General features: G+C 37.8%; 3 protein-coding genes across 3 annotated transcripts in view; 1 reads left to right on the top strand and 2 right to left on the bottom strand.

Annotated features, from left to right (window-relative positions):
* The window catches only part of LOC139689267 (reticulon-4-interacting protein 1 homolog, mitochondrial-like), a 12,317-nt gene extending 6,377 nt beyond the window's left edge, over positions 1–5,940 (top strand). Inside the window, exons 5-6 of the mRNA XM_071586313.1 lie at positions 2,247–2,535; positions 5,696–5,940. Coding sequence (XP_071442414.1) covers positions 2,247–2,535; positions 5,696–5,809 — 403 coding nt within the window. The 3' untranslated portion in view covers positions 5,810–5,940. The remainder of the gene's footprint in view (positions 1–2,246; positions 2,536–5,695) is intronic.
* A 16,363-nt stretch (positions 5,941–22,303) lies between these two features.
* On the bottom strand, positions 22,304–31,691 carry LOC139689320 (protein FAM76A). The gene is made up of 6 exons (XM_071586398.1): positions 31,504–31,691; positions 31,187–31,251; positions 30,593–30,806; positions 30,363–30,508; positions 28,042–28,336; positions 22,304–24,215 (listed from the first exon to the last, which is right to left on the bottom strand). Exons 1-6 carry the CDS (start codon positions 31,591–31,593, stop codon positions 23,976–23,978), a joined length of 1,050 nt encoding a protein of 349 aa, XP_071442499.1. The 5' UTR covers positions 31,594–31,691; the 3' UTR covers positions 22,304–23,975.
* A 6,510-nt stretch (positions 31,692–38,201) lies between these two features.
* On the bottom strand, positions 38,202–59,300 carry TyrRS (Tyrosyl-tRNA synthetase). The gene is made up of 10 exons (XM_071586342.1): positions 58,963–59,300; positions 58,712–58,887; positions 58,343–58,464; positions 58,135–58,275; positions 53,533–53,718; positions 51,805–52,026; positions 47,353–47,466; positions 45,022–45,172; positions 43,315–43,453; positions 38,202–38,416 (listed from the first exon to the last, which is right to left on the bottom strand). Exons 1-10 carry the CDS (start codon positions 59,176–59,178, stop codon positions 38,306–38,308), a joined length of 1,578 nt encoding a protein of 525 aa, XP_071442443.1. The 5' UTR covers positions 59,179–59,300; the 3' UTR covers positions 38,202–38,305.
* Between the last annotated feature and the right edge of the window lie 12,789 nt (positions 59,301–72,089).

Genomic DNA, 72,089 nt, shown 5'->3' with positions numbered 1-72,089 from the left:
GCTTCGGTCCAAGGTAGCTTCTCCATATACCACAGTTAACATTCGGAATGAGTGTGCACACTTAATTCTGTTTTTCACACAAAATTTGATACAGATTCTTTGATCCATTTTTTGGAACAGTCAAAAATCGAAGACAAGCCGAAACACTTCCAAGCAAAACAGCTTTCAAGAATTAACTGAACATTCAAAAGGGCCAAACTTTTTGGCATAAGTGAGAGACATAAGTACCAACATGACGCCACAAAAAATCCAAAATCAAATATATGTAACCCGCAGAAATTCAAAATTTGCTAAACTTTTTGAACAGACCTCATATATGCCCACTGAATTTTGCGATACTATGATTGGTTTTAATGCCTCAGTGTTGTCATCAGGTATAATTTTAAACATGCATAGGCGTAGGCATTTGTATATAATCCTCCCTCTTCAACTCCATGTACTTCCTTCCTCCCATCATCCCGTCCAACATCCCTATCCTGTTCCTACCCCTTCCTCGTCTGCCTGAAATTCTCCCCTCTGCTACAGTCTTCAGCATCCCACTGCCGATCAGTATGCTTCTCATTCATTTTTCCTGTCTCCTTATCATTTCTCCCAACAATCCCATATCCTCTCCTACCATTCCCAGCACTTCCTCATTATGAGGGTAAAAAGAAACAGCACTTCCACAATCCTTCAATGATGTGCAGCTTCGAAACCATGGTCGTGAAATATTTAATCTTTATTGTGGAAGTGTTAAGTTCCTTTTTACTCTCATAATGAAGGAATTCCTCAAAGTTAAACCTGAAACTGTTATGTTTAGCACTTCCTCATTTAAAATTTTATTTAAATATTTGCTGTCTCTGGCAAAACTTATGGAATTTACATAACATATTGAAATGAAATTATCGACTTTGTAATTCCACACACTTAATTTAAAAACACGACCTAGGTTTCGACGTTGAACGTGGTGATCACCTGATGATGGTGTTCAACGTTGAAACCTGGGTCATACAGTATGTTTAAAGTAAGTGTATGGAATTACAAATAATTTCATTTCATTACTTCCTCATTTGCTCTACTTTCCATCCACTTCACCTTCTCCACACCCATTTTTCAAAAGCCTCCAATCCATACCTATCATCCAGCTTCAATAACCATATTTCTGGACCATACATAACTATGCTCCACGTCAAAGTTTCAACAAGCCTTTTCTTAACATCCTTACTCAAAGTTCCTGTTATCAATTCCCTCCTAATTGTGAAAGCTTCTTTGCCTAACACTATTCTTCTACCTATGTCTATTCTACTTTTACCATTTTGGTTCAAAACACTTCCGAGATATGTGCACTCTTTCACCTGCTCTAGTTTTTACCCACATATATTAATGTTCAACATACCCTTCCTCATTCTGGAAATTCACATAACCTTTGGTATTTATATTTATTCTCATCCCATATCTATCAGCTGAATTTCCAATGCACTCAGCAGTGTGTGAAATTCCTCGGCTGATTTTAGGAATTCCTCTCCTACTTTCATTCCTTTCTCTTGTTCATCCCATGCTTTTTTTAATCATTTCCTCCACATACAATATCCGTTGAGCAGCACCAGTGAACATGGGCAACCCTGCCTTATACCTCTTCCTATCACTGTCTATTCGGAATCTCCATCCCCCACTCACACATGAGCTATCTGAGACATGTACAGGCTGCGGATTAACCTCCTGTCCCTCCAATGTATTCCTATTTTCGGCAATATATTCATTACTCTTTCCCAATCACTCTATCAATGTCTTTGCAAAATCTATGAAACAGGCAAATACCTCCAGATTGTATTTTATGTTCCTATGAGTGACCTTATCCCATAAAACATCTCGTTATAAAATTTCATTTTATCTCCAACTCCTTCCATTTGTCGATTCTCCATCCTTTATCCATCTACTGCAGTTACTCTGGGTTGAAGTCCCTCTCATGATTTACTTGGCACCACTGTTTGGCGAATTCGACAAATACAGTGTACTCCTTGTTTCATGAATAAGAACTTCCACACACTTCAGCTGGAAACTATTGAATTTCTTTCATGCCATATTTCTCTTGGAGAGCTGAAGATTGCTGCCAAACAAGTATGCCAATAATTTTGTATTACTTGAGTGAATCTTTCCCAGTCTCCTTGTGCTTTGCCTTATACTTCCTTTTGACCAAAAGGAAATGAATTGTCTGTAAATGTTAAACTACATGTATGATAAATGATCATTCATATTTTTGTTATCAGGTATGATATCATTTTAAATGCTGCTGGAGTTTCAAATACCCTCTATGAAGAAACACTGAAATCAAAAGGCTGTGCTAAGTATATAACAGTAACTTCACCACTTCTTCGGAATGTGGATCGTCATGGGCTAGCTCTTGGAATGATTAAAAATGTCATAGACTTCGTCTCGAGCAACTTGTCCCTTAGATCTACGCCATTTTTTCTCGGTGGTCCATCAGTGAGATGGGGGTATTTTATTCCTTCTGCAAAAGCCATAGAAGAAATATCTGAATTGTCGTCCAGTGGAAAGGTAAATAATATAGATCTTTAATTATAAAGTGTCCAAGTTTCTTGATCTGAAGCATTTTGGCCAGTCATTGCAGAACCCTGCCAATTTGCATGCCGATTAAAAGAACACTACTCTATTATGTTGTGCTTTATGTCAATATTAGTGATTTATTTATTTTGATGAATTTCCTGATAAGTCAAATAAAGTATATATCATGTACGAGTATATTTAGGATGATCAGTTAATGTCATGAAACAGAGGAGAGAAGGTACCTTCCACCAACAATGACCGACAAAAGTGCATTTTGCTAACATGTTGCTGCTCTTGCAGGCTTCTTTGTGCCGTTTTAGGTGGAAAATCATTGTTTATCCATACACTGCTAAATATTGAAGGGTCATATTTATCCATTCTCTGATTAATAGAATTTTTCTCTCTGTTACCGCTTTTTATGGTTTAAATTACTGTTTGGGGTCCTGACCCAAATGAAAGAAAGCCTTTATTTGGAAGGCAGCTAATGGCTTTATTTTCATTTATTCTATAGTTCCTAAAAATTCCTTACATTTCAGTGTTAAACAATCGAAAAATTGACGTGGAAAATGGCATTAAAGAATGACAATGAAGATTACTTGCGATATAAGTATTGCTTGTTATCTTCTTTTAACTGAGTGAGTTATTAAAATAGGGTTTTCAATGAATAATGTGGGATCACCGCTCCTAACATGCATGTAACAACTTAGCTCCAACTAAGTACTGAAGTTGCATTGCCAACCAAGTACTGATGTTGTTGTCATGTATGGAATGTTACATGTTTGTTTCTCTTTCAGCCTTAAAGATCATAATAAACTAAGGATTTTAATAAATTGAGTAATGGATAATGTTTTTTCTCCTTGGGAAATAAATCAATTCAACTTCATCATGATGCAGTTAATTTCTGGATATTTTTTCCATTTGAAAAACCTGATATCACAATGGGCCTTAGGAAACGCTTCCTATCAGTCTTCATAGAAATTCTATCTCTTGGCCTCACAGCTAAGCAGCTTGGTGTTTAAAAAATAAACCTGCAACATTTGTATGATTCTGACAGTATTACCATGTTTCCCTTCTGTAACTGCTACTTAGGCTATTAGTCACAGTTCTGAATTAATTTATGATCTGCACTGTGCATGTCTCAGGTTAACTTTTCAAGAACCCTAAGCATCTTCAGTAATGGATTTGTTCGAGCAAAGTTTGTAAATTGCCAAGCCTAGGTTACGGTTTTCTCATAAGGCCAATTGGTTGTCATCTCAGGAAATCCTTTCAAAGTGACGTCAACAGCAGCAGCACGGAAAATGCAGAAGAGGACAGAACTAGTTCGATGAGGGACTTGGAACATTAGGATGATGTTGAAGACAAGGAAATTAGAAAATATAAAGTGAGGGAGGAAATATAAATATTTTAGGGCAGTGCAGGGTGAGTTGGAAGGGTAGTGAGGATTACTGGAGCAATAGTTCTGAGCAACATCCAGCTGAGTGGGAAGAGAACCAGGGAAGGGTAGCAAACAACAAGGCAGGAAGAAGCATAGTAAACAAAGAGTAAGTTACAGATAGAGTATTATTTTAATAGTAAAAGTATAAGCTGAACCATTGCACTTGGAGATCGAGATGATGTGGTGGTGAGCGCACTGGCTTCCCACCCATAGGGCCTGGGTTTGACTTCAGGAGATGGCAAATTTTTTTCAGTGGTATCCCGATAATTACTTGAGGTGCTTTGTGGAGAGCACTTAAAGTGAGTTCGCCATCCATCGGATGGGATGTTAGACTATGGATCTCTTGGGGCCTTTTGTTAAGAGTAGGCTAATGCCAGCGCTGGGTTTTTCTCCTCTCTTCCCATTCATCCCTAATGGTGCAAATGACCACAGCTGTTGGTTGCCTCCCCTAAAGCTGCTACTACGAACATCAATCAATGAACTTGGTTGATGTTCAGGTATAAATGTCACCAGGCAATCATAGGTAGGAAGACATTGATCATTTAAAGGAAATATTTATGCTTCTGGAGAGAAACATTTGATAGTGATTGGAACATGATGGTAGTGTGGTAGGGGACTGTGGTTTTGGAATAAGAAATGGCTGTTGGGAGAAAGCGATGGAGTTCTGCAGGAGACAGGATCTAAAAATAACAAATAACAGGTGTAAACACCAAAATTGGCACAGGAATACATGGAAAATTCCTAGGAATTCGTAAAGATATGCGAGTTTGGCTATATTTTGGTTAGGGGCAGATTTAGGAACACACTTGATAAACTCACAGTTTCCTGGGAGCTGATGCAGATCCAGATCATGATTTAATTCCAATTAAGTGTATTATCAGATTAAAGAGCATGAAACGGAGATAGTTGAAGAAATGGAAAATAGAAGCATTAGCTGAGATAATAAGAAAAAGTAAACCCTGGATGTAGACAAAAACATGGAGGAGGAAAGGGATATTGGTACAGTGGAAGCAAACTGGGAGCTATCAATAAAGGGATATCAAAATGCAGTAATTTCAATGTTTAAAAATTATTCACCTTGAAATCGGATCCCTTGATGTCTAGGAGATCACTTTGGCAGGTTAAGCTACCGAGGCATCCTCTAGAACTCCAAAATGTTTGGGGGCTATAAAGGGACAAGATGACACAATAATACCGTGTATACAATATCGCAGGTGTTTGTAGTCATGTCCATTGCACCAAAGTTGGCAAGGTTAAAGCCAACTTTTAAATATCAAGATGATTACCTTTGACAAATTCAAAAACTGCAAATAAAAGTATTTCTAAAATTAAAGTATTGACTGGAAAGGTTAATTTTTTGATATTCCAAATATTCATGGATTTATAATGTAAAGAGACGCAAAAGTGAAAATTCACATAGATTGCAATATTAAAGAACTCTTAAAAAATTGAAACATGCAATCAGAGAAGACAACCCCAGTAGTAAATGATGAGAGAAGCACTAGAAAGGGAGGGCTATTGCAATGATGCTAATCCTTAAAAATGATGACTTCTGGCTTTAGTCCTACATTGTTGGAGCAGTGAATTCCATAATGGCTGTGTTGATTATGTTTGAATGAATGATATAAAAGCAAGATAGGCTGGTATTAATATATATGTAATATTAACACATTTGTATTAAAACTTGTTTGGCTAATTGAAACTCATTTGTTACAGCTAATGCCTTCAGTAGAGAGGACATATAAATTTTCAGAGCTACAAGCAGCATATCAGAAAGTGTTGGATGGGCATTCTCGTGGAAAAACTGTGATTGACATGAAATCCATGTAATGAGATGTTATATTTTGTGGTACTACAAGCAATTGAAACTGATAGCCAATTACCACCCCAGTGTCAACTGTTGGAAAACATGTTATGAATTATTTTAAATGGCAATAAAAACTTAATCTTGAATAACTCATTTGTTTTTTAACTCATATTAATCATGTTTACAAATTGTTTTCCTTTCATTATAATAAAAATTAATAAAATGGGTGAATACATGTAAGAGGACCCTCAATGTAAGGTTATTATTCTCTGTTTACATTTCTTGCCAGTTGTTTCAAGTGTTAACTTACCCTGAGCTAAACTAGTTTTCATAAAAATTGTGTTCCACAATACTTCATTTATACAAAATTCAAGTACAATATGTAAAAAATATTTTTTTTACTGTGTAAAATATATTGTTGGGATAAATTTTCCAGTGTGCGATGTTGGAATTAAGATTTTTTGGTATTGCTCTGTTGATATTTTAGTTTGCAAGCTTTTACTGCCTGCTTAATTAGATAATATTGGAAGCTGTCTTAAAAGTATATACTTGAAAACTCAGCTTTAAAACTGGTGTAATACCTATTAAAAGCAAACTTCAAGGAAAACTGGAATTTAGAACTCTTGAAAATCTGAGTTGAAAAGTTATCCATGCTTGACAAATTTGGATTCTATATTTATTAATGACTCTTGCACTGTGACTTGACCTTTCAATCAGTGTCTAACTAGGAAAGGTGTTCCTTTTGCTCGGGGAAAAGATCAATCAACATCTCTAGCAAAATTAAAAGATTAGTGGTGCTTTAGTATTGGACTAAATGATATGACAGCACCTGTTTGGACTAAATGATATGACAGCACCTGTTTAGGTAACAGTTGTCGCCAGTCCAAGATAGTTGGGAGTAAGTATTATTTCAGTTAAAACTAGAAGGACTTTGAGTAATAGAGTATACCATTAAGAATTTACTAGTTTTGAGAGAAGGTATTCTCAGACAGAGAAAGAAGCTCTTGTGATTGTGTTGGCCTGCGGACTGCCATTCCATATTCTCCTCTGCCCTGATGACTTATTTAAGATTTTTTATTATGGTATTTACACTCATTGGCATTATATGTGATGAAATAAGACCACAATTACATACAATATTCTGGGAGGCCCTATTTTAATTTACAATGTGTAGCATGTATGCTACATCAGGATGCAAGTAGGACTTATGCAGCAATTTTTATCCCTTTACTGACAACTGAAATTCAGTGGAGATTGTGAAATAAAAGTTGTAACAAGCAAAATGTTGTGAATTTGTGCATGCAGAGAAAAAACATAAGCATCAAGATGATCCAACAAGGCTTTTTGGAGCTTGAAGGAGCAAAATCTGTTTCATTACTAAACCTCGCACAACCTTAAAAGCTGACACCAAAACTAAAGATTCTACATACAAATATTCAGCTCCTGTGAAGTACATTGATTGAACTTGAAATAATTGTGGAAGAGCATAAGGTGAACATAATTTGTCGTAATAAACACTGCCTAAAGCAAACAGAAAGAAGTATTTAAATATTCGGGGCGTTTATTTGCTCCTAATGATTTTTATAGAACATGTGCAAATGGAGGTATTATTCCTTGCACTTAAAGAGTTAAAATTCAATATTGCTGATACTACATATAGTAAATGAAGAAAATGTCTAATGTCTTTGTCACAAAAATTAACAAGAATGGAAACATGTTTATCTTTGTCCCAGTACACAGATCACCTTCTAGAGACTTCAAACCCTTCATTAGGAAGTTAACTAGGCTATTGGAATTATCATAGTTCACATGAAACTGCTTACGTTACCTTAACTGGAGATTTCATTTGTGATTTACTAAATGAAATCAAAGAAAAATACAAGTTTCTGAGAATTTCACTCCCTTTTATCATGCATAAATATAACCAATATCAAACCCACCAGTCAGCCACTTAAAAAACCTTCCTGGACAACATAATTACTAATGTTGGATTAAATAATGTAAAAACCAGGGTAATAAATTGTCACATCTCTGACCATTTCCCTATGCTGTCTTCATTTACAATAATTGAAGCATAATGGAGAAAAATTTACAATAACGAGCAACATTTTAAAACTTTTTATGCATGTAAATACTCAGTAGAGAACATACAAACATTAATTTGCATGATTCAGGAACAAAACTGGTTAGATATTTTTGAGACATGAAGGATAAATGAAAATTTCCACTGTTTTGACCAAATTTTTAAAGATTACTTTGATGCTAGCGTCCTGTTCACATCAGAAAAACACCACCATAAAAAATACAATATACGGAGTACTGACAAAATCTGATATTATTTGGCTCTTCCCAAAAATCTCTCTGCCCTCCCAAAAAGCACAGTCTTCTAGAATATGACCATTAGATTCTATATAAAGAAATCAATATAGGGTATCATTTATTAGGACTAAGAGGACATACAATGATGGTGAAATACTGCTAGCAACAAAATATATGCTTCCTGAAAAATAATAAAAAATGCTAGAAGAATAACCTCCATTACTATCTCTTCCAAAGTAATCAGAGCTCAATGTTACAATGAAAGTACTTGTTATTAATGCTGGGCCAATCATTTTAAAAAGCACTTCACCAATTCTACATGCCTATCATCTTCTCTCATATCTGTACCAAATCTTAAAAACTCCAACTTAATTTTTTGCAAACCCCTGCACTGAGCCAATGCTTATGAGTATCAGTAGAAAATTTCACAATTCAGGTGCTGGTCCCGATAAAATTCCTATGAAAGCCCTCTTCTAATGCTTTGGACTTGGACTTGCTTTGGATTAAAGCACACATCCAACATATTATATCTTGGACATCAAAGTTATTCACGCAAGGTACATTTCCCCCTTAAAAATACCTAACATTGTACACATTTACAAAAACAGTGACAGTCCTGATGACTTTGGAAACTACAAAATACAAAACACTTTTTCACAAATTTTTGAAAAGGCATTACAAGCCCAAATAATTTTGTATCTTGAGATGTTTTTAATGTGTATTCTGTAAACCAGCATTGACTTAGGAAATAGATGTTCACCTTTACTGCAATGTATCAATCACTTGACAGAATTCTAAATTCTTTAGATAACAAACAGGCCATTAGGTGTTTTTTTGGAATTTTTGAGAGCCTTTGATCATGTTATTCATGCCTAGCTCCTGGAAACAATGAAACCAATTGGAATTAGATGAGTCTTGATTGAGATGAAGATGGTTTAAATCTTATTTAAGAAGCGATCTAAAGAAGTCACCCTCAGTAGGAAAGGGATCAAATACACCTCGGACGTTTGTGGTACATCTTTATGAGTTTCTCACGAGTCCATCTTAGGACCAATTCTTTTTCTGACATAAATTGGGTGGTTTGAATGGTTCTCAGAATCACCAATAGATGTCAGCACTAGCACAACAAGTTTCCCATATAGTAATAGGTAATTCTTTATGAGTAAACATGTAATGCATCAGTGCCCAGGGAAGAGATCTGTGGTGCAGATGCCTCTTTGTTCATGTTCCCAAGTAGTGATTTGTGAAATGGAAAAAAATCAGATTCGAGCAGTGATAAAATACTTTGTAACTAAGGTATGAAAGTTAAGGAAATCCATGCCAACTTTTAGGACACTCTGAAGGGCTCTGCTCCTTCATACTCAACTGTTGGACAAACGAGTTTGAGTTTGGTCGGGACAGCTTAGATGATGATCTGCGTAGTGGTCAGCCAAAATGTGCCACTACCCCAGTAATTAATGCAAAAGGGCATAAAATGGTCACGGAAGATCGCCGACTGAAAGTGCAAGAAATCTCTGAAGCTGGACGGATGTCATATTGATGGGCACATCACATTTTAACAGTGGAGTTGGATATGAGAAAATTATTTACTAGATGGATACCACAACTCTTGATGCAGAATCATAAATGCATCAAAATGGAAATTTCCAAACAAAGTTTGACACATATTAAGAGCAAGCAGCAAGATTTTCTGCATCATTTTGCGACAGCAGTTGAAACTTGGGTCCACTACTATACCCCAGTGAGAGTAAACAGCAGTCAAAGCAGTGGAAGCATGTTGATTCATCACCACCAAGGAAAGCAAGGGCAATACGGTCAAGCGGAAAGGTGATGGCTTCAGTTTTCTGGGATGCAAAAGGGATTCTGCTGATGGATTATCTTCCCACTGGTCAAAAAATTACTGGACAATACTATGCTAATCTCCTGGACCAACTACAGCAAAAGATACACAAAAAATGGCCAGGTTTGGCAAGGAAGAAAGTCATCTTTCATCAAGACAATGCATGCACACACAAGTGTCGTTGCCGAGGCAAAAATACATGAGCTCAGATACAAATATTGCCACACCTGCCTTATTTGGCTCCATCATCAGATTTCCATGTCATCCCCAAGCTCAAAATTTTCCTCAGTGGATGGAGATTCTCTCCAAGCAAAGAACTAACAGCCGAAGTAGAGAGGTATTTTGCAGGCCTAAAGGAATTTAATTTTTGAGATGGGATGAAGACATTGGGACATCATTGGACTGAGTGCATTAGTGTATGGGCAGACTACATTGAGAAATAAAAAAGTTTTGTTGAGGTAAGTCGTTTATTTCTATTCCATTCTGAGAACTTTTCAATTTAACCTCGTACTTGAATGACCTGCCATTGTCCTTGACCAGTATCCCTGGAGTGACACCAATCGTACATGCAGATGATACAAACATCCTTATACCTTCAAATTTATTAAATAACCTGGCTCTACAGTAAAGAATGGCATCAGATCAAATAGAAAATGGTGCAGCATATAATCTCATTAACCTCAATATTCAAGAAATTATACTTTTTACACGAGAGGGTTTATAAAAGCTCATTATTGATGGCTAATGGTAAATCCATTGAGCAGGTCTCTACAATATAATTATATTAGGCTTCCAATTAAGTCAAATGTCTCATGGGAAGGACATATTTATACTTAGTAACTGAGAACCCCATTCTATTTTTTGCAACGACTTAGAAATGCAACTACCAAAACAGCACCATTGGATATACATTACGGTGAATTATTCTGATGCGTTATTTATAGTATTCCTTTCTTGTGACATTATTTCTTACCACAATGTTTCCAAGTTATAAAAAAAGGGCAGTGACAGTTGTCTTCAGGAAACCAAATGATTCTCCATCCCGCTAATTTTCAAGGACATGAAATTTCTCCCTCTACCATGTATACATTTATTTTAAGTCTAATTGTCACTGCTAAATGATATATAAACTGCTTCACACTTGAAAGAGATGGTCATGGTTTTAGCATAAGAGATATTAATGATATTCATAACAAATGTGTAACAAGTGAAGTTTTAAAATGTGGACTGAAGGGAATGGGCATAAAATGATTTAATAATTTACCTCAATTATTGAAAGTATTGGTTGTAATTTTTCAAGCAAAACTTGGTGAACACCTGCAAAAGGAGATATTCTAATCGCCGAAAGAATATTTAAAAGTAAGTAGTATGACTTGATTTCAATTAGTTTACATATTTCTATGCACATAGTGATTTATCATATATTGAGGTGCCTCATATCGCATACCATCTTTGTTGTATTGAATCCTAATTGTCTGGCGAGGATAAATATAATTGTTATTGCAGTGGGAGGATGATACCTTTTTACAGTGGTACAAGGAAGGTGGGGAAGAGATTTCAGAAGCAAGAGGGGGAACACACAACCAGGGATGAAACTTTGCTAGTAGTAGTAACACTAGAAGGAACATTATTTTTGGAGATCAACAAGCTAGTCTAAGCACAGATGTGGGTCACTAGACACTTAAAATCACTATTTTGTGATTTTTATTCCCATACGTTCTCTGGGGTCTACCTTGCCACAATTAGTAGCTGAAGTTGAAAGGGGGACCAGATTTTGAGGGCTTTAATTTTTGAAGAAACAATAATTTTTATTCTTGACCAGACAAGTCATACATAAGGGCCATTCACACATTGACACTCATATCATAACATTGATCTTAAAACAAGCATGATTCCTCGGTATTAAGGCAAACACAACTACAACTTCCACTTTATCACTAAGATAATTGATATTCCTTGGAAGTAGCTGGATCTTTCACATGAGAGATGCAGGTATGAAAATGACTCGACTGCTTTTAAGTGGGCAAGCAGATAAATTGGCAGATCCAGCAATATACCACTGTGGGGATCAGCAAGTTCAACATCGCTTTTCGACAGATCACAAGTCAAACTGGTATAATGTTGGGGATGAACAAATGGACAAAGACCATCAAGTTAAACCTAAGTACTGGAACGAGGACCGCTAAAACGACCATCACTTGAATTTACATTTCCTTCAGAACAATGGGCGGCAGAAGAATTATTTACACTTTATGAAGTTTCTACTTTGGCATGATGAAACTGAAATGGAAAGAAATTCATTTAGATGGTATATTTGTGGAGATACGAGTTAAAATACTTACCCAAGTGGAAATACTCACCAGTGCACATCTTATTCTGGTACGGCTATTCACTTCCACATGAAGTTAATGTTTGAACAGATGATCTTGCACTCGGATAATAATAAGCCATTGCACCTTGGGTAACTTATAAAAATACAAATAACACAGATGAGAATGTGAGAACCACTAGGAAATGAAGGTTTGCAGGAACCATGCATACAACACAATTTCATAGTTTTGGAGAAGTCAGTTGATGCTGACTGTTTGTACGCAAGTTGCAAATGCCTGTAAGGAAATGAAACAAGTAAACAACTTGCTTAAAGACAGTGCAGAAGAGACTGCCACCATGATGGCGGCGGTCAATGTCATTTTTGTCAGTAAGAGAACATCATGCATAAACATATTAAAACAGCCATGTTAATTCCACTTAATTTTTAGCTAAGTTTTAAAATAAGTGAAATAATTAAATTGTCAATAGAAAAAATTAAGTGGAATTGACATAGTGGTTTTTTTCTTTCCGTAATGGGTAAGTTCCACAAACTCAGGAATTAGGAGGTCAGGAATTATACTTCAGAACATGGAAACAGGGCAGCTGAAAGGCATTGTGGTCCATCACCGACAGAGGAGAAGACACGAGAATTGTAGAAGCAGAAGATGAAATTTGTGAATGCAGATATGAGTGAAAAAGTTGTTCATGCGCTCCTGAATGGCCAAAGCTTGAGGAGCATGTTAAGAACTGGATAATAAATCACAGGATTACTGTTTCAACAAAAATAATTTTAATGGAAATGATAAAATTGATGATATGTACATCTGATGCCAATCTTTCTGGAACAACTTAATGGTGTGAGAGATTCATGAAGAGAATTGCTCTGGGCAAGTCAACCAGAACTACAACAGCACAAAAACTGCCACTTGAATACAAAATGATATGCCTTCAAATAGAATGGTGGATCTTAAATAAGCTAAGACAGAAATGATAGGGGGCATGTGGTGTACTTAACTTTTACATGATGAAATTCCATAAATTGCATACATAAAAGAACAGCCGATGAAAAAATAAAGTTGATCTGGTGTAAAATAAAAACCATTAAATGCAATCTGGATTGTATCACAAAGATTACAGAATTTATCTCACTATATACAGGAACAATTTCATCATTCCAGTTGAGGGTGGCATACGATGTCCCTGCCTTGCCCACCCACTAAAGAACACTTTCAAGGGGAAAGCATAGCCAGTGAGCCACCTATCCTGGATTTTTCCTGGTAGCCTGATTCCCAGGCACCCCCTCTTCCCCACCCACAAGAAGGGTGGGTTGGCATCTTTAAGTAATGGCTATACTATAAATATAGTTATCCTGATGCTATTACTTTTGTCATTAAAATTGTTGAATATGATGATAACTGCAATGTTTGCACATTGACGGAAAGGTCATAACACTTAATTGGTGATGTACACCACAACTATCACAGCAGATATGAGTTAAGTAAAAATATTAGATTGAGAGAAAACCCTTTAAAATATAATAATCCTGAATATTAATTTGATACAGATTGCATTGCATGTTCAAAATAATTTTCAAAATCTATTAGTAGTCGTAGTTTTATGGGAGGCGACCGACACCTGAGGTCATTTGATGAAATTCGTTGGCTTTCAAAGAAAATGAAAGATGCCGCAGTGTATTACAAAAGTAAATCAAATCCAGCAGATCGCCAAGAATACTCAGTACTCAAGAAAAGTTATCGCCAAACCTTACAGCATGCCAAAAAATCTTTCAACAACCTTAGACTTACCAATGCAGACAATAAATCTAGAGAGATTTGGAAAATTATTAACGAATCCAAGGGTCCACATCATGTACAAGATCTTCAACTGCAGGACTCCGCTGGTAATGCTATATCAGATGACTCTAAAATGGCCTCCATCCTGAATGATTTCTATCTATCCCATCAAAATCCCACAGTTTCAGTCAATTCAGCTAATTATTCTCAAACTCCTAACTCATGCCATTCATTATATATATTCCCATGTTCAGCCATGGAACTGACCAACGTAATCAATAAATTACCTAACAAATTTAGTCCTGGATTAGATGACATCCCAGGGATAGTCATAAAAAGGTCGTTTAATGCTATTAAGGATCAGCTGCTGTTCTTAATTAATGAATCCCTAAAAACTGGAATTTTCCCGAGCCCTCTTAAATCAGCAAACATTGTGCCAATATACAAAGGGAAAGGTTGCAAAATGGCAATGAATTCTTATAGACCAATATCCCTGTTGAACCAGCTGGGGAAAATATTTGAAAGTTTTTTATCAACGTCTTGTATCATATCTTGAGACATATAAGTTATTATCCACATCTCAACATGGATTTAGGAAAACAAGGTCCACTACAACAGTCACATATCACATGGTGAATCAAATACTTTCAGGATTGGATAATAGAACTGAAACTTTAGGATTATTTTTCGATTTCAGTAAAGCTTTTGACTTCGTCAATCATCAGTTACTCCTATATAAACTGAAATGCTATGGTATAAGAGGCACGCCCTACAAATGGATTGAATCTTATCTAAGTGAACGGCATCAGTATGTTGAGCTCTCAAGAAATGGCTCCAAATTTGTTTCCCCTGGTAGAGAAGTAACACTGGGTGTTCCCCAGGGTTCTGTACTTGGTCCTATTTTATTTTTAATCTATATCAATGATCTCCCAGACAATCTTAAGTTCATTAAGGGGAGAGACCCAATACTGTATGCTGATGATACAAATATCATTGTATCAGCCTCCTCAGTAGACAGCTTGACAGAAAGAGCAGCCGAAGTAGCTCAGATTTTCAATGAATGGTGTCTTCATAACTTTCTAAAACCCAATATAAACAAGTCAGGCCTGATTTATTTTACTAATAAAAAGAAAGTTCCATCTGCAATCTCAGTAGATGTAGAAGGTGTGAGCATTCCCCAAAATTCCAGTACCCAATTCCTGGGAGTAATCCTGCAGAAAAACATGTCTTGGGAGGAACATATTTTCAAATTACGCAGCAAGTTAAGCTCCCTGTGCTTCCTTATTAGAAATATTAGGTATTCTGTAAATTTAGAGGTCCTTCTATCGATTTACTATGGTGAATTTTATTCTCGTGTTACTTTCAGTATCCTCTTCTGGGGTTCCTCTCCCCATGTGGGCATAATCTTCAAAATCCAAAAGAGGATTATACGTATTATGAGCAATGCTCCTTGCGATGCACCATGTAAACCTCTCTTCAAAAGACTTGGTTTATTACCAGTACCTTGCATATACGAGGGTCATCCGGAAAGTAGTACCCGTTCGTGAAATAAAGACACAAAAGTAAATATTAACAAACATAAAAAATTTTATTTGAAAGAGGATACTTTAAACTACTTCTCAACATAATCTCCAAGCAAATTAAGGCATTTGTCATAACGTGTGACAAGTTTCTGTATTCCTGCTGCATAGTCCTTCGCCGCCAGCTCATTGAGATACAGGGTCACTCCTTCTTTAAGTTCTTCATCGCTGTCAAATCTTTTTCCTGCCAAAAAGTCTTTAAGCTTTGTAAAGAGATGAAAATCTGAAGGGGCCAAGTCCGGGCTATACGGTGGATGGCCGATCGTTCCTCACGAATTCGTCAACTGAGCTCACCAGTTGGTCTGTAATGACAGACGGTCTCCCCGAACGCTCATCGTCGTGTGTGTTCCCCCTCCCCATGTTGAAGTTGCGACACCACCGCCGAACAGACGACTCGTCCATTACATTGTCTCCATACACCTCCTTTAATTGGCGATGAATATCACATGGGCGAACGTTTCTTGCATTGAGGAATTTAATCACTGCCCTCACTTCACAACTGGCGGCGTTCTCAATTTTTTTAAACATTGTAAACAATCACAGAAACAACACAGGCAATGCTAGCGTCACGCAACTTGGCTCAGAGAAGGCAGACAAGCCACTGAAGCTATCTGACCTCGTCCAGCGGCTACTCGCGTCGTCAGCACTTCATGCGGCACGAACGGGTACTACTTTCCGGATGACCCTTGTATATATTTAATGTCATCTTACATGCAAAGGGTAATATTTCCCATTACAAGTCCAACCACAATTACCTTAGTCACTACACAAGGACCTGCAATGACCTGCACCAACCATTTGTCAGGACACACAATACTGCCCATGGGCCCAAAGCAATGGGCTTAAGGTTATTCAATAAACTTCCCCATGAAATCAAATATGAAACAAAAGTACCTGTTTCAAGAAAAAGCTGTTTAACCTTTTAAAAAATAATATGTTCTATTCTGTAAATGAATACCTTGAATTGTCGCAATGCGTCAATTCCGGCTTAAACAATTGATATGTAATTATACTAGTGTATTGGTATATATATATATATATATATATATATATATATATATATATATATATATATATATATATATATTGTATCTCTTCTATTGTGAAATTGTGAAAATTATATTTGACGTGTCCTATATTTGTGTAAGTATGAATATGCAACAAATCTCCGGACAAATAAATGTATTATTATTATTATTTGTGCCATTAGGGATGGACAGGATGAAGGGTGGAGAGAAACCCGGCGTTGCCATTAGCCTACTCTTAACGAAAGGCGCCAAGGGGTCTGCAGCTTAATGTTCCATCCAACGGATGGCGTACTCACTCAAAGTGCCCTCCACAAAGCACTTCAAGTAGGGATCGAGACACCATTGAAAAATATTCAACACCCCTGGGATTTGAAGTCAGGCCCTCTGGGTGGGGAGCCAGTACGGTAGCAACCGCACCATCTCAATCCCCAAATATATTAGTCTAACTATTAATCTTCAGAGTGCTTTCATAGTGCAAGTTGACGTGATGCATAGACCTATTATGCATCACATCCACTTGCCAAATTCTCAAAGCAGACTAACATGTAACTAGCTGAGCATCAAAACAGCCAGTTAGCATTGCCTTCTACCAATGTTCTTCCAAGTTTAAACATAATCTTTGGGGTAGTTATTTTTGAGAAAACTAGTCTAAATATTTCTTGCCGGAGCCCCTCTAAATTCCTGTGACTCGTTCAACTTAAATGTTAGCAGTCACAATCCTTTGTGCTTGACATTACATATACCTAAACACTGCCACAATTACTAATTTTCATGGTGTAAGAATTTGGCAGTCAATAATGCTTGCAACCAATTTTCATAAACAAATATGATTCAGTGCTACTTGGATTCATTAGAATTTTGACTTGGTTCAAAATTAACACTAATAAAGCTTTTCACACGCATACCAATGGCACTGCAAGATTTTAAAATTTAAGAGAAATTAAAATGATGCTCTGCATGATATTAGGTCACCTTGGATTTGAAATTAAAGCATATTCCATTGCTACTTGTGATTGTGGGTATTGCAAATCAAGCAACTGAAGTCCTAAACAGGCCCCAATGGGTACACTTGATGCAGGAATGGGGCTCAGAACCACATCACTCTCTAAAGTTCCTGGTAAAAGTCGTTTGCCAACAATGAATCCAGATAAATATTTTACACAAGACTAGGAGCTCATAGTAAATATAAAGAATAAGAAGACCGTCTGAAACGAAGAGATCCAAAACCATAGAGCCATGAATTGCCACCAGCGTCTATTCTAAACAAGTGAATGGCAATGACAATGCATTTCACCCTTTTCTCCAGGGAGGAGTCATAGCTTTGGATAATTGGGATCAAAGTAAAACTTAAAAATTTTTCCTCTGACTTAGCATACAGAAGTGAATGGCTATAGAGCTATGAAAAAGTTTATTTTGAGTTTGGAGCATAATTTGGTGATTTTACTAAAACTAACTATAAATATCCCACTTTTTGTATTTCTTGTGGTTTGAACTTTTTTTAGATTAAAAGAGGCAAAAAACATTAAAATAAAGTTTTAAAAGTCTAAGAATATCAATGCTGAAAAAGAAAATTTGAAATGCCATCATTTGGTCCCGTCAAGAGCATCTCAAGTAGGTTCTCCTGCTCAATTCTATCCAGTTCCCTCTTAAACTATCCAGCACCCTTGGTTCCCCTTTGCGGGCTCTCAGCCAGCAATACTAATTCATCATCTGCAGAAGAGTGGAAACAAAACTGAGCCCTCCCACATTTATCCATAGAAACCATGCACAGCAATGGTGGCAATACGTATTCCTTATTCCACATTACGATCAATTTGAAACTAGTCACTTGGTCCCACTCATGCTTACACTTGTTTGCACTATGAGGCCTGTTCAACATTAGATGAGACTATTTGAATAAATACTTGATTTTATTAATTACCCTTTAATCGTGCTTATACAGCACTTGGCAGCCAATAACATTTTTTCCAGATTTTGAGCGCTGCCTGGGACATTTCTTTCGGGATAACCTTTAAGCCTGCAGTACAATTTTGTTTGAATGTCTTCAATAGTTTCAAACTGGCATCCTTTCAAGGTGGAATTCAACTTGGGAAATAGAAAAAAGTTTGCTAGAGCAAGACCTGGAGAGTAGGGTGGCTTTAGGATCACCGGTGTGCTGGAAAGCACTAAGACTTGTTTTCCCACATTTTTGTTCTCTTCCACTCAAAATTTCTGTCAATTTCGTGAAATATGATCCAACACTGATTTCAACTTCACTGGTGATCTCCCTGACAGTTAACCTATAGTTTGCATGCACTTCATCATTCACACCGTTGACGGGGGCATCGTTTGTTGATGCCGATGGTCATCCACTTCTCAGTTCTTCATTGGCCGAGGTTTGTCCCGACTGGCAGTGGTTGTACCAGTGAAATCACTGTGCCCCACTTGTAGATTCATTGCCAAATGTATCTTGAATCATTGCTTAAGTTTTAGTTGCACTTTTTCTGAGAATAAAACAAAATTCAATGCATAGGTGCTGCTTCTCTAAGACCTTCTTCCTCACCAACACAAGGATTTGTACAGTAAGCGTAAGCAAGCTCAGATAAAAATCGCTGTTGCGCACAGACAAATCGAGTTAGGGCCATGAGCAAAGCAGTACCTTGTATTTTCATAGAATCATATCATTCAATGCATGGAATTTCAAGACGTAGTGTTTAACTCCATATTCTCTCAAAACTTGTCAAACACTCCTCAGTTTAGTAGCCTAATGTGCACCCCCGTAAAATCTTTGAAATGCATTGAAAAGCAATATCCTGATTTCCCATGAAAAAGTCAGTGGGCAAGAAATTCCCAGACTCGTCCAATATTTTTCCATCAGCAGCACTTTGCTAACTTTTACTAGCGACTGGCCATACTATAGGGTAAATGTATAAGACATTAATGTACATGTGTCCTAATGCATTATTTTGTACCATTTTGAAAACTTAGTGACAATTTGTTATAGTCAAGTTTTTCAATTAACTGAGCATCTTCTCCTCTCACGTGAGAAAACTAGTGAACACACTTATCCAAGATAATTATGAATTTCCTTGTGTATGTAACTGATACAGTGATAGATCATTTGCTCTAATGCAGGGTGGCTTCTCTTTCGATGGAATCCCATGACCTACTTTTTCTTTATTATTCCCAATGAATTTAAAGATGAGTCCATTTCCTGATTTTCTTCCTTGAGTGTTTGGAGGCTCATAAGGAATTTCTGGTGCATCATCCTTTGTCGCTTCAAGAAGATCCAAAGTTGGTTCCACTGTAATCAGTTTTTGTCCAGCATGCACCGTAGTATGTGGGCAGCTCATCTCAAAATTAAAAAGGTCACGGGTCTCGTTGGGAATTCTTGATTCTCACGTCATATCCTTAACCTGCATATCGAATTCCAGGTCTTAGAAATAAAAATCAACCAATTTCTCCAGTGTAAAAACTGTTCAATGCCCAAAAAAGTGATTAACAATTGGGATGGTAAAATTGACCCAGTAGTAATTCATTGTTAACTCAAATAGTGACAAATACCAGGGGAAAACCAGGAGATAGTTCATGTTGTGGTCACTTTAGTGTCATTAGGAACATAGCACAAGGAAAGCCATTGCCTACTGTGTGACAATATCTTATTACAACTCTGACAAACTTGTCCCACACTCTAGTGAAATCCCTCAGCAGAACAAAATGTCCTTCTGCTGGCTAGAGAGCCTGGGCATGAATCTTCTGACCAGCCAAAAGAATCTGGCACCATTACATTTGGCAGTTGATTCCAACCATCATATTTCAAAGGGACTGGTGTCATTGCTGTGAGGTTAATTTTATGCATCTAATTTTGGATTGATGTTTGTTTGATTGACAATCTCTTGACTGGAATCATTTTATTGACTAAAAGTTAAGACTGTTAGTTTTGAGTAAAAATTACGATCATATTATTGACAATAAGATGGTTAGTGTATCAGGTAAAGGAAACTGATAGGTTTGAAAAGATCTAGACATATTCAATTTCTCCAAAATGAATGCCACTATTCGATTCCAGCAGATAAAAATGTACAACCAAAACATTAATAGTCTGGCAAAGAAAAATATGGGCAATGGAAACGATAGTACACAAAAACCCTTTTAAAATAGTTATAAGTAGTTTTCCCTCATAATGTCATATTATGCACAATATGACAAAATTCACTGTTTGTTTTACTAATCTCATATAATCTTTGTTGCAGGTATTAATTGGACAGAGCAGGAGCAAGATTTTCATTAGAGAGATTCATTACCTTCATCATTTAAGTATTCGATAGTTAGAAATGTATTACGCATAAGTAGTTAGCAATTTACTAAAATACTCAATGTTGCAAAAAACTATAGCATTTTTTATAGAATTCTATTTATTTTACAATAATTGCCTCATTGGAGATAGAACAGTAACATAATGTGTAATATGATTGTATAATAATGAGCTAATCAGCCTGATATATCTTATACGTTGGACCAAATAAATATTATTGTTATTATGAAAGTAAACAAATTTCATATTAATCATGAAATGCAACCAATAAATGAAGTGAAATAGTAAAAAAGTAATAAATAAAAATCTCAAATAGTATATTAGCCTAAATAGGAGACAATAATTTTTGTAAAATACCATTATATTATACGGTCGTAGTAGTCCAGGGTTAGAGCGTTGGAATACTGACTGAAGGTCCTGGGTTCCATTCCCGGGCAAGCCTCTCTGGGCACCCGCAGCTCCACCCGAGCTGAAGTGATTTTTCGGGTACCAGATCTTCCTGGGAAACCATAATCGGCACAGGGAAAGGAACTGGCCCCCCTACCCTGATGTGTTAATGAGAATGTCATATGGGACTTAATACTTGGTAACTCGACCATCACCAACCAAACTGACCTTGGGGTTGATTACTGTTTTTAAGATTTTTTTACTGTTACATTGTCGTACAAGTCCCATGCCTTCAGCAGATTGTGGTGTATCTCACACGGGTGTTATAATTAAAATATTTGGCCTGAGGTACCTATGAAGAAATAATAAGGCTATAGCATTCCATTCAAAGGTGAACACTTTTTCCTACGACTGAAGAATGCTCACTCAATTTCTTCACGAGATGTGAATGGTAAAATAATGCAACAAATGCTAACTATGAAGCAAAATTTGTTGATGGCATTTTAATGATAGTCATTTGAATTACGACCTAAAAATCTAAAAAGCAGAAATGAATCAAGCGCAAATCAACACACAAATTTTACCAAGACAAAATAGTCAAAGATATATAACTAATTGAACTCATGATATTTACTTCACACATTGGGTAGGTGTGGTATTAAACCACCAAAAATGAGATCCAAGGGAAATTGTGAAAATAATTCAAAACAATGATAAGTAAAAATAGTCCCCTAAATGAAGAAGCCATAAGAGGCTCCAGGGGTTTCAACGCAAGTGGTCTCAAAATGAGGTGGATTAAGTTAAGCAATCTTGTGGGAAAGAGAATTTCAAAAATGGGAATAGAAAACTGTACATTTCTTGTTTTGCATAAAAATCCCTCTACTGGCAGGAAGCTTACTTTTCCAGTTACAAGTAGTTTAACAAAGAGTAATTGACAATCAACAATGATTTTATATCAATTCTGGGCCATTTGGTCACCCTCACCTCTGTGGTGCACTATCATACTTTGAAATTTTATTAAAATATATTCCTCAAAATAAAAATATTCCATCCATTCCATTATTTTGAGAAATTATAATGGTTACGGAGAAACGATGACATCCCTTTTCGCCACATGTGAGAAAGTTGTTTTCCGGAGAGTGGGCCACAGTTTAATGTCCCCATTTCCCCCATTTAAAGGATAACTCCATTTCAGATAGATACAATAAAATTTGTCCCCAGACATGACTGCAATTCATTCCACCGTAACTACTTTCAAATAACATTTCACAAGCATTTACATGATTCCTTTTATTCCAGACAGCCAAGATGACAGTGTAAACACATTTTAATAAAATCCAACACAGTAAATACTCATAGCTTCTGGAAGCTATTCTTGGAATCCATTTCAGAATTTTAACTTTCTGTACATAAAGGCATTCTGGAATGGCTGTCCCAAGTATCCTATCGAGTAAGTTTTGAAAATGCATTTAATTGAATACAAAAATATATGAATGCCTTGAATGGTAAAATTATTAAAAAGAATGCGATACAGCAGTCTTAAATTAATGAAATAATAATTAATATTAACTGCTCAATTAAGGAACTAAAATGAATCAATTCTAAATGGGCATGATGTAAAATATTTTACATTTTGAATTTATAAGAATTGAATACTAAAATATGTTCTGATTTGCCACATACACACACAAGACCCCATCTCTTTCAAATTCAATCGAAGGTTGGTTACAAATATACTTTTATGTTAACCTGGATATAGTTTCTGGTTACAAAATTTTTCATCTGAAAATTCATATCTTAATACCAAATATTTAGTAAATTTGAACATAGATTATTATCGCTTTTGAGGTAAAAGCACAATGCTTTCGAGAATAAAAAAAATTGAAATCTGCACTAGAATCGCAATTAATTCCTTAAGGACATTTACAATTGAGTATTCCAACACAAAGATACAAAGTAAATGTGGAATTCCATCAGTATGATGCCCTAGTCACAGCTTATGTGAGTAACCTTCACAAATGTATGAACTTTGGGACAGATTACTGTTGCTTGTGAACAGAAGATAAAATAAATAACTACACTTAAAAAGTTCTCTCCTTTTAACCCTTTTAGACAAATAAAAATACCCTTTCTTGAATCACACTACCATAATAAAAATAATTATTTCAGAAGAATTAATCTATCCAAGCCAAATGAGATATTAAACAACTAGAGCCCATAATGCACGATTTCAATACGTAATGAATGTTATGGAGGGTAACAAACTTCACTCCATAAAATTTAATACTATCACCACCTGAAGCAAAATTTGGGTTCAGTTGATGCTTATAGATAAAACATACATAGTAAAATATAGATATGTCATCGTGGTCAAAGCAATTTATTAATCCTAACCAAAAAGGAAACTGCTCAAAATCATATTTTAAGCAAAACTTTCATGCTTGCCTCTTGTCCATTTCTCAGTTCAGGGATGCTTGATTTCTACCATTATTTCCTGGAGGGTCCATGGAGTTTATACATGTATTTTGAGCAGTTTTTTGGAGTCCAATGTGGAGTATACTGATGGCCAAACGGGATAACAGATGGGGAAGGGATGCTGGTTTCGAGCGAGCACGACGCTCACCCCCTCCCCCTCCCCCTAGGGTGCAATAGAAGGACTGTCTGTTCCACTGCCACTCCCTGCCACATCCTTATTGCTGCTGGTGCTGCTGTTCAGGGTTTTGTTTTTACCCTTAGACAGTGTCGCTACTTCTTTCTGCAGAGCCTTAATCTTCTGTAAGAGCACTTCCACTTTATTCTCATGCTCCTTCTGCACGTTCTTCATTTTATTACGCAGGTCATTTTCTATGGTGAAATGATTAGCCTTCAGTTCGGTTATCTGCCAGAAAAAAGTAAGCAGCTACTTAAGTTTGTAAATACAACTTACGTGACATGAGAATAAGTTTGCAAAAGCTGAGCATTTCCAGAGATATGGCGTGAACAGCTTAGAAAACAATGGCAGTGGGTGGATGCCACAAGCACCAGCAAACATAATATCTCAACAGGAAGTATTGAATGGATTGAAGTAATGAATGGATTGAGGGATTACCATATTTGCAGGAAAATCAGAATTGATGGCTTTGCCATGCAGCAAGAAACTAATTTTAAGGAGAGGGCAAAAAATATGTATGAACTCATGCAGAATAAACAGCCTTGTATCATAAAAAACCATATTGGCATTGATTTTTGAAAACCAATTCATTATGTAGAAAATGAGTCGGCTGTGTTACAAAGAAATTTAAATACTTGAACTTTACTCATGGTGAGTTCAAAGTCATATAGTGTGTTCAATGGGTCTTGGGAGAATAATCAAGATCTACAGGTAACATTAAGGTTGTGAAATTAGCACATGATGCTGGTAGAAAAACATTAGACACAACGTCCACACCTAGACTTCAGAGTATCAGGAAAATTCCCAGATTATTAATATTATAGGTTGAATATTTGCACACACTGATCATTGCTACATTACTTAGTATCATCAGACAAGATACAATTTAACCTCCATACTACATTACACAGCTCTTGTTTCCACATACTTTCAGCTCCCTTTATTCTGTCCAACATTCCTATCCTTTTCCTCCCCATACCTTCCCTGCCAAACAGTTGCCCCTACATCACTGTCTTAACAAGTCTGTCAATAATAAAATCTATAAATACCCAAAGAGGAGGGTGCCAAGGGCAATGCCCTGAGGTCCTCTAGATGGTACAGGAAGAAAAGTGGAGGATATGCCTTCAACTAGTATACCATGATAGCAAGAGCTAAGGAAGTTGTCGATTAAAGATGGAGAAATGCCATGGATGTAATATCCATGCTTGAACTTATGGACCAACAGGGAGTTGTAAATGGAGTCAAATACTTTGGAGAAAACGAAGGGGCAAATATTACAGTGTGAGTGAACCTCAAAAGAGATGGTGAATTGGTTGAGTAGGAGAATTGGCGAGATTAGTGAGTCAAGATCCACTGGGAAGAAAGTTGTGCCAATAGATAGATAGATTGAGGTCTTTATTTGGCTGAAATTGAGACCCAATGGTCCTTTCTGCCAATGGTAGGAGACGTAAGGGAAGATAAAGTGAAGAAGTTAAACGTTGAAATAGGAGGGCTAAAACTAAAGCAGGTGGAATAGTTAATGTATGCCAGAAGTGTTTTGGACCTTAATTGTCAAAGCAGTAGGGACATAAGGAGGAGGACTGCATTAGGCAAAGAACCTTTCACAACGAAAAAGGAATTTATACAGGGACGTTGAATAAGGATGTTAAGAAAAGGCTTGTTAAAACTTTGATGTGGAGCTTAGTTATGTGTGGTGCGGAAACATGGTCATTGAAGTAGGATAATAGGTGTAGATTGGAGGTTTTCGAAAGATGGACGCGGAAAAGGATGGAAAAGCTGAAATGGACAAAAGGAAAACAAACAAGGAATTGCTAGGCATGGTTGGGGAGGAGAGGGGATTATTGGGAGAAATCATAAGGAGGCAGGTAAGATGGATGCCAAGCATTTAGATTGGCAATGTGATGTTGAAGACTGTGACAGAGGGCAGAAAGTAATGCAAACAAGGAAGGGGCAGGGATAGGATTGGGGTGGTGAACGAGTTGGAGGAAGAATATGGAATTGTAGAATGGTTTATTTAAGTGTTGAGTGTCAGGTTGTGGCACAGTGTAACCTCACTTGATGATCATCATTATTTCCAGAATTTTATTCATAAAATGAAACACTTGTTAAGAGAAAAAATTTTCCCAAATATATTAATGTAAAATATGATAACACGTTCCATGGACAAGGTTTTCACTGGTATTTTTATCCTCTGATGGCTGTATTCTCACTGATTTTTCTTTGAGGCCATTTTTAAAACCATGCACTACATATTATCAAACTTTGCACAAGAAAATCACAACTAATGTCCAAACACAGGTTTGGAAAAATGTACAATCACAATTGACACTGAGATACTACTCATGTTTTCTAGGCATCTCTATTGACAGTCGTCTGTCTTGGGATGACCATATTCTCAAACTTCGTAATAAGTTGAGTTCACTTTGTCATCTTATCAGATTCATTAGGCATACCGTCAATACCGAGGTCTTATTGTCTCTTTATTTTAGTGAATTTTACTCTCATGTTATTTATAGTATTCTTTCATGGGGCCCTTCACCTAATGCAAATATTATATTTAAAATTCAAAAACGGATCATCCGACTTATTTGCTTTGCTCCTCCTGCAGCATCCTGTCGTCCCCTTTTTAAAAAATTGAAAATTTTACCCATTCCCTGTGTGTATATGTATTGCGCATCTTTGTATGTCAAAAGCAACTTCTCTAGTTATCTTTCCAATGCCAACGTTCACAATTATAACACAAGGCATTCTGCTGACCTCCACCAAAACTTTGTCAGAACCTGCACCGCCGCCCATGGACCTAAACATATGGGCCTCATGATTTTTAATAAACTTCCTAAAGAACTGAAAGCACAACATAAGCTGCCTATATTTAAGCTCAACCTTCAGAAATATTTACTCTGTAAAATGTTTTATTCTATTAATGAACTTCTTGTCCCATGAGTTTCTTTGTATTTAAACATGTACTTATTATTTATCATTTCTTTATATAACATTGACGTGTCCTATATCTGTCCTTGTTTTTTACAATTGTACAAATCTGTTGGGCAAATAAAATTACTTACTTACTTACTATCTAAATAAATGTAGGTTTCTCAGTGGTTTAAATTTAGGACAATTTGGATTGGAAATAATTAATATACACATCTTTAAAGAATGAATGTAGGTCCTTTCACATGCCTTAGAAAGTATCCCGAAATCTGTTTAAAAATGGCTCATGTTGCTCATTTTTTAAGGTTTTTCTTTACAATGCAAATGGTATCAATCAATCCCTGAGTTTAAGGAAATGGAAAATATAAATTTGGACAAATGGAAAGATGGTGGCCTTGATTCTTCGATTGTGTATCACTTGAGAGAACAAAAGATATCTGATGTGATGCAATGTAAAAGAGATAAAAGTAAAAAAGAAGAAGCTAAAGAATATCAATCAAAGATTGAGACCAGGTTCTCAGTAGAAAAAAAATCATAAATATTTACAACTGCAAAGCCTATACGTTCAGTCACCAGTGATGAGAATATTAGTCATTGCAATTACCATGAATCAGCTGTTCATAAACTGAGCGTGGCAAAGTAAATGCTGCCAGATTATAAGTTATGCACTCATTTTTAAATATATGAAGTACACTAATAGTTTTCCTATCGGTGTACCATTGTACCATGTCATGTGTGATAAGCATCAATTAACAAAGAATTTTTTTCACTTAAAGCATCATACTGAAGCGTTAAATATCTGTTTCTCAATCTTTAAAAACAAGATATTCCAGATTATTTTCCATATCCATTGAATCCATCTAAGAATTTGATAAACACAGATCATTATGAAAACATTTGCCTGCTCGACTGAAAATACTAAAAAAAAATTTAGTAACCACAAAAAACCCAGGCTCCAAATATATCCATAATCTGGCATCACTTGGGTCCTGACACTGCTGCATTTAATAAGCTCGACTTTACAGACTTATGAAGCAATCAGAAGTAAGGGCTCTTCTTTCAATGTGAAGAAGAAAAAAAAAGACTTACATGGACAAATTAAATTCAGCGTGAGATGCCTTACCTGTCTGTCCTTAGAGAGCATCTGCTGATCCTTCAAATTTAACCGCTTCTGGAGGGAAGCAATTGTTTCTTTAAGTTGCGTCATGGCAACAACATGGTCTGATGAATTAGGGTCGGGTGGCTCCCTTGACGCCGAGACTGTGGCAGCCGCTGCAACAGACCCAACGGAGCTGCTAACACGACCAACCTTGGCTGGAGGGCCCCCACTCCCAGCCCCACCACCATCTTCCGTATTTCCTAGCTTCGTCACATCAACTCGACTGGGGCGCTTGTTGTGACTCCTATGGTGCCCGTGCCTATATTGATAACGGAAGAGAATGCAGGCCTTATTGGAAACCTGGGAATAATATGAAAACAATCCATGGCTTTGACATATGCTTGTCCTCCAGCCAATTCAGACTGCATTTCTTATCCAATGGACCGGACGGCAGGATTGGAAGGGCATAAAAAAATTGAAATCAAATAAGGCTGTGGGGGTACACAACATTCCCGCTGAACTACCAAAAGGTTTAGGAAAAAATGCCGTCGGGAGAGTTTTTATGAATTTATGGACTGATTACAGCATTTACAAGGGAGGATTTTGGATAGAAGACTTTGCTAGAACAGTGTTATTTCCTCACTAACACAAACAAGGTGGAAAACAAGACAAAACCATGACTGTGGACAAATGATGTCATGCACTCCATAATGAACTCTGGAGCATAGACACATTACAAGGCTGACAATCAGCATACTATACAAAGACTTTCCACATCACTTTATTCTGAATACACACTTGTCCAAATACTTTGGCTATTAGATACCCCTGGGATAATTTCACAAACAAGTTTGGATTCTGAACCCACACAACCATAGCCCTAACACCTAATTCTTGGTATTAAGTTATGTCAAGAGTGTGGGAAAAGATCTGGAATGCAAGAATTCATCTTGAGAATTATACAACATGTAAAATGTTCTCTCTCCAACTACAGCCTCACTTCATTAAACTCACTCTTCATGTCCTCTCGCCCTGTCCAAAGGGCAAATGTGATAAGTATTCACTATCTTCTGAATCATGCACAGTTAAGAGAGCATGGTAGGAGGGAGAGGTTGTCACATGGGAAGGGGATTTCCCTTGCTGGCATAGTCTAACGGAGAATCTCATTCTGGGCACTATATATGTTGCCAATTAGATTTCTCACCTGAATGATGCAAGTAACTTTGTCTTTGAAGAGTTATTCACTCCTCTGCTGCAACATCATGAACGGATATGACCACTTGCTGCACAACTGATTTAGTCAGGAAACATCCCCACACCCCAATGGGTATGAGGTGCCCTCTAAACAATCTCAAAAAGACACCCTGCTGCGAGCTGTTTGACATATTTTCCATCAAAATAATCAATTGAAAATGGATGATATTGACTCACCTCATATGCAATCAGCAAACAAATAAATTATCTTAATTTTAAGGCATTTCAATTTCACACACACACATACTCCTGCATCTAAAGAAAATAATGTTGGCACCCATAACCTCAGATTTTGATGAAACTTGTTATGATTTATCCCCATCACTAGTAACCCTGCCAAAGAGTTTTCATTTTTTAGCCCCTCAATCATTACGTGAATTCTCAATTTTTTCCATTATCTAGGCAAAGTGCACTCTCTTACTAAATAATATTATCACACTATCAACCAATCTTCAAATAATTATACAGATAAATCAATCAGAATATGAAGATTCCAGAAAAAATCTATAAACGCTTAAAATATTTATTTTAGAACCAAGCACTTTCTTTTATAATGCCTTAGCAACATTTGGGAAGAATCTGGATTGACTATTTATTCATCTATCATAGACGGGAATGGGATAATAATAAAATCTCATTTTTATAATGATCCCAAAGATCTCTTTCATTTTCCAGAATAAAAGCTTTTTCATTCCTCCTCAAATAATTATTAACATTTTGGAGCCGTCTCCACAAAATGGCTGCCCTTTCACTATTTTTGGGTAATATTCACTAAAAATATGATTTTACAATAAAATACATGTCAATCAAATTCACATCCATAGTGGAAAATTTGCTATTTTTAGTTCCCTGCTGTAACTATTAGCACTGAAACTTTGCCAATGTAGGAAAGGAATATCCATTTAATTCGATATAGATAAATATACTGGACCACTGTAACTATTACAACGCAGTGGCGTTGCTGTTGGTTATATTTAAAAAAATCAATCAGAATATATTGCTCTGATTTGCAATGTAACTCAATCTTGTGCTCGCATATTGGAAAAATTGCCTCTAGTGAACTTTAACTAACAATATTTAATTCTACTTACTTTTGATGGTGCTCTTTACTTTTCCCTCCAGCACGGTGTGCAGCCAACTTTATGTGGGAACGTCTTTCTGATTCACTTTGCTTAGTTTTGGCTAATGCTCTTTTGTAGGATACAGTACAGAGCCAGCAAAGGAGCTTTCCATCAACCTTAAAGCGAAAATGAACTCAAGAGATGATTATTGATATAATGTTTAAGATATCAATTTAAATTGATGCAAAGTCAGACAATACCTTCTTGTCTTCATCTTTACGGTCAAATGCAGACTTCTGCTTACACTGTTCACATGTCACAGGTGGGCCACATTTTTTCTCTGAGTTGGTGCATCTCTGGCACTTATTTCCGATGAAAGCAGCAATAATATTACAGTATTCACAAGCCGAAGGCTTACCATAAAGCTTGACATTCTGCTCACACTTTTTACAAATTGTACTAGTACTGCTTTTGCTGTAAATTTTATTATAAATTATTAAAATTAGCACATACAGGAAACATAAATGTATATTTAACCCAAAAACCAATTTGCATTTCTAAAATATCACTAGGTGCGCAAACGGAGGTAATATCACTCCCTAACCAGCACTACTAAACAAAGAAATTACAGCTCGCTACCAGCCGCCGACTTAATGAAAATATTACACCAGAACAGAATGAATTTACCCTATTCCGTGAAATTTGAAAGATCTTTGGCATTGAGTCACCTTAAATAAATGAAACTCCGACATCACACTAACGAAATAACACATTCAACATGCAACCGATTAGCATGGAGACATGCTAAAGGGTCACATTAGTTGTTAATCCTTGTTGAACCAAAAACTACTTACTTTGTTTGCTGAAACTCCGACCGACAAAAAGTACACTTCACAACAGGGAAAGCTCCTCTACATTCCTGTAATACCCATAATTAATAATTGGTATTCCACTTAGAATGTTTTTAAAATGACAAAACGATTACAATGCTATTTGTGGTTTAAGTCAGAGAAGTGACTGGTTGCCAATAAATAAACATTAAATTAGATCTACATTACAGAATGTTGATGATAAGACGACATTATCAAATATACACGAATATAACCTTCAAAACATTTCTAACAAATATTTGTAAATATATAACCCTTATGTGCGTTATAAATCTGGTTACCTTGCAAAGCTGCTGACCTTGGGATAATTCTTCGAAAGGATGCCTAGTTAAGCATTTTGAACATGCAAATATAGCAGACATTTCACTCATGAGTTCAATTTTTTTCGGTAAATACAGGGGAGGCTTGGCTTTTAAATGTTTCTTTACAACTGTAAACAATCGGAGCCGGCCACCATGTTTGTCGGATGTCAGAGGCGAACAAATGAAAAGCAATAACGGCAAAAATTACCCTCCCGGATGAGATTCGAAATGTTGTATTTCATTACTTCGAATAAATATAGTTAGATCATTACGATTCTTCTGTTCGTATAAAAGATTTGCGATGTATAGAACTGATGAACGTACAACCTGTTTTGTGTGCTCACAATAGAGTTGCTATGGCACTTGATAACACTCCTCCCAGCTATTTTACGCGGTTTTTCATCATAATTCGAATGCATTTTTTACTTGCCCGGGTTCACGTCACTTCAGCTCAACGATAGAGTATTATTACAAGTAACTTTAAAACTCCTAGGAGTAAATATGGAGATGAATTCTTACTGCAAATACTATTCTGGTGAAGCTGAAATAAATCAAGCTTGTTACGAAGGTAATTTGCTTTAGAGATTACGCTAACACTCTGGCCTTTGGACTTACATGACATAGAACAATGCCAACAAGTACTTTCATAATTAGTAGTTTTACAGCAGTTACAAATGTGTTATAATTGATAATTTTCTGAGAGACTAAAAATATGTACGATGGTGTCACTGTATATTGCTAAAGAGAAATATCCTAAGCCAAAAGCTCTCTAAGTTAAAGTGATAAGTTCGGATGGGTAAGCAATATGTGTACGAATGTGCTCATCTGAAGTTTTCCTAGGTTACACTCGTCTTTAAAATCCTGTTAAATGACGAGAAATCGCGAATGCCGTTTTTTCTCATAATAAGAATTTAAAACAGGTCTGAAACAGCGTGTAGTTATTTTAGTGTTCGCAGATGTATTATTAAGAATTTTATTCAGTAATTTATTTTGTCCTTGTTCTGTTGCTATTTTTAATATTTAGAAAAGAACTATTATATTATGTTTGCTTTAAATGGGGGATTGAACTGCTTCTGCCCTTAATGAGTTGAAAACCTAGCTTTGTGGAATAAGCTCCAATTAACACATGGACGGCCATTGTAGTACACTTCCCAAATTGGGCTTTCTAATCGATTGGGAGTTAATATCTGGTGCATATCATGATGCTCTCCACAACTCTTTGGTCAAAATGTATATTATATTGCCTGTCCTCGGTGATTATTCAATCAAGCATGTGAATTATGTAAAAAAATTGCCGTAGCAAGAAATACTTATTTTCATTGGCAAATGAGGCAGTTCACATACTTCATTTGTTAGGTCCAACACTGAATACTCTAAACTGGGTTCCCAGATCTACTGTAAAGTAAATTAGATTGGCGGCTCAAGTCTCTTGGCTGTGTTGTTTCACTCAAAAGAGGAGTTGTAAGTTTTATGCAATTCAATACTCCTCGAAAGAACATGAGGATTATTCATGTTGTTTGATGTAATAATTTGTTTACTTTCATCTTTGACATGTTGCATATAACTTGTGATCATCTGATAAATGAATACTATTATCTTACTGAAATTTGCAATCAGAATAAAGGATAAAATAGAAGCAACTAAAATAGCAATTTTCTATTGATTTAGAAATTTGCTGAAAATATAGTGTTAGTAAAATATAAAGCAACAAAATGATATAATAGCCACAATAGAATGTTGAAGCATAATTCCCACCACAAAGTATCTCATCTATATCCCATTCTACAACCTAGTTAGGAGATATTGACGAATGTTAGAGGAAAATGCCAAAAGATATTATCAAAAGAAAATCCGTTCTATGAATGAGTGGTTTGGAGGATAAGAAATGGAAGGAGAAGACTTGATGTTGTTGAAGTGTTACCATGATATTATGCTAACTAGAGTAGCCAGAAAGTGATATTCATCTATTATATAAGGAGTTAAAGAATGACATAAATCCCAAATGTAGTAGGTAGGTACTTTGGATTACAAATTGAAGTGCAAAATGAAACAATGGAATGACTAGGATTATTGGGTATACAGATTTAGAGGGGAGGAAGTTATGAGCAAATAGGAAAAATATGGGAAAGTTAAAAGATATGCCATCAGGTGAACCCATGATTTTTTACAAAGGTATCCTTTTCTGTTTGAGACTGGGTCATTGCAGTTGGGTGCATGGGTGGCATCGGGGATATTGATACCTATGTACTGCTGTGATGACTATGCTATTGCTAATGCCATTCCAAGCCATTCACCTTGCCACCCAAAACCTGTCTACCCCACTCCTCACTTGAAGAAGATGGACTTGCCTATGAAATCTTTGGGGATGTGTGCCATTTCACTCTCATCCATCCATATTTTGCGACACCTAATAAAAATTATATTGACAGGTTTCCACCTTAACATTTTTCATGCATATGAAATTTTATCGATTACATACTAACCCCACTTCTTGAAGGTTCACTATCACTAAAATTTGTTAATGGCAACTAATATTCCTACTATTACAGATATAGGGCATTGACCTCTAAATGAGCAACTCAGTTTTGCAAAACTATCATTGCATGTGTTTGTGTGGCTCTTCAAATTTGATTATATAAAAGCTATCATGTGCTGTTATTGAGAGAGATTAACTATCGCCAGCATAAACATTTAATTCAAACAACAGCTTTTTTGTGTTTGAAGTAAGCCACAGTGCATGACCAAGAGTGAAAATTTAGAATTAAATATAAAATGGACATGGAAATATAAACAAAACAAACATAGACCTCCTCAATTGCAAATTTAAGAAGCAATAAAGGAAAATCTTAGTAAGCCTTAATTCTTGCAAAATATGCTGAGTTAAGTGGCACGATATGACTTCAGAAATCAACATTATAGAGTGAGCAAAAAAGTTCCTAGACTAATATTTTTGAAAGGCAAATATCTTGTTATTATAATATGTTGTTTTTTTGTGGAAGCTCTTTCATATAATGTAAAATAACAGACATTAGACTTTGATGAGAAAACCTTCGGCTCAATATTTGAACCCACTATCTTCAGTTAATCAAATAACCCTAATGCTACAATCCTGGCCTTCCCGAGAGGTTGGATCCTTGGAAGAGAGATTGTTAAAACAACCCACCTCATGAGGATCCCATTCACCCACCACACACTAGAGGTGGGGACTAACTAACACTAAATAACAAAGTCAATTTCTGCTCTCATTGCATTTCCCAAGTATCCTTTTCGCGAGTCCCAACTTTTTATTTGCTATTCCACTAATTGCACTATTTTCCCCTAAATTATAGTAACACTCAAATATTTGGATGATTCTATGTTTAATTCAAAAGAATACCCTATGTAGTTCCACATAAATTAAAGGGAATCATGCACTGTATTCTTTTGCATTATGGATTGCTTCCACAAAATAAATCTGGTAACTACATCATAGATTCTGTTTGTTATTTTTGTTCCTGCAAGGTGGATTATTTTGGTAAAATATTCTTGTTCAAAAAATTAACAGAAACATTTCTTCAAACTTAATTCTAGCCCCCATGGCTCACATAACTTTTGGATAACATTTAGGTAATTAAATAATGACAATCTATCTTCATGACTGATAGTCCACTTTCTGCTTACCAGTAAACTAACATGAATTCTCCTAAATTCTTGGTTTTACTGCACCAAATACAGGTTTTTTTTTCATTCCCAGTTTTCAAAGATGATTGGCTCCTCCCTCCCATATATCGGTTAACTAATTCAATAAAAAAACTTTGCTTATTAGATAATGTAACAACTTCTACCCGGAGGAAAGTAATTCCAAAACTTGTCTCAGCTGTCTTAACACTAATAATGTACTATTTAGTCTTTATAAGCAGAAAGAATAGTTATTTCTTTAATCACTTTGATATTAGAAAAGAAGCTACTAATTCAGAATGCTGAGGCAAGATGTGGCAACCTGAAAATTCAACTTGATTGGCTAAGAACTTTCCTATCTGAAAATACCTGTTCTGATACACAATGCGAAGTACGTACGAGCATGAAACTATTAGCAACTATTATAGAGTTAGTTAAGAGGCAATTAATTCACTGATGGTATTGATTCACTGATCAATTTAGGAAATTAATGATGTACGGAATAAAACTTCAAAGGAAAGAAATAAGAATGTTTGTGATACCTCTGAGATATTGAGCAGGGATGGAGAGAATCAATCAAATCCAAATTTCCAGTTGCTGTCTCCCCACACGTTGATGGAAAGATGTAGCATCAAGGACGATGATTACTCTGATGACTGCATTTCAAGAGATCTCATGACAGATGACGGCAGTGAAAAGCATGTATCTAATGGAATACAGTCATCACACTCCTCAAATATTAATATACCAGTGGGAACAAATGAAGAATATGAATTAAAAATAATAAAACATGGATACATTCCCAATATGATGGGTACACAGCAAAATTCAAGTGAGCTTTTGAGCTACAGATCCCTCAAACTTGAATCAACTCCATGTATTGCAAATACAGAGAAACATAATGAACAAATTGACTCCAAAGTAATCATGAATGCCAAAAAGAAGAGCAAAATTAGGGATAACGAAATTTCTTCATCATATCATGAGAAAAATCGCATTTTAAGCCCCACTTTGCATAGCACTTTTCATTTGAGAGAATGCAATGATATGCTCATGAATCAAACACACAATGACACTCAACCAAATCTGAGAGGAATAAAGGAATGTGACACTATAGAAAAATCAATATCTATTAACAAAAGGAATGGGGCAGTTGAACCATTAGTGAAGGAAAATGCACAAGCACATTCTGCGAGTCCAATCAAAGAGCCAAAAAATAATGAAAAAAAACAATCATGTCCAACCAGAATCGATCATAAGACCATCATGAGTATAAACAGTGGATATCAAAGGAATTACAGGGACTCACAATCACAGGGTCCATCAATTATATCAGTTACAACAGTTCCTGCCTCAAAATTTAAGAAAGAAAATCAACAGATTTTTGCCACAAAGATAGTAAAAAAACCAACAACAACATTAATGAATAATGAAAAATCAAACCTTGAAAACGCAAGAAAAAACATCATTCCTTCTCAATGCTTGCAAGATAGGCAGAAGATATATGGTGGCCATTTAAAGAGAAACATTCTCCAAGGACCAAAAACTGAATCTGGAAATTTTGAAAATCCTAATGAAAATGAGTACGAGCAAAATACTCAAATAGAAAGAGAGAGATATGTGTCAAGTTATTCCCTATCGAAGCATAGTCTAGCAATGCAACACAGAGAAACAAGGACCGAGATTTCTAATGGCTCTCAAGAAATATTAGGTCAGCATGAAACAAAGTCCATTGTTAACTTGCAACCTATTTCTGTGTATTTGGTTCAAAAGGAACCCAGATCATCTAATTCAACAACAAATAAAAAGGTAAAAAAGAATTTTAGTCGGGGGAATAAAGAATTGGAGGAAAATAAAACAAAATTTTTTAGAAATAGCTTTGGGCTGCATACTGTCTCATCCAAACTCAAGATGTCAGAGAAGTTACAGAGCCAAAGACCACACTCCAAATACCCCTTCGTTGTTGGAAAGGTAATATTTTACCATGTTTAGTTAGTTTTAAAATAGGCTTTATCAATTTTAAATTCAATTATCAATTGAACATTTTTATAAGTTTCTCTTCCTACATTTTTCAGGCAACAACAACAAGCCATAACCTAATCTTAAACATTCAACAAACATTATCAATCATGAAGATGAAACCTCCCCCCCCCCAATCAACATTGGCAAAATGTGGCACGGTTGAATGCAAAGAATTTCCTTTGGCCTTCAGTAGCGATGGGTCGCTCAGATGTACAGATCCCACGATGCTTGTCCAGGCACGTTCATCAGCGTCACAGATTCAACACTGCCCTCTTTTAAATCAAGATAATAACTTGACATGTATCATTCAAAGTGACATAGCTGAGTCTCAGGATTGGTACCTCTTTCAAGAAAAATATGGAGATGCATTTGTTAATAAATGCTTCTGCTACCCACGCAACTGCACAAATTACAATAAAGTCATTGATCAGTATATACCAAGTAAAACTGACATTCAATTCTTGCATGAAAATGAAGAACTGCAATCTTATGGTCGATCAAAGAAGTTCCACCCAGTAGCTGTGATCCATGGCGAAACAACACGGGACCGACTGACTCAAATCCTCCGTCAAGTCCAATCATTTCAATACATGTTTAACAGGAAATATGGAGCATAAACCTAGTCATGGAGCTTTGTGCGAAATTTAAAAATTTCCCTTTTCTACCCACACATAATGACCACCATCAGCAACTCTGATACCTCTGAATCAATTTCAGTCTTTTATTTAAGCATATTAAAGATATTTTTTAATGTGATTGTTGGCTTATACTCGGAAATGATTCATGCCAATACTAACCAATTTTATTCCTAGGAAAGTAATTGCTGTATTTCTTTCAACACTCCAAAATATTTTGTGTCTCATACCTAATCCTAAGGAGATCTCAAGTAAATATGTTGACCACTGCTGAAAATTGAACCTTCTTAAACTTATAACTCCTGCCTGTTTTATAGCATGTAAAATCACTTAATAAGCAATTCAAAATACATTCTTTCCTTGTATATAATATCCTCAATATTTATTGCAGATGAATAATGTACATGGTAATAAAAATTGGTAATAAACCAGCAAAGCAAATGCATCTTGAATTTTCAACAAAATATTCATCTTATTGGAGCATTTTTTAAGGATTTACAAGATATTTTCCCTGAAATTGTAAACAGTGGATTCCCTTGCCACTGGGCCTCAAGGTCTGAATTAGTTTTCAAGTCGACCTGAAATATAAAAATTAAAACATTAGTAAGGCTAATACTGAAACATTTTCTGGATACATTCACACTAAAATAGAAGAACAGAAAAAGTGCCAACAGTTACAGATAAGTCATGGAAAAATACTAGCTGAACCAAGTAAGACAAAAAGAGAGGGAAGGAATATAGAGAAGTATGGTAAAGACAGGCCAGCAAAGTTAGAAATACAGAGAGAATATGAGATAGATGGGGATAGATAAGGTGTATGCGTACTATAGGGTGAGATAGAAAAGGCAAGGGAAAAGAAATTAAATAATGCCATGGGGGTAGACAGCAACTCTGCAGAACTTTTTAGCTAGCTTTAAGCGGAACTAGCTTTGTGGAAAATGAGGTAGGAAGAGACTATATGCACTGATTGGTAGCATTTGTGAGAGAGGAATTTGGCAGGAAGACTTCATCAGACCAGAGGAAGTTCCTATTCCCAAAAGGCATAGGCTATATTATGTGAGGACTACAGAACAATAAGTTTGACTTAGTATGCAGCTCAAGTGGTTCTCAGGATCATAAACAAAAGGATGGAGGGCAGGGCAAATGATTACTTCAGAAACGATCAGTTTGGGTTTAGGAAGGGAAGAGGTACGCGTGATGCCATTGCAGCAATGAGATTATTAATCGAGAGGAATATAAAACACAACCAGGAGGTATTTGCCTGTTTCGTAGATTTTGAAAAAGCATTTGATAGGGTGAATTGGGAAAACCTAATGAGTATATTGAAGAAAATAGGAATAGATTGGAGAGAAAGGAGGCTAATCCGCAACCTGTACATGTCTCAGACTGCTCGGGTGCGAGTGAGGAACGGGGAGTCCGGATGGGCAATGTTAGGAGGAGGTGTAAGGCAGGGTTGCCCATTATCACCGTTGCTGTTCAACCTGTATGCAGAGGAAATGATTAAAGAGGCATGGGAAGAACTCGAGGTAGGAATGAAGGTGGGCGGGGAATTCGTAAAATCAGTTAGGCTTGCTGATCACTAAGCTTTAGTTTGTCAGTCAGCCAAGGGGTTGCAAGCATTGCTGAGTGAATTGGAAATTCAGTGTGACAGGTAAGGGATGAGAATCAATATTAATAAAACAAAGGTTATGCGATTTTCTAGAAAGAAAAAGGTTAAGCTAAACATTAAAATAGGAGGGCAAAAACTAGAGCAGGTAGAACAGTTTACGTATCTCAGTAGTGTTTCGGACCAACACAGCCAAAGTAGTAGGGACCTAAGGAGAAGAATTGCGCTAGGCAAAGAGGCTATCAGAAGTAGGAGGGAGTTGATGACAGGGACTTTGAGTAAGGATGTTAAGAAAAGACTCGTAAAAACTTTGATATGGAGCGTAGCTATCTAAGTACGGCGCGGAAACGGGGTCGTTGAAGCAGGAGGATAGACGTAGACTGGAGGCTTTTGAAATGTGGGTGTGGAGAAGAATGGAGAAGGTGAAATGGACAGAGAGGAAAACAAATGAGGAAGTACTTGGTATGGTGGGCAAAGAGAAGGGTTTGTTGGGAGAAATCCTATGGAGGCAAGAAAAGTGGATGAAGGGGGTATCGATCGGCAGTGGGATATTGAAGACTGTAATTGAGGGGAGAATTTTAGGCAAACGAGGAACGGGAAGGAACAGGATAGGGATGTTGGACGGGATGAAGGAAGGAAGAAAGTACTCAGAGATGAAGAGGGGCTTGTTACAGAGTAGGATATTATTTTGTCTTGAGGAAAGAGGCAAGGGAATTATTTGGTAGTTTGTATCCATCCAAAACCTACCTTAACTAACATCCATAAAAATTCACACTAACTGTGCCTAATGCATTCTCATTCGCCACAAAATGGACTTAAAAAGTGAAGAGTGGAAGAAAAATAATTTCATTGATGTGAATGACATTTAATTTGGGTAATAAAGCATGTTAGTTACTATTTCATAAAAGAATGCCAAGATGTCAAAGCAGATAAAAAATTTAATTTAATGGGAATTATACAAGTATAAATGGAAAGAGGATTGGTAGTAGTAGTTGTGTTCATAGTTAGACCATAATTCAATTGAACAAAGATGCATCCAGTTCACACTTTCCAGTAAAGCTCAAGTGAAGAGGATTCTATCACTTAAATATACCTTTGGTTCACATGTGCTTAAATAAACCTATACACAGGAGTGGTTGTGTATTTTAGTACTGAAAATCACATTAGTTTGCATACTATACTTGTATCTGGTAAATGAGCGTTTAGTGCTGGAGAACACCGCTTTTAGAATTATATAGATACAGTAAAACCAGCACAAGAAACTTCAGGGGACCGACATTTAACTGCATGCATGTGGGAGAGTCTTTTAGGTACGATATGACGAGTTCTTTTCTTAAAATGTTAGAAACACATTGAGTTAATTGTTATTTAATGCTTTATGCTCTAAATACATTTGTCACTGAGCCATTATAAAAGAAAAATATAAAATTTTTATCACGGCTTAGCAAATAATAGCAACATTATGCGTACAGTAACAAACAGGGTGACCACGTCATTTTCTGGAGTAATACTTACGACTTTTTCCATGTTTTCCCAATGGTGCCATCTTAGTTTCCAGTTTTTTCTCCAGTCCTTTGGACTTAAGAATGTATTTTTGTAAGCATATCTAAGCTATCTATGCTTCATTATGCCACAAATATTACTGTAGGAGGATGTACTATAATGTCAGCTTTGCCTGAAAACCTACATATGTGGTGGCCTACATCAATTAAAAAATCAACTTACAACTAAAAAGTAGTATTTTCATTACAAATTTCTGATTCGCAGATCAAATTCTAGACCTTTTCCCAATTTTCACACTGAGTGGCCACCCAGGAATAATATATGGAAACCTTGCTCATCACGTACTTCAAATAATGAGCAATTTGCATTACAGCCAAAAATTATTTCAAAAACTGATGAATTTCAAACAAGGAGCGATGAGGAGAGGGGAATGAATCCTTGTAATGATTGTGCACCTGCTGCATGAGTCTGTGTTTAGCACTTGTTCCGCCAGCATCTGAGGGTCCATAGTGATCACACCCTTTCTAAATTTGTGTTCAGACAATTTAGTTGTGATTTTTTAGTGCAAAGTTTAATGACCTTTGCAAAAATGCCTAAAATAAAAAGCTGCAAGAAGACAGCCAGCCATAAGAGAAAAATATAACAGTAGAAATTAAAAGTAAAATAATTGAATAGTAAGAATGAGGTGTGAACTTGGCTGATCTGGCAAGCCCATCAACAACCAGTTTACATCAACAGTGTGCGTGATCCTCAACAACGAGGACAAAATTAAGGAGATAAGACGCTTCAAAGGGACTGACAAGAATATCTACACGGAGGTTGTCAACCAAGATGAAAGGCAGCTTCCCATACGGATAAACAAAAAGCAATTGCAATGCAACACTTTTAATGAGAATTTCATTGGTAAGAAGATGAAAGTGATTTTCAACGATCTGATTAAGAAGACGGCAGGATTATCAATAGCCAAAGAAGAAGTAATCAAGGAAGCAGTGGGTGGTTTGGGAAGTTTAAGAGAAGACCCGGAAGATACATAGTGTTGTGAGGAATTATGAAGCAGTAAGCTCAAGCACACAGTCAACATGGAAATTCATTGCCACTGTGTGGCATCATCCCCTGATGACGCTGAACAGCAGTGAAACCATGGTTGTCAATAAATATCAATTGTGGAAATGCCATGTTTCTATTATCAATACAATTACATGCAATTTTCTTTGAATAAACCTTGCACACAACTTATTTTTTCTGACATAGAATGCATTATTGTAATTTACATTAATGTATACGTGAAAAATTGTCTCACTTAATGAGTGTTTTACATTACAAGTTGGATGCTGGAACACATTAAGCTTGCCAAGTGAGGCTCCTCAGTACTTTGATTTTAGATCCTTGGCTTAAATTGTGGAAGGCCAAGGCACAAGATTTTACTGTTGACATTTTCGCAGCTACATGCTAAGTGATGAAGGTCACTGCCTATTTCACCAACTTGGGAAAAAATGGATGGGATACCCCTCAAACCGCCTCTCCCATTTAAATGTCAATCCCTTCTTCGTTCAGTGCAACCTACTCCCATTAACATGGCAATGACGACAGAGTGGCTTCCAGGATATGGAGACAACCCTCTGCAGTAAGTGCCAACGGCCTCTCATAGGGTAGACGAGCAGAAAGAGCACCCCTTCCTTTGCACAGGAGCTGAGAAATTAGCCCCAAAGATGGGTGACTCAATACAGCGCGAAGGCATCAAGATGGGGAATATAATGGGAAACCACCTAAAGGCACACTCATCTTGATATCCTTTGTACGGGAATGGTAAGCAAACGGCAATGGATTCTTACCCAAAGACTGTTCCAAAGTTCAAATAGTTTCCTGCTGGACCTCCCGAGGGAAACATTTAGTGTAGAATTAAAATGCAATAAAAATAGGAAGAGCAGGACTGGTGAGTGGTGAAAGGAGAGCGACACTCTTGAGTTGCCTCCTCAGAGGTGAGCTAACAAAGGGTTCCCCAGGAGGGGGCCTCTCAGCTTGGTCATTCATAAGTTTTGGTAGGCTTCTGCCTAACAATGACATGACAGGAAGGTGGTTTTCAAAAAAAGACATATGCTGACAAATTTTCTCACAGAGAATTTCTGATTCATACAAATATTGTCATATTCTCCAAAGTAATTTGAGTAACTTCCTGATAGTTGGAAGAATTTGAGCCCTTCCCAACTGCTTACTAATTTCATAATCATCCCAACGGAGTGGTCACCCTGTCATTGAAAAGATCAATATTTGGAACACTTAAATTTAAAAGGAAAACCTGAAAAGCTCTTCAATCATAATTATTAAGATTAATAATGGTTCTGAAATGGCAGGAAGGAGAAGAATTACCTGGATTTTTTCCCACACTTTCTTCTTTGGATTCAGAACTTCATCAGGAGTTCCAGACTCGTACCCCTCCACGACAACCTTCTCGCCTGGGACACTCCCCGCAGGAGGCATTAAAGGCTCCACCGCTCTGGGCTCATCTCTAACAAACGAGAAATGACAATGCAATTCATACTTGTACATTAAATGTACACTCAGGGAAAAGAACTAGCATACTTTTAATGTTTCATATGGAAATCTGTATGAATTAATGCCTTCTATCTCACAACTGACTTTACAATATTAATGTAAGATTTTTTGATTGGAATAAATATTTAATCTGTTAATTAAGTAAACACTTGATCATCCCTGTGTGGACGATTAACCAATTTGCAGATTACCCGAGCTACTTTCTCTTCTCATCAGCACTTGAATGCATTGTCTTCGGAAACTTCCTGAATAACCGCCTTCAACCAATTGTTGAGATCTTGTTTTGTTGATTAGTTACAGCTGTTTATATGAAGGGGTGTTCATGGAGGGTGATGAAAAATCAGATCTGTGGAAATGAGTTCTTTGACGGAGCAGCAGGTGTACTTCTGCATGAAACTCTGCAAATCCTTCACGGAAACTTAGGAGTTGATTACCAAGACTTATGATGAGGATGCCATTATACATACCAGGTGTTATGAATGGTTTACTGGCTCAAAAAGGGGCGGCAATCAGTGAAAGATGAAAAGCATTTCGGAAGACCATCAATGTTGACTGATGGCCCCCACATCGCGAAAGAGAACAATCTCGTTGGTGCAAATCGATTTTTGACGGTCAGGGAAAATGCACAGTGTGACATCTTGATTGGTATGTGTTATGAAATCGTGACTTACAAATTGAGGATAAACCGAGTCTCCACCAAATTCGTGCCTTGCCTGATGGCAGCTGGCGAGAAACAACATCGAGTTAAAGTCTGTCAGGAACTGTTTGATCGAGCTGAACGGATGAGACCTTCATGTCCACAATCATAACAGGGAATGAGTCAGAGTTAATGGATATGGCATCGAAACAAAAGTGCAATCTTCACAATAGATTGGTGAAATACCCCTCCTTTTTTTAAACAGACCTCATGCCATGAAAATGACTTGAATTTATTCAGTGCCTATCTACTTATTGATCAAAACAACACAATTTTAGGTGATGATTGATTTTTTAATGTAAATTATGATAGGACCATTTTATGCCCATTCTGGCCATTACTTACAGTTAACAAAAAAATTAAGAGATAATGAATAATTACGCAATGCATTATTTCTAAATAATTTTAGTTCACAAGGAACATTCATAAACATATTGGGAAATAACATCATCGTAAACCTATATGGAAGAGTTCATTTATGCATGTCTACCTACTTCCTCAAAACAATCTACCCTGACCATTAAACTGAAATTTTTTCTATGCATATTTACCAAAATTCTAAAAATAAAAAAAGTCCTTTATTGTAATAATCCACACCATATAAAAGTGTTGTAGAGGAATGCCCTCGGAAATCACTTCATCACCAGCCTATTGAAACTCTCCATCAGCATATTATTGATTGGCTAGTAATGTAATAATTCAACAAGAGAATTAAAAATGTTAATTGATGCTCAATAAACTTAAATATTCAATTGACTTTATTTTTGCCTCACTTCCCAAAGCTATTTCGAACATACATGCATGATAAATCAAAGTCTACTCACACAGATGCACATAATACCATTCCATTCGACTCGACGCCCCTCATTTTGGCAGGTTTCAAGTTGCACAAAACGATCACATCTCGATCTTTCATTTCTTCAATCGGCACGAAGTTAACCAACCCACTGACAATGGTTCGTGGCTCACTTTCACCTGCAAAATGTGATAAATATTACTTATTAATACAGGGAAAAATTTGCTTGTACTCATTATTGAACATTAAAAATATTTATTGTATATTGCGATGGAGTAACACATTATAGGGTGCTTGCGTGGCGCTACCCGAAGAAAACAGTTCCAAAGGGCCTTGAATTCTGTTGCTTATCTCAGTGGGAGGGCTCACCTGCCTGCAGCTGTGCTATGGGAAAGATACGTAGGAGGAGGAACAGAGGGGCGATGGGGGGGGCGGAAGGGAAGGCACGATGAAGCAGTTCAGCAAGGTGAACCAATCCGTTATACGCAGAGCAAAGAGCACATGTCTGCAGGCAAGATGCAGTTCCAATAACTGGCCACATTGAGTTTAATAAATGCATGCAGTCAGACAAGTATTATATTTTATTTAAATTGCGCAAATGATGCTTGAGAAGTTTTATGCAGCAATTTTGGTTCCACTATACTCCGAAATATTCAAACTTAATAGTATCAGAACAGAATTATCGCGAATAATCAGAAGAAGATCACTGGGGAAAACACTAGGCAGGAAAACATTGGCGGAAGAACTGGATGGGAAAATGTAAAGCAAGAAATTGTTGTGCACTTAGCATATAAATATTTAAAAAATTCAGATGCGTACACCAAAATTTTGGTATGACTCTTGGACATCTCTGGACAAACTCTTATAATTAGTAGTCATAATAATTTGCCCATGGTTACACCTGTTCTATTTAGTGAATGTCTGGATGCCCGCAATGCACGTGGGTTGCACCAGTCTACAAGGTTAAAAGTTACTGCTGCAGCATCTCTTGCAGTTTCTTAGAATTCATCAAAGTTTAAACACCCAAGCGTTTGAAAGTTGGATTTCACCTAGCGGACTGTGGAGCAATGCACACAACTATGAATGCCTGTGACATTGTATTTTCATCATGGCATCTGATTCCTTTAAAGCCTACAACATTATGGAGTGCAAGAGGATACCTCGGTAACTTAACTGGCAGAAGCGCTCGGCTGGACATTGAGGGATCCAGGTGCAAATCCTGGTCAAGGTGAATGCTTTTTACACTGTGAAATGGCTGTATTGCAAGGCCTAATCATCATCAATTTTTACTTCACTATAATGAAGGAATTTATCTTATGCTTGCAAAATGAAAGCTGTAACCCAGTTTAAGTGAGGTCGTGGTAGCCCAGGGAGAGAGCTTTAGACTACTAACCAGAGGGCCTAAGTTCGATGCCTGGGCAAGCCTCTCTGGGCACCCTCAGCTCCACCCACTATGTAATTTTTCGGGCAACAGATCTTCCTGGGAAACCATAACCAGCACAGGAAAAGGAGCTAGCCCCCCTACCCTGATGTGCGAATTTCACACGCCGTATAGGGCTTAGTACTGGGTGAACTCGACCATCACCTACCAAACCGACCTTCGGGTTGATTACTGTGTCTATGTTTTTTTAGTTATGGTTGGTTCACCCAGTTTATGAAACCTTTTAAATTTTGTTTTGCAGGATTTGAGAGCTCTATTCACCATTTACCCTGGCTATTTTCCATCCCAGCAAACAATTACCTATGTATTGCATTGGACATCATATTTTTTGTCCTCGCTTACTCTACAAAGGGGGGATCGAGATGGTGCGGTGGCTACTGTACTGGCTTCCCACCCAGAGGGCCTGCCTGACTTCAAATCCTGGTGGTGCTGAATATTTTTCAATGGTGTCCCGATCCCTACTTGAGGTGCTTTGTGGAGATGCTACTAGGCGCTATTCGTTAAGAGTGTGCTAATGCCGAAATATGATTGGGATCACTCTGTTGAATAGGTGTGCAAGTGGCAGGCTGCTAAACAAGAGTACTCAAATAGAACACCACTTTTTTTCAGAAAAATTTCACCACTCACCCATTTCCTGTTTCAGAACTCATACTTTAATGAAACTCTTTAATGTACCTAGTCACTGTGACTGTGATAGTAGGTTAACCGATCTATTTGGCCAATAAATCATCATTATCCTTGAGTGCTATACCAGAATATTCACAATGTGTGACCATTCTATGGCTGGTTACTCACAAATATTACCGAATCATTCAAGTGACTGGATCACAGATAATAGGAAAGTGACAAAAGAATGTTTTCCTAGCGATACTCTTCTGCTTCTACTTATATTTAAATGTATGTTTCATCTAGACTTACCAACGTCAATTTTTTCCACATAGAGAGCATCGGCATCAGGATGCCTAGCAACTTCGACTATCTTTCCAACTCTGATGTCCAGGCGGTGAGGACTGATCTCATCAATGACACTTTCTGGAAATTCATAAAAAACTGAACAATTAATCTTAAACATTGATTGAATACAGTTCCAGTAAAACATCAATTTTAAAACAATTAGTCAATGTGTGGGGTTCAGATTTGACACTGCTGTTAAAGGTTTTACTTGAGTAGCATGCATGCAGGAGATAGGTAATGGTTAAAACGCACAGGTATGATATACAATTGGAATAAAAACAAAACTATGACAAACTGAGAGGACATTAGCATTTATCTCATATTTATTTTATTTGATCCAGCCATAGTAAATAATCAGGTGGCACAGAAATAAACATACTTGATGAGAATATATACATGCAAAGTAAACCCTCACTAACCAGGATTATACGAGACCAGAGATTGTCCGAATTATGTGAAATCCAGATTAACTGAGGATTTTATTCAAGTGCCCCCATTGAATACACACTGCTTCTGGGAATTATCGTCGCGTAAGTGGGTTCCACTCACATATACGACGATAATTCCCGGAAGCTGCATGAACTCATCAAATAGATGTCGTGAAAGCCTAAGGATTAAGTAACCCCATTGGGTATTTCCCAACTCCCTTCTTGGGCATGCTCAACCACCAATGAATGCCTTGAAATGACTTCATCTGGTGAATATGAAGCCTCAAGAGTAAAAAAATCTTATGTAGGGTCAACAAAATCCTACTTGCATAAAATACATCTCACAATGGCTTTGGAAACTAGCTTGATTACCCTTAAGTAACTTCATTCAACAATTATATGTTATTAGCTACTAAAACAATGACATTATTCCATTTATTTAATATAGTTAAATACATTTAGCGAATTGATCAGATTTTTATTTAAAAAATGCGAGTATCTTTAGAGAACTGCACTAGTTTTCTTTTGCACATTTTGTAGTGCTGATGCAATGCTTGCTAAACTCTGGGTCAACTCCTCCAACATGGTTATATTATACCTTGGGAAGAAAAAACATTCTCCCATTCATGTAAATTGCTCACCTTCCGGAATCATATGAGCACAATAAACCTGATGGTTTTTAATGTGACAACATGAAATGGTTAAGAGGGATTGAATTTCACTAAGTTTTACTAAGGTTTAACTGTATATACAGTTGAACCTTAATAAAACGAGCCTCGCTTCATGAGCCCCTTGTACAGCAAGTTATTTGCATAATGAGCAAAAATATGTCCACCAAAAAATGACTCGCTAAACGAGACTTTTCGCCTAACAAGTGATGAAGAGAAGGGAATTTCCAAAGCGATAGCACACCTGCTACAACAATTTGTTTGGTACTCATTCCACTAACATCTTAGTGTCCCTTGTGGTCACATTTTTTCCAAATTTGTGTTTGGATATATTATTTTGATTTTTTTGCAAAGTTTAATAATATTTTGTACCTAATTTTACAAATATCCATTAAGAAAAAGCTGACAGAAGACAGGAAGTGAGTAAACATAACAGTCAAAACAAAAAGTAAAATCGTTGAACAAGGTGTGAGCGATGCTTATCTATAATGCACGTACAATCGGTTCTCATAAACTATTTATATTTTCCTCAAACACAAAGACAAGATTAGGGAGATAGAAGCTTCAAATAGAGCGACAAGAATATCTTTGCAACAGTTAGATATTCTCAAAAATGTTGCAATGTTGCTTCTCGAATGAATACACGAAAAGCAATTGCAATGTAACGCCATTAACGAGAGTATTGTTTGGGAGAAGGCAAAAGTGATCAAGTGATTTTTGCTGTCCAAGGTAAAAGAATTTTAAGAGAAGAAGCTACAATAAAGACACATCACAAAATCTTCTCATTATAGCTTGAAGGGGTTCAGAATGTGTTCAAAAACAGAGTGAAACACGGCCCCCAAACATTAACCCTTTGCACTCGGGTGCTTTTTTCTCGATTGCCTTAGTCTACTCGGGATCCAATTTTTTAAATACCCCAAATTTACTAAGCGTGGCACTAGAATGAAAAACTGGAGTTTCTTTTCATACAGACTTATTTATTTGGATTTTTTGACATAATTATTGATAACTTTATTGATAAACCATAATTTAAACTCTATAATTTTTCATGGTATGATATTTTTGGAAGCATTCACCAACAAGAAGACCTGGTTTACATTCACACGTCTCACAGATATATATCGTCTCTCTTCTTCCTCCTTTGATTTTGCGGTCAGGGCAAACCGCACAATCTTTATGTTTTTTGTTAGGGTGAGGTGTGATTATATGGAGTTTTCCATCTAAACGTTGCTCTATGCTTGCGGATGGTAATCTAACCCTGGAAGTTTGTGTACCATCTCGGAATTCTCCAACGAGATCGTGTACTAGTTTCCTAACATTTCATTTCACAACTCACTTTTGTCACTATTATATTTGTTAATAAATTCGTCAGTTTCGATGTAATATTCTTTGTCGCTGCTTTCTAATTCTTTGGCATACTTATCCATTGTGAGGAGGTGAAAATCGTTCAGAATGAGCAACTACTAGCTGGCAAAGCATTCGTCCAACTAAAGGGAAAGCATCTGTTGTAAGAGAACCCTCTGCCATTAGGGAAAACACCTGCGTTATGCTTCTAGAAACGTAAGTAAACCTCGGAGACTAAGATAAGGAAGGTTTTTTTACCACAGGAGGATGATGCAACCTCAAAAAAGCACGACAAAGGAAAAGTGCTAGGGTTCGAGTTACTACGAATCAGTGACTCATGTCTTGGACACTCCTCAAACAATGATGATGCAACCTCAAAAAAGGTAGACTCCAGGAAAAGGCCTAAGGTTCGTATTTTACTATGAATATAATAGATCATATCTTGGACACTCCTACTCAAGATTCCTGACTATGCAATAGATAGAAAAAGAGCAGGCAGAATATTTGATGAGACAGCGGACACTAGGAAGAAAAGGAAATGAAAAAGTTCAAACTAGAAAGCAATGAACTAAGGATCAGCTGACTGAGGTAACTTTACATTCTGGCGATCTTTTTTCAGACACCGATACTCTCTAAAAGACATTGCTTTACATTTAGCTGACTTCCAAGTAATGAAGAGCAAACAATACAAATGAAAAAGAACTTACAGCACAGTAAATAGATAAGAAAAAACATCTGCGTAGGTGGTGGCATCCTTTGGGAGACGGCATTTATGTCGACGACGACATCATGGGTCGATACTATTCATTAATAAAACAAGCCGTGCTATTAATTAAGCTTTACCTTTCCTTTTCCTTTCATGCAGATGATTACAAGAAAAGTTATTGGGAAAATATACAAAAATCCCAATTCCCCTCGTAGTGAAACTCCGTGTCGAGTGTGGCTCGACGTACGAGCTGCTGCCGTTGCTAACCGTGTCGAGTCACACTCGACATCCGAGTGCAAAAGGTTAATGGTTTGACTTCTTACTTTATCCATCAAGACAAAAATATTTCAATGAATTTGACCTTATACTCCAATCATTAATGTTCCTTTGTTTAATAATTAATGTTCCTAAAAATCCTTTGTTTAACTCATCAGATATTATTTTTTTTATGTTGTCTCAGGCGTAACTTTGTGGAATTTGCATAACATATTGAAATGTAATGAAATACTGGACTTTGTAATTCCACACACTTTATTTAAAAACACACGACCCAGGTTTCGACGTTGAACGTCATCATCAGGTGGTCCTCATAGAAGCACGCTGGCTATATATACCTTCTGATCATAGGAGGGGGGTGTTGGTCAGAGAGGGAGGGAGGTTGGAGGGGTAAAAAGGTTACAATGTAGCTGGGAAGAAAAGAGAATTACATTTTTGACTTAGAAGAGTGGTAGGTCTAGGAGTGGGGAGTGGGAGGGATACAAAATTTCGTTGGCAAGATCATCTTTCCAACGGACACATTTCAAAATTTCTAACTGCACCAAAGCATCGAGCCTTTGACCTTTTTCTTCAAAATGAATAATTTTTGTCACTAAGTCACTTTTGTGGTCACTTTCGATGAGGTGCTTTGCAAAGAGGGATGTTATGTACCTGGGTCGTGTTTTTTAAATAAAGTGTGTGGAATTACAAAGTCAATTATTTCATTACATTCCAATATATCATCAGATATTCTTTTAATCTCTTCACTGTCATGATTTGATGTGGCATATACTTCCACTATCACCACACAACCCTTAAAACTAAGAGAGTATTGGTCAACTGGAAAGTGCCTCCAATATAGCTTAAGATTATTTAATTACTGAGATGAAATAAATGTAAAATACCTAATTAAATTTTGCTGTTTCTTAAAGCTGAGGCTAAACTATCACTTAAGGGCTGTAAGTTACTTTAACCGAATGGCTTTAGGTATTTGCTCAAAAATTCACATACATACTTTGTTTTCCAGGAGGTGGGTAGGCGTCATTGACTAACTTCTTCAACTGAGGAGACTCAAATATTTTCCTGATTGGATCTAGTAATTTGTTGAGCTGGATTTCAACAGACCCCTTTAAGTCAGCCGGATGAAGTTCTTCCTTTGCAAATGCTACCTCCAAGCTATCATATGTCATATATGTCACATTTCCACCATTTTCTTCACTTCGTACCACCTGAAAACCTAAGAGCAAAAATGAAATCAAATGTAACTTAGATATCAGGCCTATTTGAAAAACATGTGCAAATTAATAAGATTCAATAGGCTGCTGAACAATAACTAATATAGAAAAGGTATTCTGAAAAACAGACAATGAAACATTTAATGGCTGTTTTGTAGTTAACTGACAGCACAATGTATCAAGTTATGAATACTGAAAGAAGATACTGTAAGCATAAGAAATAGTGCAGATAGCTGAATCATTTCATTCTCATTTGTTATTAGGAACCATTGACACACACTAACGATTAACCAGCAACAACCACCTGACAGGTTTTTCCTTATAGTGTGAATAGCACACACTGCCCTCAGTATAAAGGTAGAGGACCCATCCTCTGTCTCCTCTTCATCGTCACCTTCATCCAGGTGTCCATGGAAAATGTAATCAACACAATGTATTTCTCATGTCACAAAACAAGGATCTAATTTCATCAACTTCAACAATGTCGAGGCAAAGCAAATGATCCCAATTGTCTGTTACCAGTTCCCGTGTTTTTTACCCTTCATCATTTTGGGGTCTAAGTCATTTTCATTCCTCATAATTTCAGTTTACGTGAGAAATGCATCACCTACCCCAGGTGTTCTTCCAACGTATAAATTACACAGCTAACTTCTAGTAATCCAATTTTTTCATTTCACTGCACTTATCTTTTCCAGCCAGACTGAGATGACGAGTTCAAGCAGTTCACATTTCCATCACTAGGGTCCGCCATATTCCAATTCTTTGCTAAAAACCGTTCACTCTCCTGTCTTTTTTACGTGTATATGCACAAAACGAATTCAAAAAAACTTTTTATAAACACTGATGTACATTAGTGACTGTTTTAGAATGTGAATTTTTTTACTCAAGCACACATTGATGCAAATAGCAGATGGAATAACTGAAAATGAAATCATGTAAATAGAGGGCACCTCCATGCGTGGGGAAAATTAGAAAATGTATAGTACCAGCCAAAAATGTTGTCATTGCATGAAAACATAAATTACAATAACAAAAACATGAGGTTTAACTGTACATGGAATTGAAGAAGGGTTTATTTACAGACTCAGATGTCAGGTTTTGTTTTGTCAGGAGAGGCAATGAAATGCGTTGCTGTACCATGTGTTATTATAGCCTGTTCCCCCAAATCCTACCTTATACAGAAGAATAACAATAATAATACAATAGAACTTAATATCTTAGTGAAAGAAATTCTGTAGAATGTCGCCCAAATATTACAAATAATAAAAAATAATAAAAGGGGCTTTGATTCCTAATTTATTGGACCATATGGAATATAATGATAGAAGGCAGATCCAAACAATACGTAATTACTTGCCAGGTACCTCTGTAAAGTGAAAATGCTCCAAGGGCCTTGGAATGAATATTTAGACGCAGGATGTAATCGATGACAGACCACGAGGGGTGGATGGATCTAACATCACCATTCGGCAACAACTTAATAATTTAAAGAGGAGACCATTCCTTACCCTCATCAGGTTTGAACAGAGAGAAGAGGACGTGCTTCACAAATGCCAAGACGCCGTTATCGGTTACATTCCCAGGCTCACAAAAGGCTCGCTTCAGTTTTTTTTTCACAGCAGCTGGTGAGTCAAGCAGATCTATCTTGCTCTCGTCTTCAGATGATGACATCTTTCCACCCGTGAGACCTGGTACTGTCAAATAAGAAGAAAAATGCCTTTTCAAAATCAGGTGATAGTGATTAATAAACATTGATCATCATTTCCAAGTAGGAATTTGACATGCAATGTAAATAAATGCTAAAAATTTAAAGTGTCCCTACACTAACATGGGTGCTCATTGAAATAACCATTTATGTCACCCTCTCCAGGAACATGTGGAAGGGCCAGGTCTCATGTGCTGTGTATGTTCTAAACTCGATGGTTTCAGGCTTCACTTTGTGGAAATCCATTCTAATAAATCAAAAGAGAGATGGTACTTTTTTCCACACTTAATTTTACAAGTCGACCGGTTTCGTCGCATAGGCGACATCATCACCTGCATCAGCACCTGATGATGTCGCCTATGCGACTAAACCGGTCGACTTGTAAAATAAAGTGTGGAAAAAAGTACCATCTCTCTTTTGATTTATGTGTATGTTCTGATGACCCTATGAGCTGCACTGGCAAGGGCAATAACCCTGGTGGGGGCAGTACCCATGCAGGTAGATCAGAGGGTAGGAGCCAAAAGAAACTTAATCTGCACGGAGTCTGTTCCTCAGGTTTAGGAACTAGGGATGGCCAGGGGGAGGAAGCGTAACAGTTCTTCATGAGAAAGGGTTGTGTATTTTAGGGTGTCACACGGAATTTGAAGATAATAATGAACAAATTGGAATACTTTTTCCCTAGAAATTTATGTATTACCTAAATGCTGTATTACATTATCTTCATGTACAAACTAGGGCACTTGCCTACAGTTTGTACCTGAAGATGATGTAGTCCATCAAAACTGGTTTTGTAATAAATCAATATCTAATGGAAAAGTGTCATACTTTGTTGATTATTGTGAGACAGGGTTATTTATACTGAATACATGATTCAAATACCACAGTAATAGTAGATCCATGAGGAAAAGCCATAGAATTCAGAGAGATTTCAGTTGGACTAATGAAGGTTAGGCACAGATTTACGAAGTGTTTTATTTTCACAGTTTCAGACTAAAGAGGATGAAACAGGGAAGATGGATAAGAAATTGAAATGAATGAGTATGTAAGCATTACTGGGATGAAAAGAAAGGAGTGCCAGAAGGCAGTGGATAAAATTATGTTTGCAGGTGGGTCAAGTAGATGAAAAATGGGAGCAATGAAAAGAGAAGATACAACGGGACGGGCAGTGCCATGAAGAGGAGTAAAATGGGTGTCCAACCATACTCATGCTTCCTATCATGTGTACGTTGACGGAATGGTAAAAGTATCAGGCTAAAGCTGCACTCAACCAGAGACTAGATAAATACTCCAAAATCTCCATTACAATTAGCCATTCTTTATATCCAAATACTTTCTGCTTCCTTTGATTAAATCGAAAATGACAATTCTTTTCCTGCCATCACCACATCTACCAAACATTCTACCATCTACCACATAAGCAGCATTATGAATATAGACTCGGCAATTATCCTATGGCCCAATCAACAAACATAAAAGACCTCGGAGTACTATTTGACTCTCAGTTAACATTCCATCAACGTTATAACTATGTTCAATCTAAAGCCTACAAATCGCTTGGATTTATCTACCAATACTGTAAAAACTTGAAACATATAGAGCCATTTAAATGTCTGTTCATCTCATTAGTTGGATCACTCTGAGAATACTGCTCTACTGCCCGGTCACCTTGCTACGAACTCCATATTCATGCAATCAAATGTGTTCAAAGAAAATTTGTGTGCAAAATTGCATTCAAATTCAATCTTCACAAAGATCTTCAGAGTTATCATGAAATGTTACCTCTACTAAATCTTCCCTTCTTGCATAAACATAGAAAAATCAATAACATAAGTTTTCTTTATAAATTACTGCATAACAAGATTGATTCCTTAGAACTCCTAAGGGTAATATTTTTCCAAGTACCTTCAAATAACACAAGGTATGAAATTAGATACCATGCACAAAATTACACTCGCCTATAAGCCAGACTATGAGAGATTCCAACAGTGGTGATTATATTGACATATTTTCTATTCCACCAGGATCCCTCAAATGTTATTAAAAATATTTCAAGAATTTTAGAATGCTAATTATTGCTGTGTGGATATCTGTACACGTTAATAAGTTGCTCCTAATGGCCATTGAGAAAATATTATTAATCGATGCCACAAGGTCTATTTAATGACTGCTACCAACATTCATCATTTAGTAACATCATTCTGGCCTCTAACAAACACTATATTTCTTACTTTCTGCTTCCATTTTGCAATGTGGAGTATTATTTAATATTGACATTTTGTCTACATTAATTAATCTAACTAGGATTTTTATGTACCTGTACACCATCTGAAAATGTCTTTCATGCATTGCAAATCAAAATTCTTTTTAAATTCTAAATTATATTTTAATTGTCAATAACGAGTATGTTACTCTTTACTTTATACCCTTACATCAATGTTTTTATAGTTGTAGAACTAATATATGTTTTTGCCTTATTTTTGTACAAGGGTTATTCCTGTAAATAACTATGCAAAAATACCTGAATACTCCCACTCTCACAAAACCAGTGGAAACCAACCGGTCTTTAACTGACCACTATGACTCTGTATCCCCTGTATTAGTATTCCCTTGTTTCATTGGTGGTTTGAGTTTCTCTGAATGAACTTCTTTCCTCAGCACTTAACACCTTCCACATTTATTTCCCCATCTATTTCATATTTTCCATCCTCCTCCACACCCATATCTCAATAGCCTCCAATCTATGCTTATTATCTCATCTCTACGTCCAAGTTTCTGTACTATTCAAGAAATTATTCACTAGTCTTTTTTTAAAATCTTTATTATGGTCATCGAGATCAACTCTTTGTAAAACATTCCCATGCCAAAAAAATTCTTCTTTAAATGTACTCACTGATTTGCCCCCTTCTGCAAAAATTTTACTAAATAGGGAACTCTTCTACTTAATCTAGTTTGTGGACCCACTTTTAATGTTTGCTAAATCTTCCTAACATGTGAGAACCATATTTTTCTCATTGCTATCCATCCCAAACCTAACACATTCATTTTGGATTGCACTATTCCACAACTGCAGTTACTTGCCTGAGTGACTAACTATAGGCTGATTATCTCACTGATTTGACAAGTTCCACATAAACTTTCAATCCTTTCCTTACCCCATCCCATGCCCCTCTTACCATTTCCCCCACTGTGCGCATTGAAAATGAGAGATTGCAATGGACAGCCATGCCTCGACCCATCTATTCTCACTCCTTCTTACCCACATCTCTGCACTCTGAGACATGCACACGTGGCAGAGAAGTAGCTTTCTTTCCTGCCTTCCCCTATTCTCTGCAATACATTCATTAATTCTGCCTAAGGTATCCTGTTGAATGAATTCTAACAAATGGAAGAACAAAAAACACATCTCAGCTGTATTTTCTATTCCCTCTTATCAGTGACCTCATTACTGCTATAACATTGTGCATACGTCAACCCTTCTGAAACAGATCTTCCTCCAAGTAGTCACGTCTCCTCTGGAAAGGATTAATGGAGCATCCTAAGACCATTTTAAGACTGACTTATTACATAATATTTCCTTAAGCTGTAAAGGGTTTTTATACCATTGCAAAAGGAAGAAAAAAAGGTATGGAAAGATTGAGACTTGTGTGGAAATTTACGGGGAAAGTTAATTCCTGGCCAGTGATCAGACACACATTCAAAATATTAAGTGCCCATATTGATATGTAAAAACAAGTTTTTTTCAGTAATTCTGCAGGGGTTACACATTTATGTTTTAATAGAAGTGAATGAAAGCGATTGGTAAATATAAATGTCCGATTTTTAAACATGTTTTATATTATTAAGCCAAATCCTCCACACAAATACCTAAAATAATAACGTCTCCACTGCTCAGAAATTCTAATTATCCCATTTACCCTTTCTTAAGTCCACCCAGACTATATGCCTGCTTAAAATCTTGTGAACAGTTGAGTATCAGGACATTATTCAATTCCTTGCTAAATAAACTGGACGAATTGCTCGCCTTGAATAGGTTCAAAATGAAACCAAAGACTTCTCAGGGAAAAACTTGAACTGGAAATTATGAGCTTACAACGGAGATTTGTAATAACAACTACGATGAATGGCGTTATAAATTTGATATATTACCATGATTTTTTATTCTATGATGTCACAGACTACAATAAAAGGCGTGTCTATGAATCTATTCAAGAAAACTATTATTATTTTCATTGAATAAGAAGAGCATTCGCTATTGGTTGTTAACCATATTTATCGAAATCACCTTGACCATTTATATGAAATTAAATTTTTTAAATTGCAATAGTGAATATGGTATCCAAAGCTTTAACGTATTTGGTAAATCAGACAAGACTTAAGAGCTAATTTACTAGAGAAAATAATATACCCATTGGATTCATTAGGTGAATTCTCTTCCGGTATCCTAACTGTGGGAGATATTTTTCAGCAAATGTAAAAATCTTCCTTTGGTCTACTCCGCCAAACTGAGCATCAACATCCAGGTATTCTTCGTCCAATGCCTGCAGGGCTGACAAATAATATTATTAAACATACGATCGCTAACAAAAATGCGCAATTAAAATAATCTGGCTTACCGGGGTAAAGAAGGCCGGATAACAACGGATGGTCGACTTGTTTGACGACTTCCGCTCCTGCTTTCTTTGCATCATGCTCAGTTATGATTGAACTAAGCTTGTAGACATCCAACGTATACTTTCTAAAAATTACAATTTTCAAAACAGACAGAATTTTGGTTTAAATACTAAGTATACTACCTTACATACTAAGTGTTTCCATATAAACTGTATACTTCATTTTGCAATGTCAATATTTGATTCCATTGCACTGAAATAACAATGTCTATGTAATGACCACTGAACAAAAAAAATTCCAAAAATGCACTGGCATACACAAAAATAATGAAAAAATGAAATTCTCCATTCTTCCAGAGATAAATAAATCACCTGGATAACTCATATTCGGTTCCTCGCACAAATTTCAATTTGTCCAAAGGTACGCCAATAGATGACAACATTGCCTTAATACAATGCTCATAATACTCGGTTCTAAGAGCCAACAATTCCCACGGTGCTTTCATGTTATCTAAATATGCATGAAGATCGGCAAACAATATGGTAACCTGTGGTGAACGTCAATTTCTCAGATAAAAATTTCCTACGAAGATTAAAATCAATAAACACAGCATCAATAATACCTCGCATCCCGCTTTCAAGAAATCTCCTATTTTGGACATGGGCACAAAATAGGCAATATGTGGTTTTCCAGTTGTGGCAGTTCCCCAGTAAACTTTTAAGTCTCTTTCTTTTAATATTTCAGTTAGTTTATCTTCACCTAGGACTTCTTGGAGATTTCTAACAATTAAATTCCTCTTATCTGAATGCACATCTAATGATGGATTGTCCCCGGCCATTTTCTCTGAATAAAATTTACAAGCAATTCCCTTAAAGGTCTTTCGTGACAGAATATGACAACCATAGACAACGTGGGGCAACCGACGACGAGAGGAGTTGCTTCCGACGTGGTCACTCACACTGGAATTGGCCTCGAAAATAGTACGACTAAAAAGTGACTGTCGCAATGCGGCGCAACGCGGGCTGCTTCGTGGTAGACATACCGTCTGTCTGTACGGTCATGTGCTGATCTCTGCCATGAAGTGAAAATGTTGCTTTACACTTCTTGGACTGAGCTCAGGAGGATAAAAATAAAAGTAACTTGTACTGCATAATTGTCTAGATAGTTTATTAGCCGATGATCTCAATTTTTAGCTATTTTATTTCTCTAGTATTTTAAACTACAGATTACCTTCCTACCTCTTCCCTGCTCTCAGTCCTTCTTGCGTTCAGCTAAATGCAATACTGTCACGCAATATCACTGACGGTGGTGACGAAGGACAATTTTGATGAACTGCGCTAAAAATAATTTTCATAGGTAGTCATGTAACTGACATTAGGCTCAAATTACGGGTTTCAAATACGGCTCCCGATAATCAGAATCACATTATGCTTTACTGTGGGATAAACATCGTCTTTAGCCGACGTTACAGCCTCACGCCGTCAAGGCCTCGGATTTAAGAAAAACCCCTGCAAATTTTTAGACCCAAAATGTCCTTTGATCTTTTTCAATGGTGAAGTTAAACATTTAGCGCAGGCAAAGGCATTGGATTATCCCGATAAGTGACGAACCACATCCTAATTAATGAGAAGAATACAGAATATTATGAAGAGGGAATTTTAATTTCTGAATCTACCTTGGGAGTTTTTTGAATTCACAATGTCAGAGTTAAACTTGGTTAATGTAAAAAATTGGCTATTTCTGCGAAGTACGAGGGTCATCCGGAAAGTAGTACCCGTTCGTGAAATAAAGACACAAAAGTAAATATTAACAAACATAAAAAATTTTATTTGAAAGAGGATACTTTAAACTACTTCTCAATATAATCTCCAAGCAAATTAAGGCATTTGTCATAACGTGTGACAAGTTTCTGTATTCCTGCTGCATAGTCCTTCGCCGCCAGCTCATTGAGATACAGGGTCACTCCTTCTTTAAGTTCTTCATCGCTGTCAAATCTTTTTCCTGCCAAAAAGTCTTTAAGCTTTGTAAAGAGATGAAAATCTGAAGGGGCCAAGTCCGGGCTATACGGTGGATGGCCGATCGTTCCTCACGAATTCGTCAACTGAGCTCACCAGTTGGTCTGTAATGACAGACGGTCTCTCCGAACGCTCATCGTCGTGTGTGTTCCCCCTCCCCATGTTGAAGTTGCGACACCACCGCCGAACAGACGACTCGTCCATTACATTGTCTCCATACACCTCCTTTAATTGGCGATGAATATCACATGGGCGAACGTTTCTTGCATTGAGGAATTTAATCACTGCCCTCACTTCACAACTGGCGGCGTTCTCAATTTTTTTAAACATTGTAAACAATCACAGAAACAACACAGGCAATGCTAGCGTCACGCAACTTGGCTCAGAGAAGGCAGATAAGCCACTGAAGCTATCTGACCTCGTCCAGCGGCTACTCGCGTCGTCAGCACTTCATGCGGCACGAACGGGTACTACTTTCCGGATGACCCTCGTACATGCATGCCCTCCATTCAAAATGTTGTCCTGGACTAGGACGCATCCTACAGTAGCATTGCGCCTGTGAGCTAGAACATCTCACACATTGTTGGGAATAGTTTCATACGCTTTATCAATTTAAGGACGTGGAAACATTGGGTAGATTCTTTGAGCGTTATTTCGCTGAGTAATTATAAACAAAGGCAGGTGAAAGTCATGTCACCCGCCATGACGACTTAGCCGTATCTACGAGTAGAACCCTCTAGCGTAACTACTGTCCATTTCAGCACTACAGCTTTTTTCAGGCAGGATTAAATCACCGTATTCTGCTCTCATTTTTGGCACATGATAAGAATGCTATATCTACATTCGCAGCATTCACAATATTTTCTTCGTTTTTTGCTGGATTGGAGGCGGCTACGCCCCTGAGAAACGTCTTCACTTCTTGCGCGTCGCAATTCGGACCATCCAACAGACCACCCACTTTCCGTGGATTTATCTTTCAGATTTGCTTTATACCTCCTCTAAACCCAATATGAATGGGGTAAGATAACTTATCTGTGTGAAGACCTTTCCAGAAATAACCACTGTGTCTACAACTTCAAATTTATTTGGTCCTTGGCGAGTTGTGACAGTCGTCAGTCAGTGCCAGTCGGACCCCAGGGGGACACGGGGAATCTCAATCGCTCTGATGGAATCTCAACCATAAAATTTTAGAGAGATTTAATTAATTTCAGTTTTTAAGGGATCCGCGTATGAAGTAATTTTGTTGCTTTTTCTCGATATCGCCTCAGGAACGTTTTATGTCAAAGAGCGTAAATAAATCTGAAACACGTGTCATTAATCAATTTGCGACCACCTGGTATCGCATACTGTCTGCGAACAAGGAGCGTAACTCGGAATGGTTCCCTTAAAGTGACCAGCAGGGAAGGAAGTGATCTCATTGGTCGACGGGGATCCTCCCGACAGCATAAACATTTGGGATCATCACCCGACGTGTTGTACCCCCGGGGATTTCCCCCCTGGCTGACCCGCTGACCCCCCCCCCCCCCCCCCCCCCCCCCCTCAGTCACCCCTCAGTGGACCGGTGGCCGCCACATAGAAAGGAAGAAGCGGCTGACGGCAGTCAGAAGCCATGGCCCGCGCCGCCACCTGGATGATTCTCCTCTGTATTCTCCGCCATGTCGCCGCCGGGGCCCCAACACCTTCCGGGGCCCCAACACCTTCCGGGGCCACGCCAGCGGCGACCCATGGAGACGGGCCCACCGAGGGCAGCGACATCAGCAACGTCTCGGACTCACGGCGACACGAAAAATACGACTTACCATCGGAGATCATGACGAAGTTTGAGGTGAGTGCGCCTTTGAAGCCGATCGTGTTATAGGCGCGGGTCGACTGCGGTCCCCGTGCCTCTTATGCCGGTGGATTCGGATAAGCACAGCACTTGTCACGGTGCCTGGTGAGGCGGGCGGGTAATATTTCCGGGTCACCAGTGATTTTATTTATTTATTTATTTATTTATTTATTCAGTATTAGTCCGAAAACAGCGCATTTTGGCCTTTACATCGAACTGTTAACAACGATAACAATAGTCACATTTACAAACACCCAAGCCCTAGATGGAGGGAAACTCACCCAGGCGGGAATCGAACCCGCGACCCTTGGAATGGCAGACGAGGACGTTACCCCGCCGCCACCGGGATCCTTGTAGTGTTGCCAGATTGGGTGCCTTTAGAATGTTGAACAGGAAAAAAATACAAATTAATTGAAATCTAATTGCTGTAATGTGCTAATATGCTGCAAGAAATTCATTGACTTATCTCATACCCCCTCCCATGGACTACAGCCTTGACTTGGTGCATCGGCTTGTGCGTTCCGATTACACCTATAGCTGTGCCGGCGGGAGTAATGCTCCTAGTGGGGTCACCAAGCCAGACGAAAGGTAGTTCACGCAGCGTCTATTCCTCAGTGAGGTGGCTGCAAAAGCATCTGACCCCAGTGGGGCGGCCATTGAGTGATGGTGTCACGTTAAAAACGCTGTTGACGAAGGCAACGGTAAACCACCTCAATTATTATTCCCAAGACTTTTATGATGGATAGTATGGAGAATATGAGTCCTGGCAACTACGGGACTCTGCCCAATCGACCGTGTGTCGTGCCCGGCAGCGGGGGAGGCAAGGCTTCCGCGGTCGTCATCCCACGAAACCCTTGCAAGGGAAAATCGACAGCAGCAGGACGGAAGACGCAGGAGAAGAAGACAAAATTAGTTAGAATAGGAACGTGGAATGTTAGGACAATGATGAGGACAGGGAAATTGGAGAATGTTAAGCGAGAGAAGGAAAGGGGGAATATAGATATAGTATTTTAGGTCTATGCGAGGTGAGATGGAAAGATAGCCGGGATTACTGGAGTGATAAGTATAGAATAATATACAGCGGTGGGGACGAAAGCCAACGAGGGGTTGCCATAGTATTAAATGAAGAGGTAGGAAGAAGCATAGTCAACATAGAGCGGGTAACGGATAGAATACTACTAGTGGAGATAAAAGCAGAACCGACGAACTTAGTTATTATTCAGGTATACATGCCACCGAGCAACCATAAGGAAGAAGAGGTCGATAGGATATACGATCAGTTAGAGGACATGATCGCGTGTGTTCCTGCAGGGAAACATTTGATAGTGATGGGGGATTGGAATGCGACGGTAGGCCAAGGAAGAGATGGTGACGAGGTTGGGGACTACGGTTTAGGCACAAGGAATGACCGCGGGGAGAGAGCAATTGAGTTCCGCAGGAAACAACGGTTCGCCATCACCAGCACTTGGTTTAGACACCATAAAAGACGTAGGTATGCATGGAAAATTCTAGGTGACTCAGAATTGTATCAGTTAGATTATATCATGGTTGGGCACAGATTTAGTAACAGCGTGATCAAATCGCACAGTTTCTCGGGAGTGGATGCGGACTCTGATCACAATTTGATTCTCATGATGTGTAGCGTCCGATTAAAAATATGAAGCAAGTAGGGCGGGTTAGGAAATGGAATGCATAAGCATTACCTGGATTGACAAGGAAGGAGTAAAAGCAGGATGGAGAGAAGATTATGGATGAGGGTAAATTGTTGAGTACTATCGAGGGGAAATGGATATACGCATAACAAAAAAGTGATATCAAAAGCCGCAAAAAAACTGTAGGGACTTTTAATGGGAAATGGAAAAGGAAATCATGGATCATGAATGAGATGGTTAAACAGAAAAATGAGAGAAGGAAATGGAAGAATGCAAGCACGGAGTTAGGCAGGAGGATGTGCAAGGAGTTAATTCATAAATTGAGACGGGTATATAATAAAGCAAAAGAAGCATGGTGGAAGACGCAGTGCGAGGATATGGAAAGTTAGCAGAGGCAGGGTGAAAACGGTGCGCTAAACAACGAGATTAACACACAATCGGGAAGTAGGAAGGGAAGATTTGTGTTAACAGTTTTAAATAAGTCGGGTGAGATAATAATTGAAACAGAAAAGATCCAGGAGAGATAGAATCAATACATTGCAGAACCCTATGGTAAAGAACATAGGCCATTAAGGGCATTAAGGGAGATGAAGCTAAATAAGGCCGTGGGGGTAGGCAATATTCCTACGGAACTACTAAAAGGCTTAGGAAAACGTCTGAGGAAAAGTCTATATGGTCTGAATCGGAGAATCTATGTGGAGGGAATCTGGCCGGAAGACTTTGTGAGATCAGGTTTAGTTGCTATTCCGAAAAAGGTAAAGGCTACACGATGTGAGGACTACAGAATATTTTAATAAATATGCTTACCCACGCAGCTGAAGTGATTCTCAGGAACATCTTCAAAAAGATAGAGAGCAAGGCAAATGATTACTTAGGGAACGATCAGTTTGGGTTTAGGGAGGCGCGAGGCATGCGAGATGCCATTGTAATAATGAGATCACTAATGGAGAGGAATATAAGAGTTTTAGTTTCGCTCCGCGGAAACTTGAGAGAAGGGACGGCTCTGGGGCGGTGGGCAGTGTTACGAAGAGGAGTAAGTCAGGGTTGACCGTTAATACCGGTGATGTTCAAAGTAAATGAGGAGGAAATGATTAATGAGGCATGGAAAGGGGCAGCAAGCATTGCTGAGTGAATTGGAAATTCAGTGCGATAGATATGGGACGAGAATCAATGGAAATAAAACAAATATTGTGAGCATTGCTTATTGAAATACCATATATATTAAATGTTAAATCATTTTAAAAATGCACTCAATATTCGGTGGAAGTATCGGTAATACTATTAATTACATGCAATTATTTTAGTCTTATTATTTCTGATTTCGTATACTGTAGCAGATTGTTTCGGAGTGATAGTAGGACAATTGATGGGATAAAGGCGTGTGAGGGGTGGCAATAATGTCAGGATAAGTATGAATTTCGAACAAACTCGGTGGATATGGAGGAAATGAGGGGTCATTGTGGCAAAAGTAGGGGAGATAAGGCGGGGATTAAATGGGCCACGAAAGAATTTGGATGGGATGAATCCAGGTTAATTGGTCCGATAGTGATTGCAGTCCGAGATTAATTATTTGCAAACATAAAAGAAGTGTGCTACGTTAGTTTAGTCACGTCTGGAGAGACACACGTAGAGAGACGTACCGCCTTAAAGATAGAGAAAAAGAAATGGCTTAAGAGAGGAAGTGTAGGCCGAGAGAGTCATGGGTAAATGTGGTCGATGATGTCTAATGTGTAAAATCTTTGCTACGTAGTGTAGTTTGGTAAGACGCGAAAATTTGTTCGCTAAGACATGATAATAGGCCAGGTAGATTGGACGCTTGTTATATATGGGTTTGAAAAAGGACGGACGAAGTAGATTTGATAGACTAGAAAACAAGCGAAGAAGGAGTAGGCGTAATGGAGAGGAGTGAGCGTTGCTAGGAGAAAGCCAGAGGAGGCAGGAAGCGTGAGCATCACGTTTGTTGACAGGAATTTGAAAAGTGTCTTGCAAGATTCGTAAAGAAAGTATTGGGAACAATTTTTTCCTGATGTGACTGTACGTCACACCACACAGGCTCGGTGGTGGGGGTCTGACCTTCAGCATACTCCAAACACCAATCGCCTGCTAGCGTTCGTTCAGGTTAGATTGTGTTTTTAGTTGACCCCTGTCGAGTGACTCGGTGCAAGCGCAAAATACGGCGAACGATTGAACTGCAGTACGCCATATAATTTTCTGATGGACTTGGGGAACCGGGTACGGAGACGTTTGGCATGATTTGCCAAGTGTTCAAGGATGAAAGGACGTCACAAGCTATAGTTTTTGAGTGGCAAAAGGTCTTCAAAGATGGCTGAGAGGGTGCGGAGGACGAGCCCCGAGCTGGACGGCCGTCTTCGTCAGCGTGAAGTGCTGAATTCAGACCGTCGTCGGTTAAGTGTGCGTATGATCGCAGATCGTATATTAGTATTGATGAGACGTTGACAGTGCACACACCACTATGAGCAAACATTTGACGATGCGAAAGACGCGCTGCGCTAAACTCGTCCCGAAGGTCTTGACGGAAGACCAAGAGCAGAGTCGAGTGTCTTTCCTGGAGAAGACTTTCTGTAGCGCGTTGAAGAAGACCTAGACTTTTTGGACAGTCCCGAATTGGCACCGGCAGACTATTTCACATTCCCAAAATTGAAATCCTCCCATTAAGGACCCACCTTTACGGAACCCTAAGGGTCGCCAAAGAAGCTTTCACGCATACCCTTAAGGACCTCCCGGAATCCGCATGCCAAGGAGCAAGGAAGTCGTGGAAAATCCGCTTACGTAACTGCGTCGACACTCAAGGGATGTACTTTTATGAATTTCGAGGAATTGTAGTAATGTCAGAAATAAATAAATTTTTTGGAAACTTTTCCCGAAAAGTTTTATATAAAGCTTGTAGAGGGGATGAGTGTGCGAGGTGGTTGAGAAAAGAGGAGGCAGGTTGGACGGAATGAAGGGAGGAAGGAAGTATGCTGAGAAAGGGTTCATTGCAGTGTAGGGTGCCTGGTAGAGTCTTATTAGATGAAGGTTAGAAATGCAACGATAGTTAAGTCTACTCTCTGTCCACAAAACACCTTTATCCGTAGAATACGAGTATCAAATAAAAAATCCACAACTTTTCCGAACAAATTAATTGACTTATTTCAGAACCTGTGGATAAACATGTAAAATGGTTTTAAACACGATAATAAATATATCATATTTTTAACTCTTTCCTGTAAATTTGTGGAATAAGAATCATTTTATTGGATTCGATGGTTTCAGGCCCTACTTGGTGAAAATTCATGATCTCTGAATAATTAAGCTCGGTATTTTTTCCACGTAAAGTTTTGTGTTAAAATACCAAGGTTAATTATTTGGTAATCAATTTATTCTTTGCTCAACGAGCTAGAAACAGGTGCCATGGCAGTTTTTGAACGAAACAGATCCATTTAAAAGGGCAACTCGCCTTTTTCGGCGAAAAATCATTTTAACCGAGATGCAAACGACTGCTGGCAATTAGAATTAAACTTCGAAAATTATGCATTTTTGGAAAAAGATCAATTCTCTTTCGAACGCCTACTGCATCGGGAACACAGTAATGGAATGTTTAGACTCAATTAAATACCTGGGCGTTACCCTCACTCACGACCTGCGATAATAAACTCATGCGATAAATATGTGGACAATCTAACGAAACATCAGGATTTATTAGAGGAGTACTGGCTAAATGCGATGAAAAAGTCAAAGAGGAATTTTATCTTTCGCTGGTTGGGCCTCATTTAGAATATGCTGCAAGTATATTGGATCCCCATGAAGCTGGATTGGTGGCCGAATTGGATCGCGTGCAACGCAGAGGAGCTATATTTGTCTAATGCTGTTATGATAACCTGAGTACCGTATCCAAAATATTAGAGCAATTAGGCTGGGAATCACTGACGGAGCGAAGGTTAAATTACAGATTGAAGCTATTGCATAAATTGTAAGGATATCTCTTTAGCAGTGATGTTGAAAATGTATTGCAATCCTTATCGTACTACGGTAGGCGAGTTGGTGTGAATAAAATTAGAGAATTAGAGAGATTAAAAATGTAGAACAGATAGATTGAATATGCCATTTTTTCCACGAACGATAAGGGATCAGAATAACATTCCCCGACCGCTATAGGGGTTAAAGTATTCGGGTCAAAATTAGTCTGGTGTGTATTCACTCCCTGCCACACACCCTAGAGGTGGCTTGGAGGTTACATGCACAATATGTACAGTATTCATCCATGAGAACGGTAAATGCGCACTGAAGAGCTCAGAGGTGGATCCGAGGAATGGCCGACCCTCTTTCTCCCCTGAATGGAATAATGCCGGCACCAAGTGGCTGCAAGCACAAACTACACACCGTACTTCTTGCCCGAAGTGCCAGAGGTGGTCTAGGCTCCCGAGCCTTTATATTCTCCTCTGCCCTGTGGCCTCGCCTTTGTGGTTTCCTCCTCCCGGCGCCTCTGACTGGAATGCCGGGGGTTCAAATTAATGAGGTGGGCGCTGGTTTCGATTCGAATTATTTTTAGATACGAGAATGGCCGTTTACAAGTAACATAGGCAGTATATGTTTTGGTAACTCCCATTTGATTTAGTTGACCAAAGCGAAAATGTTAAATTAGGACGAAATATAAAGAAGAGCTTCATTAAAAAAACTGTTTGGTCTCTAAAATGAATGATTAATATCTTCGTGCGACATTCTAAAATTCTGTGGGGTAGGTATATACATGTAGTTTGAAATATATGGGGCTTACCCAGCGAATGGGACGGTATGGATGAAATTCTCTTTGGGCTCCAGTCGGGTCCGCGTTCCAACGGTTCGACGGCTAACCCTACCATCTTTCTCTGGGTTTCGAAGTCCTCAAACCCGATGGCTCACTCAGTCGAAGCCCTGATGATGATTGCAGGGTTAACCGTCAAAACGTGTGAACGCGGACGGGGCTGGAAATCCGAGAGAACGACATCCATAAGGTATAATGGATAATATCCTGTATATGCAGCAGCTCTCTGATTCCAATGTAATGTGTTTCCTCTAGTTCCCTATGGATTTTGGTAAAAACTAATAATTCTGTCAAGAGGTTATGCTCGTGAAACTGGTTGTTTATGTGAAAAAATATGACTGCGCGTAGAACTGCCGTCAGGGGTAGTCAACATTGACATCGCGGCGGGGTGTCATCATCACCTTAAACTTGACTGGTTTCTCTCGTTTATCGTGCAGGACTATTACTTGTCGCTGCTGATTGCCTTCGGATCTGCGTCCAACGTGCTCACGGTGGTGGTGCTGCGGTCCTCGCCGCGCCTGCACCGCAACCCCGCGTCCGTCTACCTGTGCGCCCTCGCCGTCTCGGACACCCTCGTCCTGCTCAATCTCCTCCGGCAGCGGCACCCGCCCGCGCTCTCCGCCGCACCGGCCACCATCTGCGTGCTCCTAGAATTCCTCTGCCCCACCAGCAAGTACCTGGACCTCGTGCCGGTGTTCATGAGGTCCGTCCGCCCCCGGGGGACACTCCCTGAAAGACCCGCTCCCCTGGCGTCCCTCTGCTCCCTCTCGCAACCCTCCTCTGTTTTCGAGTCCAAAAGGAAATCCTCCACGACAACCGCAGTCTTTTAAATTTCATGTCTGAATATTTTGGTCAAATATTTGCAGCAATCGTGATGGTGAAAACTCAAAATGGACTAGCTGGGTAGACGGAGAGGGAGTTTAGGACTCCTTCGAGCCACCTGATCCTTAAAGGAACCCCTGAGTCTAAAAATTCAGAAAAGAAATGCATTTCTTGCGGAAAACTCAGGGCCATTGAAAGGCATATTCGTCATTGTTCCCGTGCATTTCTGACTCGGAATGAAAATGGAACAGAATTTACAAAAATAAAAAAAAGCTGAACTGATCTAAAAAATACAATTGCCAAAAAATAAAAAAAATGGTATCTTAATACCCTAATAATGGTATCGTAAAAATGGCTCTCTCCACGAGACCAATGAAGTTATTTTGTCGACTTTTTACTTGAGGATACCAGATTCAAGCACCGGTTTTGATGCCCTTGGAGTAACCTCAACTAAATTTCAAGCGGTTCGGTTTTATGATTGCAATAACCTCCTGGAAGCCAAGGTTCGATTCCGGTTGACGCCTCTACCACCCTCACACCCCCTTCACCTGTGTCATCTTCCGGTTTTATTAAATCTCCCAGGGAAACCATAGGTAAAGGAGATGCACCCCTCGATAATGTGCTACTAAACTGGCTATTGAGTGGATTTAACGCGTCCAAAAGCTTCTTGGACGAGGTGAGCTCCTCAATCACGCCTTAAACCAATCTTTGGGTGAATCCCTGTGCTGGTGGTCGCTGTATCATTCTCTCCCTTGAATTTAATTCGGTGTGCTTCGACAACGAAATACGTCTTTCGCATCCTTACTCCATTAGTTTGTAAAGAGTAGAACAATTATGGACATTACAAAGAATTTGAAATGAAGCAGCGACACACACGCACAATAATTTTACTTTTTCCTCTTTACGTTAGCCTGTATTTCATAGCACATAATTACCTAATACTACAATCATTTCTGAACTTATAGAAAACGTTTTCAGCCTAATGAAACAGTGGAGCCTTTTGGATATTTTAGATGAAAATTTAGGTGTAAAACGACCAATTACTTAAAAGGTAATGAGGTATATCTAGCAAATTGCGTAACTAATGGAGAACCAGTGTTCGTAATAGACGTCGAGCCCGTGTTATGCCATAGATATATTATTAGCTGCAGCAATCTACCCCGAGTTAGATGTTAGGTGATATGAGGAATATACGCACATACACACCCACCCACGAAGGTGAGTCAACAAATAATTCGCAAATGTTTCGCAAATAAACACAGGAGCTGTTGCGAACATTTATTTGGGAACGCTTGGTGCATCCACCGTCCACATTCCCGTCTCAGTCCCTTGGCCCCCTCTCCCAGTGATTTTCATCTGTTCGGACGCCTAAACGATTTATGTGGCCGAAGTTTTGAAAATAAAATGATGATGCTATTTTAGACCGCAGAGGTTTTTCGTTGTCTGCGACAGCAAACAAAAGATTTCTTTGTTGCCGACTATCAAAGACTTTTAAGAGATAAGATGAGTGTGTGAATATACAGGGGACTTGTAAAGAGATGGGACAAGTGTTTGAATGCAAAGGGTAAATGTGTAGAAAAGTTAACTAAATTTCAGAAAGCTACTTTAATATTTATTGGCTCTATCCATTTCGGCGAGTTATTTATTGACTTATCTTCGTACCTAAACGCTCAAAATTACACGACACAAAAAGCCCTTAAAATCCATATTTGGCATTGCAATCTCTGCGTAAAACTCCATTCTGCATAAAACTACACCATTCCTACCTCGTTCAATTTCATCTATGTAAAGCGCCTATTCTCCCTCGCTTTCCCAACATTCTCTTCCTCTGTATTACCGTCTTCAGCATCCCTATGTCTCTTTCACTATCTCCTGCATCCACTTGCCATGCCTTCATTGAATTTCTCGAAAAAGTATGTCTTCCCTTATCGCGCACAAAATTTTATTGCTTATCTCCCTTTACTCTCCATTTTATTTCCTTCATTCTTCTCCTCGCCAAAATCTCACTGGCCTCCAATATACGCTGACCATGGCCTCAACGAACAAGTTTTCGAACCGTATAAAACAACGTACCATATTAGAATTGTCATTGCAGTTTCCCTTATATCGTGGCCAGATGTCTTGATTTCATTTCTACCTCTTTGTAAAAGCTTCTTTAGCTATCACAATTGTTCTTTTAATGTCATCAGTATTTCACCCACCCTTTTCTAGCACACTTCCTAAATGGGGAAAATGTTCTATTAATTCTAGTTCATGTTCCGCAAATGTAATATATTTATTTTAGCCTTCATATATTTACAGGCTGCCACTACTTTCGTAAAACTTGACAATCCGCATTACTAGGTGATTTGATAAGTTCCCCAACAATTTTCGCACCTCCCTCCAGCCTTCCCCTTGCCTCGAATACCATTTTCTTCGCTTTAGATTTGACAGTAAAAGTATTTGGATGGGCATCACTGTCATACGTATGTACTTCCCTGCCTAGGACTGTCCATCTCGACTCCACATTCCAGATATCCGCACCTTTGCGGTCTGAGGCATGTAGATGTTCCGGATAAGTCCATCCCTCAAAGTCTACTCATACGTGCATCTTAGAAAATACTCATTAATTTTGCCCTTTTTACTCTATTC

This window comes from Hetaerina americana, unplaced genomic scaffold (genome assembly GCF_022747635.1).
Source record: "Hetaerina americana unplaced genomic scaffold, ioHetAmer1.1.p SCAF_22, whole genome shotgun sequence".
NCBI classification, from domain to species: Eukaryota; Metazoa; Arthropoda; class Insecta; order Odonata; family Calopterygidae; genus Hetaerina; species Hetaerina americana.
This window is presented reverse-complemented; position numbering and strand designations above follow the sequence as displayed.

What these genes read in the sequence shown, in the direction of transcription:
- LOC139689320 (XM_071586398.1), bottom strand. Translation starts at nt 31,593, where the DNA reads ATGAGTGAAATGTCTGCTATATTTGCATGTTCAAAATGCTTAACTAGG. An exon ending in TCGGAGTTTCAGCAAACAAA is followed by an intron (nt 30,807 to 31,186) that starts GTAAGTAGTTTT and finishes TAAAATTTACAG; the next exon opens with CAAAAGCAGTACTAGTACAA. An exon ending in AGTAAAGAGCACCATCAAAA is followed by an intron (nt 28,337 to 30,362) that starts GTAAGTAGAATT and finishes TTATCAATATAG; the next exon opens with GCACGGGCACCATAGGAGTC.
- TyrRS (XM_071586342.1), bottom strand. Translation starts at nt 59,178, where the DNA reads ATGGCCGGGGACAATCCATCATTAGATGTGCATTCAGATAAGAGGAAT. An exon ending in TCTGTTCAAACCTGATGAGG is followed by an intron (nt 52,027 to 53,532) that starts GTAAGGAATGGT and finishes TTTTGCTCTTAG; the next exon opens with GTTTTCAGGTGGTACGAAGT. An exon ending in TGTGGAAAAAATTGACGTTG is followed by an intron (nt 45,173 to 47,352) that starts GTAAGTCTAGAT and finishes CACATTTTGCAG; the next exon opens with GTGAAAGTGAGCCACGAACC.